Below are 70083 nucleotides of genomic sequence, written 5' to 3'. Positions count from 1 at the left end.
CCCCAGACAGAGCAAAGGGCGGGACATCGAGTGCCACCCCTACAGAGGGTTCTGAATGGATACAGACTTAGCGTGTGAAAGTGTGTGACTTTCACAGAAAAAGAAAGCCAAGCCCCGTGCTGGGTGATGGGGTACAGAGATCGAAGACAGCACCCAGGGAACTTGCACTGGAGAGACCAGCGATTCCTAAGACAGAAGAATAAAGGAATGAAAGCAGGAGAGAGGGAAGGGGTGAGGGGCGAAAGATCCAGATGCTGTAACCTCTGTAGAAGGTAGCCGAGTGGGCAGGGGGGCAGAGTTCCAGCCACCCCCAGCACCCCCATGTTTTCTCAGAACTGCTGAGCCCTGCAGCTTGTCTCCTCCTGGCTGCAAACGCCACACCAAACCCTGAAGGAGAACAGAAGGTGAGGAGGGGGTAGGAGGGGGACAAGCCCAGGCCTCTGCCCCAGCAGGGCCTTCCTTCCCAGCGCCTGGGGCCAACCGGCTGAGGAGCCAGAGGTTACAGGGAGGGATTAAGGAGTTGGTTGCTTTTTTACCCAAACTGTGCTGCATCTCTCTCTCTTTCTTCCTCTCAATCTCTCTCTCTCTTTTTTTTTTTTTTAACAGAAAAAATGTTCCTGTACACGCACCCGGAGGCTTTTGCAGGAGGCGGCTGTTGGAGAACTGGGAAAACAAGCCAAGAAACAAGAGAAAGGAAAAAGACCACGCCTCGCCTGGCAGATTCCTAATGGCCCAGGAGACCTGAGGCTTTACAGTGGGGGCTGGTTCGGGTGGGAGGGAAGGGCAGGCCGAAGGACAGCCACTTGCTGGCCGGTGACCTTGGGCGGGATACTGCCTGCTTCCCTCTGGTGAGAATGGGGAGGAGGGAGGCAGGGGCAAGGCTGGCCAGCTGAGGTCACAGGAAGGCCCCTTCCAGCCTGAAATGCGATCTCGGGATGTGGGGCCTGCCAACCTGCAGCGACCCTGGGCCAGCAGAGATGAAAGGCTGCCTGTCCCCAGCTTCCGGACCCCCAAGGCCCCGGTGCCTCAAACTTGGAGGGCAGCACAGCTGCTGCAGCTGGCTAGAGCCAGTTGCCGGGCTCTCCACCCCACCTATGTCATCCAACCCTCCCTTCCCTGTTTTGCAGAGGACACTAAGGCTCAGAGAGGGCTGGCGACCTGCCTGAGGTCACACAGCAAGTTGGAGGCTGAGCCAAGACTCACCATAAGGTCTCTGGACTCCAGGTCCAGGCCTCCATGCCTTCCCAGGAACCTGGCTGCTTGGGGGCTCACTCTGGGGAGCCAGAGAGACCTACGGCTAGGGGGGACAGTTGGGAGTTGTATCTGTTTGAAGTCACAACTTAATGTTGACTAAAGTGCATTTTTTCAAGACAAAAAGAAAATTCCAGGCCCCTGCCATAAGCCTGGACTTGCTCTGCTGGCAGGGGAAGGAATGCGGCTCTGGCCACCACAGCTGCTGGTGGCCAGCTGCAGCCTCAGCGCCTGCTGCTCCCGCCCAAGCCGGCAAAGGGACAAAGGCCTCTTCTCAGGCCTGTCCCCTCCAGCCCCTTGGATCAGCTGGCAGAGCATTGACCAAGAGCCTCATCTGCCGCAGACCTGCTAAGTCATTGTTCCTCTCTGGGCCTTAGTGCCCTTTCTGTAAAATGGGGGCAGAATGACTGCTGACCTACTTCTCAGCGCTGTTTCCAAGCTCCAAAGAAGGAAAGTTACAGAACTACAGACCTCTCAGCACCTCCTTCCAGCTGAGGGTCTCCTACTCACTGTCCCCCTGCCTCCGATGCCCCTCCCTCCCTCATGCTCAATCAGCTCAGCTCAGCTCAGCTGGGCCATCTCTGGCCCTGAGAAACCTTCCCTCATCTCCAGACTCTAGGGCTTCTTCAGGGGATTTATCGCTGTTGTAAATAATGAAAAAATTAATTGTGTAGTCAGATCTGTCTCCTCACTAAAATGTGAGCCCTGAAATAACAACAGCTAACAGTGACTGCTACCCGGGGCCAGGACATTACATGTGGGAGTCCATTTTATCCACGTGGCAGGTACTGTGAGTATGCCCATTTCGTGTCACCCTTGTGTAGATGAAGAAACTGACACAGTGGGGTTCAGTCACACACCTGAAGTCACAGCAAGTTGGAGGCTGAGCCAGGACTCACCACAAGTTGAGTTGCAGAACCAGGATTCAGGTTCAGAGCCCGCTATAACCCTCACATCACCAGTGAGGCAGCTTGTTCCCTGATGTGTCCCCAGCTCCCAGCACAGCATCTGGCATACAGTTGGTGCTCCATATATGTTGGGTGAATGCATATACAAATAGGTGATGAATATATACGAGTATTTGGAGAAGAAGAAAGCACCCTCCAGGAGTGAGTTTCACAGGTACCATGTGTGTGTGGGGTGCACACTATATTGTTAAAAACTAACTATTGGGCTTCCTTCTGGGACATCAGCTTTGACTCCTCCCCCTACTTCATCTGCCAGAACCAATCAGTTCCCAGGTTCTGCTTGATGTCTCCCTGGTGCACCCCCTCCTCTCCATCCCTCAACCCCCATCTTTCTCTTGGATTTTTGTAGCAGCTCCCACACAGGTTTCTCTGTCTCTAGTTTCTTCTCTTCAAAGTGGTCCTATGAAAACAGAAAGCTAATTGTGTCATCTCTCTTTACCCCTCACCCCCACTGATGAACCTCCCTTGGCTTCCCCTTGCTCTCTGGGTAAAGCCCACACTCCTCACCAAGGCTTCCCCTACCTAACTCCTACCTATCTACCCCTCAGCCTCACCTCCTATCCCTCTCCTCATGTCTCTACATGTTCTTTGGCCCAGCTACTCTACACAGAAGTTAAGAACATGCAAGCACAGGCAAACCTGGGTTCAAGTCCCAGTTCTGCTGCGTACCAGCTGTGGGAGTTTGAAAACAAATCAATTCCCCTCTCTAAGCCTCAGTTACCACACCTGGAAAATGGGCATCATTATACCATTTCATAGAGTCATTGTGAGGATTAAATGAATATACAAGGGCTGAGCACAGCACCTGACACTCCCAGTAGTCACTATAATTTTTTTTTTTTTTTTTTTTTTGAGACAGAGTCTCACTCTTTTTTGCCCGGGCTAGAGTGCCGTGGCGTCATCCTAGCTCACAGCAACCTCAAACTCCTGGGCTCAAGCGATCCTCCTGCCTCAGCCTCCTGAGTAGCTGGGACTACAGGCATGCGCCACCATGCCCGGCTAATTTTTTCTATATATTTTTAGTTGTCCGATTAATTTCTTTCTAATTTTTAGTAGAGACGGGATCTCGCTCTTGCTCAGGCTGGTTTCGAACTCCTGAGCTCAAACAATCCGCCCGCCTCGGCCTCCCAGAGAGCTAGGATTACAGGCGTGAGCCACCGCGCCCGGCCTGACCTATTCTTTATGTCCTAACTCAAATGTCACCTCTCAGAGGAAATTTTCCTTGATATCCACACACCATTCCCCAAGTGAAATCAGTCTCACTTTCTACAACGCACTTGTAAGATTGTTGGTCGTGTGCACTCTCTTTCCCCTGCCACCCCAAAAGTTCCCAGAGAGCAGGAACAACACCCTTCTTAATTCTAGCACAGTGCCCGGCATGCGACAGGTACTTAATGCATGTTGGTTGAATTGAATGGAGCCTCCACGGTCAGTGTCTTTCCTGAGCACCTTGCAGGAAAGAGCCCTGAGTGATGAGACAGCTGGACTTTGCCAGGACCTGTTGCTGAGGCCCACCGCAGCTCTGGGGCAGTGTATGTTGGGATGTGTGTGGGAGTGGAGTGGGTGGAGGAAGCTTCTGACCTCTGAGCTCTTCCTTCCCTGCAGGACTCTTGAGCTCTCCAAGGGCAGGAGAGAGGGAAGAGGAGGTGAGGAGGTCCAGGTGCGGAGCAGGGGTGGGGTGGGGCTGGAGCAGGAGCTGGGGTGTGGATGGGAGCTGGCAGACTCCAGCTTCTCTAACACCAGGGCTGGGCCTGGCAGGACAGGGCCTCACAGCCCGAGTCCCCACCTGCAGTGCCCCACCTTATCCTGGCACCTGGATTAAGTGACTTTTCAAGTTGTAAAACTACATCTTGATTGCAAAGGAGAATCCAAGCCTGGCCTTGTCTTGTTGCTGAGCAGGGAGAAGGGGGCGTGTACCCTTTTATTCTCCTTTCTGTGTAGGCAATACCTTACAGTCCTGAGCACATCAAAGAAGGTAACACTAGGTTTTGCAAACCCCAGTTAAAGTCACATTATCCCTAACCTTTGCTTCAAACCTCTTGGACTTTCTGTCACTTTGCCTTCACTCCTTCTGGCCTTTTCTCAGTTCTTCTAACACACCTTGCCCCTTCCCTCTGGGCCTTCACACATACTGTTTTCTCTGTCTTGAATGTTTTTCCCCACCCCTGATAATCTTGTTTTATGGTTAGTACTTTGGATGCCCAAGAAATCTTTATCTTTCCCAAGGTCATGAAGATATTCCCGTATGTTTTCTTCTAGAAGCGTTAGTATTGGCGTTTAGGTCCATGATTGATCTTGAATTCATTTTTGTGTAGTGTGAGGTAGGGCTGAGAATCATTCCTACTCTGTTAATTCCCACTCATTCTTTACAGTTCAGCTGATCCCTAACCTCCTCAGAGAAGTCTTCCTTGATACTCCCAAGCCACATCAGGTCCTCCCACTCCATAGCCCACAGGACCCTCCACTTTATTGTAGCACTTGTCACAATGGCAATTAAACAATTATTTGTGTAACTAGTTGTTTAATGTCTCATCTCCCCTACCAAACTGTGGTTCTGTAAGCTCTGTGCTTGCAACTGTCTTTTTAAAAAATCCTTTTACTAAACTATGCATGCAGAAAAGTGTACGTATCGAAATGTACCCTTTGCTATGACTTTTCACAAACTAAACATACCCGGGTAACTGGTACCCAGATCGAGACACAGAACATTTCCTGTACTCAGAAGCACCCCCCCTCCGCCTCCCGTCCCTTCCAGCTACGGTTGTCTTTCTTTCTTACCCTTATATTCCTGGCACCTAGAGTACAGCCTGGAATTAGGAGGCTCTCAAAAAATCTTTGTTGAATGAATGAATTGGTTGGTGATGCCTAATTTTTCTTCCAAGAACTTGACACAGAATCCTGTCTCAGCTCTAGCCCCAGCTCTATGTGATCTTGAGGGGGTCCCTTCTGGCTCTCCAAGTGTGCTTATCTATGAGATGGAAGTAGAGGGAGGGAGGTAGGACGAATAATCTCTTTGGGGCTTTTCCAGATATGGCATTTGGGGCAGAATTAACCCCTGGAGTTCTGACAGTACATTGTCAGGAACTATTTTGGTCTTTTGCCTGAAAATGAGGACCTGGGAGGACTGGAAACTTGATCCACCTACAGTGTCAGAAGCCTGGGCCTGAGAGTCAGAAGACCTGGGTGGGAGTCCTAGCCTGGCCTCTAGGTGACCCTTCCCCTCCCTGGGCCTCTTGGGTTTCCTCATCTAGCAAGTGAGGGGTAGGTTGACCTCAAAAGCTTGAAGAGCAGTCATGCTGACCCCAGGCCTGTGAGCGCTAAGGTGCAATTCCTGGTGCATGGGCAACTCTCTGGCTCTGGGCTCCTCCCTGCCAGGCACTGTGGGGGGAGAGGGGAGCCCACACCAAGTGATACTGCCCTGGGGAAGGGAACTCGCAGCCTGGCCAGGGAGACCCGATGTTCAGCCAGGAACCAAATGGAAAATGGGTTAATGGTCCAAGTGATTCTCTACGTGTGGGGTTGAAAGGAGAGGGGCCTGAGTGTTCCAAGTGGGGGTAGCAGACCTGGGGGTGGGGATGGGGGGAAGACAGAGATGGCTTCCTGGGGGAGAAGGCTTTGGAAATTGGCAGGGCAGCCGAGGGGTGCTTCCCAGAGATGGGAGGAGGCAGGAAGAAGGAAATTGAGTCCAGGTGACCACAGAGCGGCAGCTTGGCCAGGGAGTAGGAGAGGGCGGGGCCAGCGGGAGCTTGGGCAGCTGCCCCACAGCTGGGCCTTGGAGGGGAAGGGGGGACAGCCTCTGCCTTGGTCCTGGAAAAGCGCCATCTTCTCAGGCCACAGGCTGGGAAGGAGGGCATGGTTTGGAGCTCAGGTCAGAGGGGCCTCGCTCTGAACGGCCCCAGCGTCCTGCCCAGCTGTCCCGGGACTGCAGAACAGGGTGGGAGTAGGGTCAAGCCCCAGTCCTCCAGCTCCTTCCACACGGTCTGCCCAGTGTCTTCAGGTTGGATCCCATTTCTGCGTCTTTCTGGCTTGTTAACCAGGGGACACCCAGAACACCTTCACTGTATTCCACTCCTCAGGCAGATGGCCAGGGCAGGTGTTTGCTAGCCAGGTTAAGGAACTGGGTTATAACTATGCTAATGGTACCAGGCAGCACAGTGCAGCATTAAGAGCTTGACTGCCGGGGTTCGACTCCCAGCTCTGTCATTCATGAGCTGTGCGGCCTTAGGCAAATCTCTGAACCTTTCTGTGCCTCCATTTCATCATCTGAAAAGTGGGATGATGATATTACATATAACACAGGGTCATTGTGAGGGTTAAATGAGATAATAGATGTAAAACATTTAGATATAAAGCACTGCCACCTCAGAGGCAGTAAAATATGCTTTGGAGTCACTCCTTTGGCAGAGCCTCCGTTTCTTTAGCTCTAAAACGGGGCTAATAATTCCTGCCTTTCAGGGCATTTGTGAAGATGAGTAAGGGCAAGCTGGTCCCTAATAAGAGTGCAACAGAGGCCTTTTCCTCCCACATTTCCTCCCCACCCCATCGCCTGCATGCCAAGCTCTATTCATCCGCCCCTGGTGAACAGCTGCCCTTGGCCACCCCTCAGGCCTAGGAATGCACCCGACACTGCGGTTTGGGAAGGGCCCACCCTGGCCCTGGAAGCCAGCTCAGGGTAGTCCAGGATCCTATGTACCTAGAGGTGTCTAGAAGGGGGTCGTGGTGGGGTCTGGGTGGGCATGTCTTCTTGGCCTCCCTGACACCACACTCCATGAAGAGGGACCCAAGTGGCCCTCTGAAACACTGGGGCTCCTGCTTCCTGGTTGCCTGGGCCTAAGGGCTGTACTAATTGAGAATCAATGACAAAGCCTAGCACAGTATATAGCTGACACTTGGGAATTAGTAAAAATGGTTGCCATTCATTATCTTCACAACCTTGAAAGGCAGGTACTATGGAGCTCATTTTGAAGAGGAAGAACTGAGACTAAGATGAAATCACTTGCCATATCTGAGGGTAGAAGTGAGATTCAAAGCTGATTCCAACGGGGCTGCTAGCCAAGGGTGGGAAATCCCAAGGTCACCAGCAGATCCTTTTGGTGGCTGGGCCAGGAGCTGGGTGCTAGACTGGGCACAGTGTCTGTCTCAGGGTGATGACCAGACCCGCTTAGAAGAGGGAGGCTCAATAACTCGGTAACTTGTCGGTGAGCCCATCTCACAACCCTCTAATAACATTCTAGCTACAGTTATTTATTCATTCTGCACACATTTGCATACCCCAACTTGTGTGTGTAGCCATGTGCAGAGCCCTGGGGACCCTGGATGAGTCAGTCTTGGGCTCTGCCCTCCAAGGGCTGCTAGTCTGGGAGGGGAGGAAGATACGTAGCTAGAAAACCTTCCTGTAGGGGACTGTGGAGTTAGGCCCATGCGTATGAGCTGTGGCAACAAACTGCCTAAGTTCAAGTCCCAGCTCTGTCACTGATTACCTTTGGGAATTGGGCCAGTCACTTTAACCTTTCCAAGCCTCAGTTTCACATGAGTAAAATGGGCATGATAAGATACTTTCTTACAAGATAGCCATGAGGGGTGGAGAGTGATGGCTCATGCCTATAATTCCAGCATTTTGGGACGCTGAGACAGGAGGATTGCTTCATGCCAGGAGTTTCAGACTAGCCTGGTTAACATAGTGAGACCCCTTCTCTACAATAAAAAAAAATAGCTCCACTTGGTGGAGCACTCCTGTAGTCCCAGCTACTTGGGAGGTTGAGGCAGGAGGCTTGCTTGAGCCCAGGAGTTCAAGGTTACAGTGAGCCATGATTGTGCCATTGCACTCCGCTGGGCAACAGAGCCAGACCCTGTCTCTTAAAAAAAAGAAAAGGTACCATGATGATTAAGTAAGATCATGAACGTGGAATGCTTATATAAGGTCTAGCACCTAGAAAGAAGCATTCAATGAATATTAGCTACCTGTAATTAAACGTAATGGAGGCACAGAGGAGAAACTTATTCTTTTTGGGGAAGAGTGGTCCAGAGAGGCTTCTTGGAGGAGGGGACATCTGTGTTGGGCCCTTAAGGATGAAGAGTTCACCTGGAGAAGGGGGGAGGGCGTTCCAGGAGGAATGTATTATGAGGACAAAGGCCCAGAGAGGGGAAGGGTATGACCTGTTCGGGTGTGGCTGAACGCTGAATCGCCAGGAGGAGTGGTAGGAATGAGGCCAGAAAGGTGGTCTGGAGGGCCTCAAGTTCCTCACTACTGACTTGGGACTTTTAAGGACTCGGGAGACAGAGCAGGATTTTAAGAGCTGGGAAGGGACAGAATTGTCCCTCTTTCAGAAAGATGATTCTAACTGCAGTGTGGAGAGTGGACTAGAAGGGGAGAGGCTGGATGTTGGGGAGCAGAGCTGAGCATGCCCCTCCATGGGTTAAAGTCCCCCAATGCTCCCCACCGGCCTCCAGATCAGGCTCTGGCCTCTCTGGCGTCCTGCCTTTCCGTGTGCTCCTTCCTCTGCTTGGAACACCTTCCCTCTCCCTTTGCCTGGCCATCTCTTTGTCCTCCTTCGGGTCTCAGTGTAGCCAGGACTTCCTCCAGGAAGCTCTCCCAGACACCCCCTGGTCTCGGTTAGGCTCCCCTACTCCTCCCCTGTACTTGCAGACCTGCCCGCCTCGCTGACTGCACTCCCGGCGCAGGGCGGGGTCTGTGTGGCACTGCTCACCGCTGTGTCCACAGGCACATGCCGGGGCGCTCAATCCGTGATCGGAGGGGCGAATGGATAAGCCTGTTAGGGGCAGGTGCGAGAGTCGCAGTGAAAATGACACGGGGTCTGTGGTGGCAATGAGGAGAGAAGACACGTGATAGAATTGAGAGGACACAGGAATAATGAGAGGTGAGCGCGGGGAGAAGAAAGCGTTGGCGATGACTCAGAGGTTTTTTCCTCCTTTGGATAAGCCCTATGCCTTTACCCAAGATAGGAAACATGGAGGCGGGGTGGAGGCAGGGAGGGAGGAGAGGCAGGGGCAGAGGGGCAGGGCAGAGCCTTCCCTTGGGAGGACACTGGGCCCTGGCACAGGCTGTTTCCTGCAATGCTCGTCCCCTCTGTCTGCCCACTCGTGATCCTCATCAACGTCCTTGACTGCCAAAGTGTCGTCTCCTCGGAGAAGCCACCTTGACCCTTCTAAATATTTTAAGCTGCACCCCCTACAAATCATCCTCTACCAAGACACTCTCTCCATTTCCTCCCAACTCTAACGATTGTCATCGTGTATCTCTTGATTTGTACTTTGTTTATAACACGTCTTCTTGGCTAGGTTGGAAGTTCCACAAAGGCAGGGATCTTGCTTGTTTTATTGATCCTGTATACCTGGCAGGTTCCCTGGCACATAGTAGGTGCTCAAAAAAAGATGTGTTGAATGAATGAGTGAATGAATGAATGCCATGGTAAGGAATTTGACTCTTAACCTCCAGGGGATAGGGAGCCATGGAAAGTTCTTAAGGAAGGCAGTGTCGGGATTCAGCTTGTGTTTTAGAAAGCTGGCCCTGGTGGCTGTGTGGAAGAAGGACTGGGGAGGGAAGTCAGGCAACTAGAGGAGGGGGAATTGAGGAGCCACGGGGGAGACAAAGACACAGCACCTGGGGCTGGGCCTGGGAGCCCCCCTGCCTGTGAGGGCCCTGAGCCCCTCCCAGTCCTTCCCCAACCCCCTGCCAGGCCTGTTGTCTCTGAGCCCAGTGGCAGGCGGTGGGAAGAGCAGGGCTGGCAAAGCTGACACTCACTAATCACGGCCCTCACCCCAGAGCTGCACTGACTGTCTGGTCTCCATGGAGACACGGCAACCTCCGGCCACTTGTTAATGGCAGCTCAACAAGGCTGCGGCAACAGGGACAGGCCTGACCAGCGTGCCCAGCTCTGCACCACCCGTCCCAGCCTGGGCCTCTGCAGCAAACCCCAGGGGCGCCACAGTTGGGGGACAGGACTGGAGGTCTGGTGGCGGGGAGGCTCCCTGCATCCCTCCAGGCCCCGCCTCCCCTGGCACTGCCAAGCAGTGAGAGGGCAGAGGCAGCCTCTGCCCGGGCTGACTCCTCCGCAGGGCTGCTGGGAAGCTGAGCTCATGCAGGTCACCCAGGCAAGGCCAAAGGGCTGGAGGGGGATGGTGCAGAGTCGGGAGGGGACCTGTCCACATCCCACACACCAGCAGAACAGAGCGGGGTGAGCTTCGCCTGGCCTGACAACCCTCTGCTCTGCTAGCCTGAGGCAGGGGCCCGATTGGGAACCATCTGTCCAGAACCTCTTCCTAGTGCACTGTCACTACATCTGAAATGCCACCATTAGCAATTCGCTCCTTCGGGAGGCAGCGTGGCATAGCACAAAAAAACACTGGCTTTGCAGTCAGGCAGGCCTGGGTGTAAGGCATGGCTGTCTCTTTACCTCTGAGCGCTCCCTTCCCTGTCTGTAAAATGGGGCTAATAACGGCACGTGTGGGCTAACTCATTCTTTCTGGCAGCCTGAGCTCAATACCTGTGATGCCTCCCCCCAGAGGCCTTTCTTCACCCCCACGGATGGGCTGCCTGCCTTCCCCACAGTCCCAGGACAGATCCCACAATGTGCTCCACCCTCCTGCAACTGTCCCACACTGTCCTTCCCACAGACTGAGCCTTGTGGGGCTGGGAAGAGTGAGCATCAGGAGAGGGTCAAAGGAGGTGGGGGGCCTCCCTCTGCCTTTCATCTTCCTTTCTCCTCCTTAGCGCCGTCCTCAGGGGGGCTAAGCCCCTGGAGCGCTGGTTGAAGGCCTCTCTTCCCTTCTCTCCTTCATACCTCTGTTGGTCCATCTGTCTGTCCATCTATCCATATTGCAAACACTCCCCAAACTCCTCCCTTATGTGGGGTCTCAGAGAGGATGCAGATGCCACCCCAGCCTACAAGAGAGACAGGGGCTAGATTCCTGGGGTCCAGATACCTTTGGCACACCCCTGGCTGGCTGAGGACCTTGGCACAGCCGCCTCCCCACACCGTGTTTTTCCTTGGTCACCCTCTAGGCAGCACCGCAAACTGAAAGGGCCCTTGGAAATCAGCTCGTCCAATCCATGACAGTTAGCCAGATGAAGAAACTGAGGCCCAGAGAGGCCCCAGAGCCCATAGCAGCTCCGTTTTTGAGCTGACAATGTACCGATTATGTGAGTCTGTTTGGGAGGTGGCTTTTGGCTCCCTCGGCCCTGCTGACAGCTGTGTTCCCAGCGGCAGCTGGAATGCTGGTGGGAGGCCTGTCTGGCCTTTGTACCCTGACTCCCCAGGGCAGAACCAGGTGGCTCTGGTGGGGCCCAGGGCTGGGAGGTAGGGTGGGGGACAACTCTGAGGGGACAATTAGGGCCTGGGATGGCTGGAAGATAAGGGAGGCAGCATTGTTCTAGTGACCAAGTCAGAAGCCCTGAGCTCCTGTCCCTGCTCTGCTGCTCACTTGCTGGGTAAACTTGGGTACATCATTTGACCTCTCTGAACCTTAATTTTCTTATCTGTAAAATGGTGCTACCTCCCTGGAATGAGAACATTTTGTCAGTGGCGGTAGCTGTACAGAGGTGAGGCATTTCTATTGTTGGGCCGAAAGGCAGAGACTCGAGAGGGGAAGGGACTCGCCCAGGGCCACAGAGTGAGCCTACGTCTTGCTCCTGTGAGTTCTCTGCACAGAATTGGATACGAGGATTTGGAGCCGGAAGAAATGTCCGGTCCATACTGTTCACTTGCTGAAGGAAGAAATGGGACCAGAGAGGGAACAAGTTGTCCAAGGTCACCCAGTGAGTCTGGGGCCAGCGTGGGCCCAGAGCCCAGGCTGTGCACAAGGTCCCCCTGCCCAGCTGCCTCGCTTGCTCATCCAGCCCCCTTGGTTTTGTCTCCCCCAGTGAGTGGGCGCAGAACGGGCCCAGCTTCCTTCCTGCCTCCCTGCCCGCCGTCTGCCACGTTGGCAGCCGCCTGCAGCCTTCTCGCCCCTGCTGCTGCTGCTGCTGATGCGGCATCAGCCGAGACCAACCCGCCGAGAGATTGCCCAGAGCGGCCAGGGCTGCCGGAGCTGGGGCTGGGCTGGCTGACTCTGCCAGACAGGAGGGAGCGAGCCAGCCGGTGGAGGGAGGGAACAAGGGCTAAGCCAGCCCCCAGTCTTCCCAGCCATTCCCCACCTTCACCAGCCAAGGGAGGGAGGCAGGAGGCTGGGGTTGGGGGCCAGGGGGCTAGAATGTCTAAGAGTGAGGTTCAGATAGCTGAGTCTGTTTGCGAAAGCGTGTGCACACTTATGTGTGTGCATGGAAGAGCATACTGGGGTGATTTGTGACTCTGTTTGCCTCAGTGTGCACAGGTGATACTAGGTGTATGAGCTTGTGCCGACACAGGGCCCACTGTGTGTTTGTGTAAGCAAAAGTGCAAGCTGCGTGTGTCCTGAGTTCAAACACAGGCCTGTGTATAGAGAAACGCTGGGTCTAGCAGTGCGTGCACATGGAAGCTGCCGTGCACCATGACAGAGATGAGAAATCCGTGTATGCACAAAAGGGTCAGTATGTGTGCCTGCGCTTGTGTACGTCATGTCTGGGTGTTTTGGGAGCCACTGGGAATTTGTTACGGTGTGCAAGAGGATAACGACGTAATTGTGGGTTTGAGCTTGTCTGTGTGTGCACAAGGGACAGTGATCGCGAGTGCATAAGAGAATGCTGTGTGCGGTTGTGACTTTGTGTGTGTCTCCATGCCCTGGAAGACACCCAGTAATGGTGTGGGCTAGTCCAAATGTCCAGGGGTCGGGCATGGGGTGTCTTCTGTGTTCAGTGGACTTCGTGTGTGTGATTATTGATGGCGATGTGGGGGGACACTGTGTGTGACTGCATATGCTTGGCTGTGTGTACGAGGGAACAGGCAGCACAGGCATTGTGTTCCTGTGGCTGCATCTATGCAGGGTGGTGGCGGCGGTGGTGGCAGTGGTGGTGCAGTGCAGAGAGATGCTGTGCTACAGGTTTGCACTTGTTTTTCTGTGTGGCAAGGCCCTGCGTGTGACTGTGTTTGTGCGTGTCTGTGAGCACCGTGTGCTGGAAACTGTGCGTGCTTCTGAGTCTGTGGTAAGCTGAGTGTAGGAGGGGGAGGGAGGACATGGCTGTGTTTGTACTTGTCTGTGAGCCCGGGGTCAGATGCGCTCCATGTGCTACCTCCTGTGTGCACAGGTGGCCGCTGTGTCCAACCGTGTCTTTGTGTGTTTCGGGTCGCCTGAATGTGCACAGGCGGAGGACGTGGAGGGGGGATTTGAGTGCGTGCCTGTGCAGGCCCCTTTAACGTGGCAAGTCTAAGAAATGTCGGCCTTCTTGGCAGCAAATCTGGGCTTGGTTCCACTGGGGGTGTCTGCAGAGAGGGGCTCTTAGAAGGGACGTGCTTGAGCGAGAGAGACAGGAAGGGAAGGGGGGGCCAGCCCCAGCTTGGGGTTTCCAGGAGGGAAAGCCAGACATTGGAACTTGTCAACGCTACCTCCTTCCCTGCCCCCACCTTCCCACTGCTGCCTCCCCTCCTGGCGCCTGAAGGCTGCTGGCAGACAGACAGACAGACAGACAGTGCACACATAGACTGGCTCACAGGCACAGAGCCAAAACCTGAGCCCCTAAATACACAAGCCTGGACACTGAGGTCCAGAAAGGGCAAAGGAAGTGGCTGAGTCTTGGAGGAGCACATGTGTTTATATGTGTTGGGGGCAGGGGGTGCTGTTGGCCTCTGGTGCTTCAACCCAGACTAGAGCCCAGGCCTGGGAGGGGTGGAGGCTGCTGGGGGAGCCTCTGGGGAGAGGGGCTTTTATGGCTCCAACCAGGCTCCCAGGGCTCCCAGCTCCTCTCCCTATTTATACAACTGCTGCAGTATCCTTGAGAGTCCCATTGCTTCAGAAATCACCTACTGCAACTCCCTGTTTGTGCAGAGGCAGCAGAGGCCCAGAGAAGGACAGCAGCTGACCCAGGGTCACACAGCAAACCAGGACTGGGACCCAGAGCTCTCCCAGCTGTGTCTGCTGTGCACATTGACCCACCCATGGGCCAGTCAGGCCTATCCTTTCCTTGGCCCATTTAGCTCCTTCTCCCTCCCAGGTCTTCAGGATATGACAATGACCCCTTTTTTGTCCCAAGTGATGTGTCTGTCTGCTTGTTAGTCCACTTGTTTGTCACAGGGCTTCAATACCCCCTAGCAGACACTGGGAGAGAAAAGGAGAGTGTGGTTTTTTGACCAAGAGCTACTGGAGAGGTAGGGGTAGGATGGGGAGATAGAAACAAAAAGAAAGGATTTCTAGAAGAGAGAAAGGAGGAGAGGAGAGCAAAGGGAGGGAGCTGGGGGCATATCTGGGAATTACAGACTCTGCCTCTGCCTCCGGCCTGGGCCCCAGGGGCAAGCTCTGAGCTTAGGGAGAGTCCTGCCCCTTGGGGACTTGAGATAGGGACCCCAGGGCTTCTTTAGGGGCTGGGCTCAACACCCAAACCCTGGGGGCAGCAGGGTTGGAACCTTAGGGGCAGCATTCTGGGTGCCCACGTGGGGTGCAGTGACCACAGTCATCTCACGAGGAAAGGAAGGAGGGGGCTATGGGTGGGCAGAGTGGACATGAACCTGGGTATATGTCGACTGAGGGTGTGTGGCCTCTTTGGAGCATGGTTGCTGAGTGCGTATGTGAAGTTGTGAGTATGTTAGGGCTCTGCGTGCGCACCTGTGAACGTATGACAAACAGGCTGGGACTACACTGGGGGAGGGAAGGAGGACTGCAGGGATGTGTGTCTGTGACAGGCAGGGAATGGTTGTGTGTGTGTGTCGGGGGGGAGTTGTGTGAACCTGCACCTACATGCTCTTGTGGGGGCTGTGTCCTGTATATGTAGGTAGGTAAGTTGTATAGCTATGCACAACCACGTGGGTGTGTGGGGGTTCTGGATTTATGTGTATCATGTGTTTGTATTGCATGAGTATTTATATGTGAAGTATGTAATTGCATATGTGATGTGTGTAGCTGCATACACACGTCTGTGATGGTTGTGAGGTACACGTGTGGATTTTCTGTAGGAATCTTGACTGCGGGTTGTGTGTGCAGCTGTATGTATTTGTGGAGCAATGAATGTCAGGAAGTTGCTCGCATGGTTCTATATTTTGGAGGATTAGGTTATGTGTGGGTCTTGAAGCAATACTTTGTTTTTTGCTCCTTTTCAAACTTCCCCCATCCGAATGTAAACTGTGGAGCTGAAATCTATCCATTTTGCTCACGGTATCCCTGCTGTCCAGAAGAGCGCCCAACGCATAGTAGGCACTGAATACGTATTTCCTGAATGAATGATGAACAAGTATGTTATAGGCATGAATCGGGGGTGTGTGTCTGGGTATGTGAATGGATACATTTTTTGTGTGTCCAGGTGTGTGAGGTTTCTGACACAAGCAGCGTGTGAACCAAGTGTGTGCACAGGTGCATGTGTGTCTAGGTGTGTGCCTGAAGCTGTGCCACTTCTGTGAGCACTGCAAGTGCCGGGGGACGCGGCTGTGTGCGTGCACAGTTGCGTGTGCGTGTGCATGGGGGCGGGAAGGCGCTGTCGGCTTCTCCCAGCCTTCAGCACTCACTCAGCTTCACCCCAGGTCGCCTGCTGCGAAATGTCAGTGGCAGAGAAGCTAAAAATATCTGCTCTCCTCCTTCTGCTCACTGCTTGGGCTGATGGGACTGTGGGGCCCCAGCCGGCCCCTTGGGCCCTGGGGGGAGGAGGAGGAACTGCTGGATAGGGGGGCGGGTAGGGGGGAGGAAGGGAGGCCCTCCTCAGTGCACACCCTGCCCCCTTTCCTCTTGGGCTCCAAAGCCAGTTTCCAGCCTCACCTCTTTCAGGAAGCCTTCAAGAGCCACCCCCCCACACCCCCCCCCACGGAGCTGCCATATGCTAGTGTGTGTGTATGTGTGTCTGTCTGTGGTGTCCAGAGCTGCCTGGGAGGGAGATACGGCCTTCATCAGACTGGGGCTCCTCCAGGTAGGACTGTGCCTCTTCTGCCAGTCCAGGGCCTCCAGAGGACAGAGGTTCATCTCAGCCTTCAGACAGGGGGCTCTCAGGGAAAGAGCTGGTGCTGTCTCTTCCCTAAGGCCGAGGGTTAGGGGCGCAGCCCAGACCATACATGGGTTCATTTGGCCCTGGTCCTGGGGCCACTAGGGCCTTTGACCTCAGGACAGATCTGCTGCTGCTCAGAGCTTGTGGGCAGGGAGGAGTCTTGGCACACCACACCCCAGGTTGGCACGAGTTTGTGCTATGGGTACTTGTGTGGGTGCAGGTGGGACATGTCAGGGCCCGTGGTCCTTTAGGGACCTGTGCCTCTTCATATGTTGGGCTCCTGGGTGTGTTTCTGCCTGTGTCAGTGTGGCAGCAAATGCCTGCCTTGGGCGTTGTGGTCAATGAATACAAGTTTTGCAGGCTGAGGTGGGAGGATCGCCTTGAATCCAGGAGTTCAAGTCCAGCCTGGGCAACGAAGCGAGACTTCATCTCTTAAAAACATTTTGCTGCATTGTGCGTTTCTGTGTTCTTATGTGTGCATATGGGTGACTCTGCATGTGGGCTTCTGCCTTTCGTCATGCAGGCCTGCAAACACTAGCAGGAATGAACCGTGTTGATGCGGGAGTTGCTAGTGTTAATGTGTGTGTGTGTGTCAGTGTGCTGGAGTGTGTGTTTCTGTGCGTTTGTGTGTCTGCTTGCCTGGATGTCATTATGTCTGCCGACATCTCCGTCCCTGTGTTGTGTGCCTGTATCAGTTTGATTTTGCAGGTCTGTCCGTCCCTGTGTCCCTGTTCTGCTTGTGTTCTCTGTGTGGGTTGGAATCTGCCTGCCCCCTTTTCTTAGTCTCCCACCATTTCTGTGTGGAAGGCCTCAGGCAGCGTGTGTGTGTGTGTGTGTGTGTGTGTGTGTGTGTGTGTGTGTGTGTATACACCAACTTTCCGAAGCCCCAAAGCCTCCAGCCCTGAATCTGCCCTCCCACTCTTTCTCTGTTGGACTTGAGGTGGGAGCTGAAGCGAAGAGGGCAGGCAGGCACGGAGCCCACGACAGCCGGGGGCCGGGGCCAGGCTGCCACGAGGGCCCTGCCTCAGCTTTCCTCCAAGCAAGCGCTAAGCCAGAGCCTCGGTTACATGTAAACACCAGCTGTGTCAAGACTGCGCAGCTTCTTCTAGGTCAACAGACAGCTGTGGGGTTGCTAGGCAACCGCCTGGCTCCCCCCAGTAGGCCCCCTCCCACTGCCTCTACCTGCAAGCCCTCCGCTGGCTCCCCCCACCCCAGGATAGGCCTCACCCTCCACGCCAATTAGCGCAGCGGGGGCGGAGGGGGTAGGGGTCAGGGCAGCTCTGGGACTGAAATCAGGTACAGGAGGCGTTAACCCTTTATGTTCCACCACCCCTCCCCCAGTCCTCAGTGCGTTTCCCCAGACCCCTCCCTCCACCACTCAGATTAGGGCCGGACAGAAGTGATGAAGAGCAGGTCCTGGGAGACTGGGGGACCGCGGAGCTGTGGCTGCAACTCCCTCCACCCCCGGGGGTCACACCAGGACTGGAGAGATGCTGGAAGCAGATGGAGAAAGGATTGGTCAAGTCCCCTCCCCTTCCCTAGCCAAGCCTGGGGAAAGCAAACTGGAGGGCGCTGTGGCCGCGAAGGGTTAAGTTCCCCCTTTACTTCCCTTGGCCCGCCCCCTCCAGGATGGCCACCCCATTTCCAAGGCAGCACCTGCGCTCCCAGCTGCTGTGCGCGCTTGGTGCCTGAGCCCAGGCCAGGCAGCCCCCGCAGCGTCCCGGGCCCTCGCCCTGGCCGACCCGAGCCGCCCTTTCCCCTGCCCGGGCCTTCTCTGGAGGGCGAGGGGAAGCAGGGCCTCCAGGCCTGGGGCGAGGTGCTCAGGCCCTCTGAGCGGGGTGCGTGGGCCGAGGCCGCGGGCCGGGGTGACCGCCAGAGCTGGAGGAAGGAGTTGGAGGAGGGAGCCAGGCCGGTAGGAGGGCAGCGTCGGGGCAGCGCCAGTGGCCGCACCATTAGTATGCGGCCGCGCTCTGCGCGCCATGGCAACCGCTCCCCCCGCGCCGCGCCAGCCGGGCAGCCCCGGGCGCAGCGTGCACCTCTCCTCCCACAGGTGGCCGCGCGCACGGGCACACGCGCGCTCGGCCCAGGCGCCTAGGGGAGCGCCTGGGGCGCCCGGTGCACTGGGCCGCCCTGCCCCCATCCAGCCACCTATGGGCGGGTCCCCAGGTGCTCCAGAGTGAGCTCCGAGGGAGGGGTGTGTACCTGAGGATGTTCTTCTGCCAGTGCCAGGGTGTGTCCCTCAGTATGCCTGTTGTGCCTCTCTGTCTCTGATTGTCCTTGAGGGTATGTGCCTGTCTGTGCTCAGTTGCCTCCTGAATGTCTATGGCCCTCAGTGTGATTGCCACAGTGAACTAAGTGTACCTGTGCCTCTGAATATCTGTGTTCCCGTGTGTGATTGTGTCTGTGTGTCTGTATGTGCCTGAAGCTGTGTGCCTGTTGGTCGCCCTGGGTTTTCCTCTGGAGGAATGCCCCAGGTGTGTCTGTGACTATATCCGTGTGTGCCGGGATGGGTATTTGTGCGCGTCTTTGTATCTGAGCATACGTCTGTGTGTGTGCGATCCGTTGCTATCTGCACATGACCCTCTGTGTCTGGCATCCTTGTGTGTTTCTGGGCGTGGCTGTGTGTTGAATTTTGCACCTGTGTATAGGTCCCTCCAAATGTCCTCAGGAACCCATCTCTCGATGTATGTCATTTTGTGTCCCTGCGAGTGCCCTGTGTCTCCTGGAGAGTGGCTGTGTGTCCAAGGGCTGCTGGCTCTTTGCCCTCCTCGGCTTCACTCCCTGCTGCCTGAGTGAGCCGACACCTGCTCCCTGAGCACTGGGCCCCCTCCCCCCACCTGGCAAGGACAGAGAAGGACACTGAGACAGAGGCAGACATGGAGGCAGAGACAGAGACATGGAGGGAGATACAGAGCCAAGTAGGCTGGAGAGGTGGAGATCCAGAGTCATGTGATCAGCTTCCAAGCCCAAGACCCAGAAGAGAGAAATAGAGATGCCAAGATCCGGACATTAGAGAAAGGGAGGCTCAGTCACACCAAGACCCAGAGCACCAAGTCCGGAACTGCTGAAACAGAACAGAGATCAAGGATGTGGCTCCCCAGCCTCCCTTCCTCTCTCCCTGCCTCCCACTCTAGAGTTTCCAGCCCCAGCTGTGCCTCCCCCACATACCCACAGCACAGTTTTCCTGGCCCTGGGACTGGAACGCAGCCTCCTCACAGCTGGCCCTGTGTGTGTGTATGTGTGTGAGTGCATGTGCCACATCTGTGTGATGTTTTGGGCTGGTGCCTACCTTGCACACAGCCCTCCCCCATCACAACACCCCTTCCTCCCACTGTTGTCCACATTTCACAGGCCTGGATCATGCACACCTTTACACACATGCCACATGGTCAGCCACACTCATTCAAATCCAGAAACATGCCCTGGGCCTCCCTCTCTCAATCACATCCACACGCAGGGCTTGAAGACCCAGTATGTACAGCCACACCAGCAAACCTCTCACTGTCCTAAACTCTGCCAGTCAACCCTCATTCCCTCCTAAGCAACCCCCAGGGGGTTCCAGACCCCTGCCACTCACAGGGAAGACACGTGACCAATCTGTCGGTTGCATCTGACTATACACGCAAAGGTGGGGATCTGACTGCCGTGTTCACTGTTGCATCCCCAAGTGCCTGGGACAGTGGAAACTTGTAGGTGCTTAAGAAATATCTGAATGAATGTGTTCACTCAGGGTCTCTCAGAGAACCCATAGTAATTTATAGCCACTTGGAGTGAAAAACACTAATACCACAGTGTACACACACAAGAAGGCATCATATGCACACCTAGGACGGCACAGTAAATACAGGTGTGCAAACAGCACAATCGCTAAATTAGAGGTTCTCCACTTCGGCTGCACATTAGAACCACCTGAGGAGCTTTTAAAAATCCTGACGCCCAGCCCCACCCCAGACCAATAAAATCAGAATCTCTTGGGGTAGGACTCAGGCATCAGTATTTTGAAGCTCTCCAGGCGATTGCTTTCTGGGGTCTAGAATCCCTGATCTAGATGAAAAGACTTGAAAATGTTGACCCGGGAGTTATTAGCAGGGATGGGAGTAGAGAGACGCCTGAACCAGCGTGCTTCGTTGGGCTCTGGTGTCACCGCTTACGCTTATGCACTGAGTGGTCTTTGTAAATTACCTCTCTGCACTTGAGTTTCCCGTCTGTAAAATGGGGATACTAGTCATTAGGATGAAGCCTCGTAGGATTGTTACTGAGATCGAATGAGTTCATATACAGGCAAAGTGTTTAGAACAGCCGGTATATATTAAGTGCTATGATTTTTTGCTATTATTTCTATCATTTATAATTTTTTAAATTGGATGGCTTAATTTTTGGATATTATAAGCAAATTTTTTCCCCCTAAAACTGTTATGAGGCCGGGCACAGTGGCTCATCCCTGTAATTCTAGAACTTTGGGGGGCTGAGGCAGGAGGATCACTTGAGCCCAGTAGTTTGAGACCAGCCCGGGCAATAGCAAGACCCCATTTCTACACACGCACACACACATACACACACACAAAATAGCCAGGCATGATGGCATGTACCTGTAGTCCCAGCTACTTGGGAGGCTGAGGCAGGAAGATTACTTGAGCCCAGGAGTTGGAGGCTGCAGTGAGCTATGACGATGCCACTGCACTCTAGCCACGGTGCAGAGCAGGACCCGGTCTCAAACAAACAAACAAACAAAAAAACAAAAAAAAAAAACCTAACAAAAACTGTTATGAAAAAGCAAGGGCTTGGAGTCTGGGCCAACCTACTTCTGCTACTTCCCACGTAATCTTGGACAAGTCACTCTCTCCATGTCTGTGAACCTGTATTCTCATCTGTAAATGAAATAAGTATCTTTGTCTACCTCGAGGATTGTTTTGAAGAATAAACTCCTCAGGGAAGTGTTTAATAAATGGTGGCAAAACCAAAGTTTCTAGTAGCCACATTGCCTCTGCATTCTGGGATCGGTGTGGCATTGTGGCTGTGGTGGGGCCCCAACCCCTGAAAAGAACAGATCCAAACGAGGTGACCCACAATCCAGCCCTATATACCGGGCAGGATCTCTGCTGCCCTTTCTCAGAGGCCCAAGAGCACAAAGAACCTTGCATCCCAAATGCCCTGGCAGCCCTCCTCAGTTTGGTCTCCAAAATACAACTTGGCCCTCCTCACCCCTTACTAAGCAGCAGACCTTAGGCGGAGGCTGCTCCCTGCACTTCTCATGGAGTCCCTTTCTCCTCACCAAGCCTCTCTCCCATCCCTTCCCTGGGTTCCCATCGCCCTCCCTAAACTCCCATTTCCTTCCTGGGTCTCCTTTTCCCACCCCAATTCCTGAGCCCTGGGGCCCACAGCCCTTCACTGCCCTTCCTCCTCCTCTCAGGACCATCTCATGGTGAGCCACGCTCCTGCCCCTCACCGAAACCTCCTCTGGGCCCTCAGCCCGCCTTCCCAGGCCCCACCCTGATTCCCTCACAGCCAAGGCGCCCAGCCCGCCCCACCTGGACAGTCTGCCCACGTCTCTTCTGCTTCCTCAGCAGTCGCTGAACACACTCATTTTCTCCCTGCAGGCGATTCTTGGGGCTGAAAGCGGCTTCTCTTGGGTTGGCGGATTCCAGCCTCACCCACTGGCTTCTCTGATGCCACCCACCCCTCCAACCAGCCTCCACCCTGCTCCACAGTGACCTTGCCAAAGCCCTCTTCCATCCTTAAACACACAGTCTATTCTGAACAGACTGAACTGTGTGTGACTTTTACCTCCTGCCACTCTCTCTCACCTCTGGGCCTTTGCACATGCTCTTTCCTCCTCCGAGAACTCCCTCACTCTTCTGCCTAGCACTCTAGCCAGGCCCCTGACCCTCAGGGGGTCCTACTGCTTCCTGACCCCAATCCCAGCTCCATACTGGATTGTGGGCTTGAGTGTAGTGTTGATGTTTTCCCTCTCGGCAACAGGAAGAGGAGGATGCTGTCTTCATCTCAGTCTTGGGGACACAAGGAGGGCACTTGGTGGGTGGATGAGCCTTCACAGCCAGCACAGAGGCTACAATTTTAGGGGATTGTGACCTGAGTCCTCCTGCCTCTTCTTTCAGACAGGGGAGCTCAGAGGTGGGGGTGTGTTTCCCCTCTGACTCTCCTAAGTCCTGGGCCTTGCTGGTTGGCAAGGGCAGGCCATGTGGAGCCATCCCTTAGTGTCTCCCCGAGCTTCGCTGAGGACGGACACTGAGAAGCCACACTCAGCAGAGCTTTAATATAAAATGGGTCTATGGGAACAACTGCTTCCTAAAGACCAGGGGGGCCACAGTGGGCATTATTTGGGTGAGAGCAGCCAAGAGCACCCCAAAGTCAGGGAGGGGGAAACAGCTTTGCTCTTCTAGGCCCACCAGAAATAGGCGGCAGATCAGGGGTTTTCTTTTCAAAGTTTGCCAAAGCTGGAAGGAAATACAGACCCAGCACTTGGGGTTCAGAGCAGAAGGAAAGAGATGGGCAAAGAAGCATTGGGGCGACTGGCCTGGTCACACCATGGGTTCTGCAGAAGCAGATGTGAGTGTGCCGGGGTAAAATGGGGGGCCTGGAGGCAGAGCAGACCCAGGACCCGGGGCGAATAGGAGACACGCAAACAGGGGACACTCCCACCCTAGTGGAAAGTTGGGGGGTGTCCTGCAAGGGTTCTGGAATGAGCGTTGCGAAGAGAGATGTCCCCGAACCGGGGAAGAACTGTGGGGCCCAAAGGCCGGGGAGACATAGGACACAAGAAGGGACTGAAGGCAGAGACCTGGGACCTGGGATGGAATGAGGGAGTCCAGGAGCAGGAGACCCAAGACTGGTGTATAATGGACAGGAAACGCAGGATTTGGGGATATAAAAAAGGGCTCAGAGAAAAGGGAGACCTGGAACTTGGGACAGATGGCGGGAGTCTCGGAGTCAGAGAGACCCAGGATCTAGGGCAAAGTGAAGGTCCAAGAGGCAGAATCCCTGGACCTGGGACAGAATGCAGGGACCAAGGGGCCAGGAAGTCTTCGGGAGCAGGGTGGGGAGTTCAGCAGAGGCAGGGGAGGCGCAGGGTCCGAGGTGGAGTGCGGGTGTGTGTCCCAGATCTCAGGCAGGAGGGAGAACTTAGTGGCGGCGAACACACGTACGTATTGCGACTCCTTTGAGGAACCAGTGGCTGGCGACAAAACCCAGCCCTGTCCCTTCCATTCCATCCACCCTCACTCACCCCCCTTTCACAAGACACGAGGTTGGTTTTTTTTTTTTTTTTTTTGCTTTTTTTCATTTCTTTTTAATACAAACTTGGATCTTTGGGTGTGTCCTGCCAACAGAAAACAACAACAACAACAACAGAAGAGAAAACCCAAAAGAGTGAAAAATAAGAAAGAAAGAAAAAAAAAAAAAGCTCCCGCAAGAGGTTCTTCTCCCTCCCCCCCACCATGCGAATTTGCACACCACGGGACCACAGCAGGTTTACAGAATGCAATATACAATCCACGATTTATAATAAAACAGTATATACAATAAATAGGATATTGTTCATTTTTGTCAAACGACCTGTAGATAAATTTCTCAGTGCATACTTGCAGGGGCTCTGGACACCTCGGGGCCCCGCTCGCAATCTCTTGCACACGCTCTCGCTCTCTCGCTCGCTCTCTCTTTTTTTTGTCTTTTTCTAAAACTGTGTTTTGTTTTTAAGTTTTGTACATTTTTAAAAAGTATTTACAATTGCTGGTTTTGTGCAGAAAGGGCTCACCTTCGGCTTCTGCGTGGAGGAGATGGGCAAGAAGGGGTAGGGGGAGATGGGGCTGTGGGGGGTGCAGAGGGGCAGGGTGGCAGACAGAGGGGCAGGCGCTCCTGCCAGAGGACGATGTGGACGCGGGGAGGGGTCTTGGCGTTGGTTTTCTGAAAGCTGCAAAGAAACACAAGAGAAGAGGCAGAGGTCAGCTGCAGGAACACACTCTGAGCTCTGAGATGGGGGGGGCAAGAGGGAGACCCCCCCCACCTAATTCCCACCAGGATTCTGGGAGACACTAACTGCATTATTCTTTCGCCTAGAAAATTTGGTCTGTGGGACTGCTTCTGACTCTCTCTTAGCTCAGTTTCCCCATCTGTAAAACAGGCATGTTCAAGACCCACACTAAGAGGTGGAGGCGGCGCTGGGTAAGGAGTCTGGGTTCCAGGCAGTGGGATTTGTTAAGAGCTGGGGCTCTGGAGTCAGACGCAGCTGAGTTCAAATACCAGCACCATCACTTAATAGCTCTATGACCTTGGGAAGTCACTGAACTTCTGTGAGCCTCAGTTTACTCATCTGCACAAAGGGGATAACAGAACTACCCCACGGGTTGGTTGAGAGGATTCAGTGGTTTAAGGTAGATGAAGCCTGATACATAAGTGCATAATAAATGATACTAATTACTATTTGTTATTATTTTCCTTGTGCCAGCTGGGCTCTCCAAACCTGTTTCCTCATGCACAATGAGTTTACTAGCTCCTCCAACCTAGGCTGTTCCAAGCGATGGCACAATGAGGAAGGCAGGGCCACAGCACAGGTGTGAGCCACTACTTTCATTTCTTCTAAGTCCAGCCCTCTTTCCAGTCCCCACCAATGCCATTCTCTTCTTCAGAGAAGTGAGGTGATGAGGAAGTCTGTCCGAATGAAGGACTAGAGAAACTGCCCAACACAATGCCATCTGTGTTTGGCTGAACCCTGCCTTGCTGAAGCTCAGAGACTCTCAAGTCCCCAGTCCCTACGATGGCCAGACACTCGAGGCCGGAAGTACCTCCTTTTCCTAGACAGGAAAGGAGGGGCCCCATGGACCTGACTTCCCTACCCAGACCCCCAGCTCGGCTAGACCACCTGGCTTCCCAGCTCTGCTGAAATGAACAAGGAAGTATCCAGAGGACAGGGCTGGGCTTGGGCACTCCCAAGACCTCCAGCCATAAACCTAGTCTTTTTGGAGTTCTGTCCTCCCCTCAGAGCCCCGACATGCACATCCCCCACATGGTGTGTGACCATGTCCACCAGAATTAAGGGGTAGGGGCGAGTGTGCTAAAACCGCCTCCTAAGACTCCTCAGCAAGCCCATCCATCCTCCCCCACACCGACATGAACCAGGCGGCGACAGAAAGCCTTTCCTCCCTTGTACTTTCTTGGCTTCCCTTTCCAACAGGACCACATTTAAATTCTGCTCAGCCTTGGCTGCTGTCTGCTGGGCAGTCAGCCCCGGGGACTTTTGTCCTGAGGCTGGACTTGCCAGGACTCCCCCAAGGGCCAGAGGAACCAGGTGGGCTCCCGCAGAGGCACGGGCAGCACCCCACCTGGGTGTATCAGACCAGGTGGCAGGCAGAGGCACGAGAGGGAGGGCAAGAGCTGCATCTTTGTTAAGCTGTCAGGGCTCCTGCAGTTGCGGAGAGGACGGCACATTAGCCGCAGGGGTAAGCGGTGTGCCTGGGAGGGCGACAGCTGTATTGCCACTGGGGCAACAGGGAGAAGGCAGCTTTTGGGACAGGGGTGCTGTTGGGGTGGGTGTTGGCCCTCCACAGCTAGGTGGTAAACAGTTAAGCTGCAGAGGTAAGAGGGGTGTCTATTAGGCGCAGGACTATGGTATCTGGGGTGACTGGTGGAGCGGGAGGGCTGGGGGCACCTATCCAGAGGACAGCTTTACTGTGGTAGAAGAACAGTTGCCAAGCTAAAGAACCTCTGCTGGGGTGAAAGTGTTGCGGTGACACGTGACGGGGAGATTTAAGATGGGCTGCTCCAAACCACTTGGCAAGCTGATGGCGCTGAACCCCAGCCTTCCCTGCTCCCTCCAAGGGCCCGGGGCAGGCTGGGAGCCTCTGCACAAATCCCTGCTGCCGCCCACCGCCCCCCCCAGCCCTTAGCCACTGCCGGTGACCCTCTCCAAGCCAGGTCTCCATGGTGATCTCAGCCCAGCAGGCTACTCCTGCCAGAACCATTCCCGTGGTGCCTGCGGCCAGGCAGCAGGAGGCTTTCTCACCCTCTGCTAAGCCGCCCATCGCCTCTCACCTTCCTCCTCCCACTGCCCTCCGCCCTCCCCAGCTCTCAGGACGTGGCCAGCCAGAGACTTCGGCAGACTCTGGGGGATGGTAGGGAGTGGGGGAGGGGGAATCAAAGCCCAGGGGTTCTTGGGGAGGGGGTAAGAAGGGAGAACGCTGTGGCTGTGTACAACCCTGACCTCACTAGTTCAACACTCCACAAAACAGAACCAAACGTTCATGTGCCAGGCAACGCGGTGTGGGGCACTGGGGACAAAGCAGACACCAAGACAGATCTGGTCCCTGCCCTTGAGAGGCTCACAGAGCAGAGGCGGAAGCAAAGCAGACCCCAAACCAGGCAATTACCACGCAAAGGGATGGGGGGCTGTGTCAAGGGAAGTCCTGGGGGGCAACTAACCCGGTTTTGGCAGGAGGACCGTGGCTCACTCCTGAGCACAGCGCCCGGCACATGCTGGGCTCAAGAACGTGTGCTGACTGAACGACAGAGTGACGACTGATCTAAGTCCGGTCCAGCTCAGGTCTTGCACGCCTCCTAAGACTGCCCTGTTACCATAGCTGCGGTGCCCTGGCCATTCCCTACCCTGCTCTTCCAGGGCAGAGACCTGTAGGTGGTACCTCTGCTCCTCCAGTGGCAGCATGGACCTGGCCCCCAGGACACCAACCACCGTTCCTAAGACTTCACCTTCAGTGCCTCGGTGACGAGCAACTGCACAGTCTCACTGCACTGAGACCTCACGCTCCAGCAGTTTTACCATCTGAGGTGCCAGGGCATTAAGTGGTCCCTGCCTGTCAGTGGGGGCTGGCATTGGCAGCACTGAAAGGGACAGCCGAGCAGAGAGTCGCAGTGCTGCAGATCATATATAAATCAGGTTGTCCAGAAAGCTGCTCTCCCCCGAAAAGGAGCACACACATTGTGCGTCTATTTAAGCAACAAGCAAATGTGTATTCACACCCACTAACTGCCAGGGCATGAGTGAAGGTCTAACCTCCACTCTCCAGTCTCCGCCCTCCAGAGGAGGGTCTCAATGTCAGATAAGGAAGTAGAGCAGAAGGCAAAGAGAGTTCATCAGAATTTGAGAGACTGATTTGCTGTGTGACCTAGAGCAAGTCCCTTCCCTCTCTGGACTTCAGTTCCTAGTCTGTAAAATAAGAGGGTTGAACAGGTGATGGGAGAGATGTTTGGGCACTGAGATGGTGCCCCAGATGGTGTCCCAAAGACAAGGGGCCAGTGACAAATCACGGCTGCCCAAAGGCTGATCCACCCTTCAAACATTTTCAGGCAGTCAGGCCTGTGAGCCACCGGGATGTGGACAGGATACTGCTTCCTGGGCACTCAGACCACATCTGATATGCAGAAATCTGGTCAGATAGGGTGGACCTGGAGTTTACTGAAGTATCAATGAGGCTCCCAGCTGGGGATGGGGGTGGGGGGGTTGTGGGTGACTCTCCCCCTACTCCAGAGAAGTTTTTCAAAATCTGAGTCCACTACTGACCAGAGGCGTCCCCTAAACACTAGCTCTGCCAGCCACTCCCTCCCCAGGGCGCTTCCCCTGCCTCCCCACTGCTTGGCAGGACCACCAGGGTTCACATCCATGGTCACCCGCCAGCCCCGTGTGGCCTCACATTCCTTGCCTGTCTGGGGAGGAGGCTAGACCCACCCCCTCCATCTCGCACAGTCTCCACCCTCGGGCTGGAGACCGTGGAGCTATGGTAGGCGACCCCCAAGCGCCTTTCTTGGCGCTACCTTTCTGTGTGTCAATGGTTGGGCTGCTGAGTCCTCAGGCAAGTCCCTGTCCCTCTCCGGGAGGTGCTGTCCTTGGAGAACTCCAGAAGCCCAGTTAGCTCTGAGAGTTTGAATTGGTTTATTTACACACCCTGTTCCTGCCCCACTTTCAGGAGCATTTCCTGATGACAGGGGGTGAAACTGTCCCACACCCCACAGCACTTAACCTTTCCTCTTACAACTGTCCCTATTCTACATGCTTTTCTTCTACTCAAGTTAAAAAAAAAAAAAAGAGACCTGAACTGTCCAGGGCAGGATGAGGCACTGGGGTGGGGAGGGGAGGATGGTGCACAGAGATGAGTAACCGGCCTAAAGGGGTTGATGGCATGGTGAGGACATTCCCGGGAAGGGCTGTCATGGATGCATACAGGGCTGAGATTAACTGGGCCTGGGAAGGATCCTGGAACGCTTCTTGGAGGAGGTGATGTCTGAGTGAAAGACAGGAACAGACAGGTGGGAGGCAATGGTGGGTAGGAAAGGGCCACCAAGGCCAGGGAACAGCAAAAACACAGGGCTCATTCAGGAGAGAGCTCCCCTGAGAGTGCCCTCCTGAACTGACACCTTCTCCGGGCTGGTAAGAGAGGTTGGGTTTGAAAAAGGCAGGGTGTCAGGACAGAAGCCTCAAATACCTTGAATACCATGCTGGGGAGGTGGGCTTTAGTTTGCAGGCAAGGAGGCTGGAGAGGGAAGGATGCGATCAAAAGGCGTTACGCAACTGAGTCACAGGAGCAGATGTGTTTTAATCAATTCCTCCAATAAATATTTTAGGGGCTCCAGATACCATGCATCTAAAAATGCTGAAAATCAAGCACTTTGGCGGCCATAATGGGGAGAATGGACTCAAGTCGGGGTTGGGCCAGAAACCCAGGTGGCTGGGCTAGGGCCACAGCCTCTGAAGTCTCAAATTTGTCAAGACCTATTTCCACCTCCAGGAAGGTCCTGCTGCCTGCCTTGGTCACAGGGTGCAAGAAGGTGGTCCCTGATCATTCTCATGGGAGTGTCCCCGTCCCTCCTCTGGAGAGTGAAGCCCATGTGACGGTTTCGAACCAACACTTGCATACAGGCTGCAAGCCCCAGGAGGGCAGGGCACTGCCTGCCGGGTTCAGTGGCACCCTCGGCATTGGATGTAATGCCTGGCCTGAGCACAGAATTAACCTACTTTCTGTGACCTCTGGCACAAATACAGGGCACTATGGCAGCAAAGGTTATGCTGACAAAGACGGCAAATATGTCAGGGGAAAAAAATCACAACATACCGGTCACAGAAAGTATCTTTCAGATTATCTGCAGTGGGGGAGAGGATTGGCATGGGTAACTACGTGGACAGAGTTCCTTGCTGACACAGGTCATTCTTGAGTCTGTGTCCGGTCCCTTGGGACGGGGCATATGACTTATCTTGTTTCTGGCAAAGAACTAGGTGGTATTTCAAAGTCTCCTTCGAAGGCCCCAAACCTGTAGCAGAATACATGAGCCTTCCTAGGAGGGAAGCAGGGGAGGGAGGGCTGGCTATGTGGTTCCGAGCAAAGGCACGTGAGGCGAGGGTCGGAGGTGTGTGACTCAACACGACTCACGCAGACTGGGTCAGAGGCCCCGGAATTCAGTCAGTGGGGAAGCATTTATCCACCCATCACCAGCCACCGATTACGTGCTTACTGTGTGCCAGAGACTGGGCTGAGGGCTTCACACGTAATCTCATTTAAGTCTCTCAAGAGATGCAGAGAGGTGATGTGACTCACCAGGTGACATGACTCACCGGGTCACCTAGCTGGTAGGGGATGGAACCAGGTTGTGCATGGAGGCCTGTGTGCATCCACAGGCAGGCTCCTCGCCAGTTCTGGGGCCCTGCTCCAGGACGTGTGGGGAGATGGGAGAAGAATGTGAGGGCACGTTCACGGAGAGATTACATTTACAGGAAATGAAGGCTCAGAACAAGAAGGCCTGGCGTGAACACGGCCGCAGGAGAGGCAAGAGATAGGGAGGATGGCCTCAGAGAGTGGAGAAGAGCGTGCACCCAGAAGAGGCAGGGTGGGACTGGCTGAGCCCTGATGTGAAACCTCTTGCTCAGAGCCAAAGGCAAGATCAAGTGACCTCTTGAGGTTTCAAGACACGAAGAGACAAAGCCCAGAGCAGCCGGGCCGGGCCCAGGCCTGGGCATGCCTGCTGACCCCAGCTGGATGGTGGCCTTGGAAATTGCTTCCTGCTCTGGTCAGGCCCCAGCTGGTGTAACCTTGGAGGACCTGTGACATTTCTCTTGGCCTCAGGTCAGGCCTGAGAGAAGCAGGGAGGGGAGAGGGACTGGAGATTCCTGAACACCTTGGAGGACTCCACCTCCCTCCCACCCCTGTCCCCAAGGATCTGGTAGGACTGATCTTTAGCCCACAGGCCCAACGTGGAGCCAGTCTGTCTGGCTTTACTTTCCACCTAGAGGACCAGAGGAGGTGTCTGCCTGGGCCCAAGGCCCCCCCTTTCTTGATCTGTTCTCTTTCCTGTCCTGTCAGCCACAACTCTCAGATTAGTCAGCTCCCACCTTCCCCACTGTCTCCTCTGAGCTTTCATCTAATTCACACGGGGATATGTCCTGCCCTTGCCCACAGTTCCCTCTGCCTGGAATGTCCATCCCCCGGTCTCTGTGTGACCAAATTTTGCCTATTCTTCAAGGTCGAGCTCAAGTGTAGCTTCTTCCACAGAACCTTAAAATCCATTTAAAATGTCAGTCCCAGAAAGCATTGTAGGGATTGTCCAATCCAACCTGTCGTTTTGCAGATGGGGAATCAGGAGCATGGAGTGGACAGAGACAGCCCTATGACAGAGCACCCAGGCTCTGGAGGAGACCAATCCTGGCCCCATCGTTTACTAACTACAGATGCCCTGGGCAAGGTTCATAGCTGTACCCATTTCCCCAACTCTCGGATGGGGGTGGGGGGGGCCCACCCACCTTGCAGGCTGCTGTGAAGGGTCAGTGAGGCAGTGTCACACAAAGGACCCAGCACAGATGTGTCCCTTTTCTCACCAAGGGGGCAGAGGGATGACATCTGACCACAACACCCAGCTGCCTGGTACACAATCTTTGTTTCTGTGCACTTGCCACTTTCTACCAGGTGTTTTCAGGTTCTTTGTGTACTTGTTTTAACTTCCTGCAGTGCATGCTGACCTTGAGGACAAGCGCCATGTCTGCTTTGTCTCCCCAGCGCCTGGCATTGGATGGGCATGGAGGGTTCGAGATGGGAGGCTGAGCTGAATTACCATTTCTGCGGTGCCCAGCATCAAATCTGCTCACTGCCTGTTGGTGAACGAGTGTGTCACTGTCCTCTCTGCTCAAGTCCTCTGTTGACAATGTGACTGTCTCTATTAACTCTTCTTCCTTGCCACTCTCCTTCCCTATATCCCCAACTTGTTCTCACCCCCATGATGATTTTGATTATTCCCTGGCACTGGAGGGTTATCCTAGATGAGGAAGCTCGTGTGCCATCTTAGACAGAGAGGGGAGGTGGTCCGGGCCACCACCATTGCTTGTCTGGACGACTGCAGCTGGTCTCCTCACCTCAATGCTTGCCCTGCTCATGGTGACCCATGGCATTCCAGCTCAGAACCCTTCAGTGGTTCCCTGTTTGTCTGGGAACAAAGTTCAAACTCTTTCCAATGCCCACATGATCTAGCCCTGCCTGCCTCGCTCCTCGCTTAGCTGTCCTGCCTCCCATTGGTTCCTCAAAGCTCAGCCCCTTCCTGCCTCAGGCTTTACACACTGCTGCTCCCTCTGCCCAGAATATTCTTCCCACCCCCTGCCTAGCTCTCTAGCCCCCTCATCCCTCAGGCACCAGCCTCAGGGGCAGGTCAGCCTGCTGCAGGCTCTCACTGGCTCCTGGCTCTTTTCTCATGGCTGTAATTAGCAAATGCTTTGTCATTCTGTTTACTGTCTTTGCCTCTAAACTGGAAGCCCCCTGAGGACCAGTACCTCATTTGTGGTGTTCACTATGGTGCCACCAAAGCCTGGCACATAGGAGGTGCTGGACAGATGTCTCTGGAACCACTGAATGCATTGGTCTGAGGATAGTGCTGTTAACTTCCAGCCCTGAGTGGGGAGCGGGGCCAGAATGTGGGGCTGGATGGCATCCCAGTTCCTCCTGCGTTCAGGCCTCACTGGGTGGTTCCATTATGTATTTCACTGAGCTGTGACCTGCCCAAACACCCAGCCCCCACGCCCATCCATTTTCCCACCCAGAACCTGGGAGGAATGGTTTTTTAGATTATTTCGCATTTCTGGATTATCCAGGAGACATCTCCCCTCCACTGAGAAGGATCAAGAGTTTGACATTTTAAACCCTAAGTAGCCTCTCCCTGGCCTGCTTCAGATCTGTGGCTCTGCTGTGCAGTGAGACACACAGGGAATGGGGGGCCATTTTAATCTTGGCCTGGCTTCATTAGGAAGGAAAATATGCTGCCAAAAACAAAACAAAACAAAAAAAGTTTGGTCCATCGTCTATGTCATGCCGAGTTGCAAGAGCCTAAGAGATTACCAAAGTCAATTTCCTTGAACAGATGGGGAAACAGAGGCCCAGAGAGGGGCAAAAGCTTAGTCGAGGCCATGTAGCAAGTTGGTGGCCAATCAGGGAATGGTTCTCCCCTAGGCCTCCTGACTCCTGTGTGCCGTCCTTGTCCACCCTCAGGCACCAGGGGTCTGGAGAGCGGGTAATAAGTTTCCACTGACATGACTTCAGGACCCTGAGTCACCCTGGCCGTGGATGGCCTCTGCAGAGCAGGGATGGGGCTTTCCAGGAGCCCCTACTGTTCCCTCTCCAGGAAGAGAAACTCCCAGGAGGCTTCTGGCAACAGAGGTGAAGGGTGAGGGGCTCAGACATGCCCCCAGGCCACCCTACCACCTATTACTGTGTCTGGGCCAGTTTTGCAATAGATTCGTTTTCCAAAAGTGGGGTGGTTGTGACTGTATTTCTGGAGCAGCTTGTTCTTCAAGATGATTCCTTCAATCCTGTTCTCTTTTACCACTTTGGGGGCATTTTCTGTCTTTTATTATCCTTTTTAAAAACACTAAATCTTCGGAATTCGAAAACTGACTCTAACTAATGAGGTCACAATGCCTGACAAAACCAGAATCTAAATGTCTAACGATATTTAACTGAACTCTGGGGAAAGCATTTGGCTTCAGGAAAGGGACTGGCTTTTCTAGGGTCAAAACATCCTGCCTGGGGAGAGACTCACTGGATGCAGCTTCCCAGGGACACTGGGATCCCAACCCCACATGTTCCTGGCCACACTGAGCCCCTCAGGCCAAAGATGTTGAAAAATGGCCTTTGGGGGTACCCACGGAGGCCAAGAGAGGACACTTCGGGCCATTCTGTAAGGCCTTTGCAGAACGTGTGACCAAGTCACACTGGCCAGTCTTGGCTTGGCCCTGGCCAGGCTGCATCTTGGAATAAATGAAGCTCCCAGGGAAAGGAGGGTGCCCAGCGGGGCTAGTCCCTGGGATAGGCCCTGGGTAGGGGACCGTCCAACCTGCTCGCCCCTCACCTGTCCCATACAGGGCGATGCAAAGGCCCATCCTTCTTGGGAAGTTCTCTCACTGCCCAAGATCTAGCATGAATAAGGGAAATAAGTGTTTGACAAACCAAATTAGGGGGGCCCATCTAGTCTATAGTCCTCTGGCCACTTCAATTAACAGGACCCCCTGAATTTCTAAGCACCCCATCTCCCTGTACCAAGACTGTCCATAACACCTAATCCCAAATCCCTACTCCCTGTCCCCCATCTTATCCTTAAATCCTGCACATGCTCCTGTTCCTCTCTGTACCTCTTCCCCTTGCCTAAGCTCTAATGTCCTCGTCCCCGACCCCAGGCCTCTGTTCCCTGCGCCCACACCCCAGACTCACCCAGGAACAAAACCTCGCGGTCCAGTCGGCACTTCAGTTGGCACTACAGGGAGGTGACGGTGAATGTGTCCTCAGGGTGAGGTTCCGCCATGGGCCCCAGGAAGCCGCTCTTGGGGCCCCCACCCAGGCCGGGATGCGCCTGTGGCATAAAGCCTGGATACCTGTAGGCGGTGTCCTGCAGGGGCAGCAGCGAGTCCCTCGGCACGGGGGACAGGGTCAAGTCACTAAGGAGTGGGCAGCCATAGCCAGCAGCAGCTGCAGCAGGGCCACGGGGTGGGCCAGGTGGCCGGGCCATCTCCAGTGGCTCCTTGTCAGCCTTGGGCGTGGCCGGTGGGCTAGCCAGGTGGGGGGCACTGAGGCACGCGGCCTCCGTCCTGCCCAGGAAGTCAGCCAGCAGCCCAGCACCCACCTTGCCTTCGTAGGGTGGGCTGCGGGCAGCTGAGCCTGGTGGGTACCAGTAAGCTGTGCCCTTGCAGCTGGGGGAGTCGTAGTGGGGCTGGCCCAGAGGCAAGTCCCGGCAGCTCAGGTGGGCCTGGGCTGCAGCTGCGTGGCCCAGGCTGGCTCCCTGGAGCCCATGCTTGAGGGGCTCGCAGGCAGCCAGCTTTGTGGGCGGCGGCCGCAGCTCTTCCTTGAAGCCCAGTGTGGGCGAGCAGGTGGGTGAGTACGCCTTCTGCAGGCCAGCATCAAACACCGTGGGCGGGTGGGCCAGCGGCGGGAAATGCTTGCTGTCGAGCTCGGGAGCACCCAGGCTGGGCGAGTCGCAGTGGAAGCCTTGGCCGAAGGTGCCATCAGAAGGCGTGGATGGGTTCATGGAATAGGGTCCCATGAAGTCACAGGGGTCTCGCTCTCCCACGCCAAAGGCCCTCGACTGTGAGGGCAGTGGTGACATGCTACTGTCCCCACTGTAGTAGTCCAGGCCGAGGTCTGGACTGTCCTGGAACAGCGGGTTGACTGGCTGTGGCTTGGGGATGAACTTGGCTTTGGCCGCTGCACCACCCCGCTCCTTCTTGGCTGAGCAGGCCCCACCACCCCGTCCACCCCGTGGCTGCCGGGGCCCGGTGCTCCGTTTAGACGGGTAGCCTGAGGCAGCGGCCGAGGCAGACGTCGGGAAGCCCAGATGTGAGGCCTCGAACAGGTCCACCTTCTTCCGCCGTCCACGGCCCGGCTTGGAGCTGCTCTGGAAGAGGACACTCTGGTTCCAGTTGTAGCCGGGGGCGGATGATGCCTCATTCCAGTCCATCATCAGTTTCTCCAGGCTGGACAGGCTCGACTGGCCCTCACTGCTTGAGGCCTCGCTGTTGGCACGCCGGAACCCGCCGCCACCAACTGGCTGATTGAACTGGGTGCTGTCAGAGGACGACTCGGAGAAGGTCTCGGACACGGCCGTCTGCTGCTTCACCTTCTGTGGCGTGTAGTTGGAGATGTCCAGGATCACGTTGGGCTCGCTGACGTGGCAGTCGAAATTGGGATTGTAGAGCTGACTAAAGGCCTCTGAGGCCCAGTCCAGGCCTCCATAGCCCTGCCGGAAAGGCCACTGAGAAGCCCCCGCAAACTGCCGACAGTTCTCAGGCGAGGGCTGGAAGGAGGAGGAGGAGGAGGAGGCGGCAGAGGCTGCAGAGGTGGCAGAGGCTGTGGTGCCCTTGGGCACCATGTAGCCACCGGGCGAGACAGTGCTGGCCCGGCTGTCACAGCGCAGGGGTGTGGGGGCTGAACCAGAGAAGGGGGCCCCCTCAGAACTGTTGAAGAAGGAGGCCTTGCTTGGTGGCAGGCAGGGGGCCCCAGTAGGCGGTGGGGCGTAGCCAGCGCTGTGGGCACTGCTGGGTGAGGCAGGGAGGCTGCTGCCACTGCCGTAGGCGAAGCTGCAGTCCTTGCTGTTAGCACAGTCCTGGCCCGTGAAGGGCTTAGCCGGGGCGAATACGCTTTGTCCAGCCCCGTAGCCGCCATACTGGGGAGGGTAGGTGTTGGCGGGCGGGTGGGTTGTAGGTGAGCGGGCCACAGCTGAAGGCGGGGGAGCCAGCTTTGGGAAGGTCTCAGCCGCCCGGCAGTCTGAAGTTGCTGGAGTTATCCCATAGCTCGCTGCCCGTCCTGGTGGGAAGGTCTGGCGAGCGGGCAGGACGGGTTGGAAGGAGGGGTCTGCCCCAGCCCCACTGCTACCCACTGCCACTGGGCTGGCCTTGGCTCCTCGGCTGGGAAAGGTGGCCAGGCCCCGCTGGGCAGGCAGGGCACTGGTGGGAGGCCCCGCATAGGTGCCCGATGCCTTCCGGGACTCTGGGCGAGAGGCTGAGAGGGCAAAGTCCAAGAGGTCGGAGGAATCATCCGAATCAAGCAGTGAGCGAAAATAGCCAGTGAAGAGGTTTTGGCGTTCCTGGCTGAGCTCGGTCTGGCCTGAGGGTGCGCCTGTGCCGTAGTAGCTGCCACGGCCTGAGGCTCCGCTCTCCAGCCCAGCGGAGGCAAAGGCCCGGGCTTCAGTCCCCTGGAACCCACAGTTTCGGCCAGCTTGCCCGCCTGGGTGCCCATGGTGAGGGGCCCAGCCGCCACCCTTGTCCCCGGCCCACTCGGTGCCCACCTCCCCAAAGCCTGGGCCACTGGGCACCTGCTCTGGGAACAGAGTCCCATTCTTCCGGGACCGCCTCTTGCGCTTGGGCTTCCCAGTCACAGCGTCCACCTCCCCCCGGCCCCGTTTGCGTGGGTGCCCCAACTCGGTGAGGCCAGGGGCCCCAACCCCAGCAGCTGCCACTGCCACCACCTTCTTTTTCTTGCCAATGCCCTCAAAGAAGTCACTGAAGGAGCATCGGGCTGCCTTGGCTGCATGGCCCCCACCCCGGCCACCAAAACCGCCTGCTTTGCCCCCACGCCGCCGGAAGCCCTGCACACGGTGCAGGAAGTGGGAGATGCTCTGGGTGTCGGGGGCCTGGTGCACTGACTCGGGCTCGCTGGGTGTCCAGCAGCGGGGTGGCGAGCACCGTCCAGCACACTGGCTCTGGCGATTCAGGAAGGCCAGCTTGGCGAGGACGTCTGAGTACTCGGCCTTGCTGTCGTTGGCGTCCGCTGCATAGGACGGCTGGGGAGATGCCAGCTTCTGCTTCCGCCGCCGTCGTTTCTTTACCTCTGGCATGGCCATGGTGGCTGCTGTCACAGTGGCCACCTCAGCTGTCACCACGGCTGGCTCCTTGGGCTTGCCAGGACCCAGGAGCAGGTTCTTAGGAGGGCGACCGCGCTTACGCTTGAGAATAATGGGCATCTCACCAGGCGGGAAGACCACCACCACATTCCGCCCGTTGTTCTTCATCTTCAGCAGCGGGGTGGGCTCTGCCGACACGCGCAGGCCCAGTTCCTTGCCCTCCACACTCAGGCTGCTGCTCAAGGATGACACTTTGTATGTGGTCTTGTTCCGCCGCCCCAGCGACACAGGGATCTTCGCCATCTTCACCACCATGCGCCGCACGCCCCGGCACTTGCCTTTGCGGGTAGGGACCACTGGGGTCTGGGAAGATTCTGGCTCCAGCTCTGGGACTGGGCCTGGGCCTGGTAGGGCAGGAGGTGGTGGAGGTGGCGGCGGTGGGGGCTCAGCCAGGGCAGCCACCAGCCCTGTGGGCATAGGCAGGGGCAGCAGGCGGCCCTCGGGTCCGGCATCTGCCTTACGCCCTCGTCCGGCTTTCCGCCGGCGACACAGGATCTTTGGCCTATCAGTGCGCCGCAAGGCATACTTGGGGTGACCCTCGGGCCCAGGGGGGCCATGGGGTGAGCACAAGTCCAGGCGCAAGGGCTCGGCCAGTGGGCAGTGCCCCAGGGGCTGTTGGGGCTCTAGACGGCGACCTGGGACGTCAAGCAACTTGGGTAGGGGGTCAAGTGCCTGGGGGTCAAGCAGCTGTGACTCCAGGGAGTCAGGCAGGGAATCCAGGCCCTGGAGGGCCAGGCCAGGCAGCCCCAGAGGATCAGCAAGAGGCTGCAGGGGTGGCAGCTCCAAAGCTTCCCCGAGCGGCTCTAGTGCCTGTGGGTCCAGGAAGCGGGGCTGAGGGTCCAGGAGCTGAGGCTCCGGCTCAGGTGACGGTGGCTCGAGGGCCTGGGCCTCTAGCAGCTGGGCCTCAGGGCAAGTAAGGGAGGCCAGCTCACTGAGGATGTCGGCATCAGCGAGTTCTGAGTAGTCAGGGCCATCTGGTTCAGGCTCTGGGGGCAGACCAGTGGCCGCGGCCGTGGCTCCAGGACTGTGGCCTTGGCCAGGCTGGGGACTGTCCCTAGGCTCAGGCTCAGGCTCGTAGAGGGGGTGGCTGGGCCGCTCTGACTTGGCATGGGGGGTGGCCCGCTCCTCAGGGCTGCGGATGCTGTTGGCCAGGCTGGGTGAAGAGAAGAAGCTGTACTGTAGGTCGCCGGGCGGTGGGGCGGGCGGGCGGCTGAGCCGGAGCCTGCCACAGTCCAGGTGCACACCACTGTGCTGCAGGTCCTGGGAGAGCCGTGTCAGGTCCTTCATGATGTCTATCAGCTGCACCACTGGACGCAGGTTCACCCGCCCGTTGTCCCAGTGGCGTCGGGAGCTGCTGCCGTCTCCGGCCGGTGTGGGGCAGTGGGCCTGTGAGACAGGACGGGCTGCCCGTGGGGGCAGCGGGTCGTCCCCCTTGGCAAGGACTGGTGGGCGCCGGGTGCTGGGGTCCCGGCGTGGGGGCGGACGTGGGTTCTCGGAGAAGGTGTGGGTGGAGAAGGCCTTGTCAGGTGGGCTGGCGGGGGGCCGGGTAGGAAGCAAGGGCCGGGGGGTGGGGGGGCCGCCGGGGTAGTACTTGGGCTCCCGGAGGTAGTCAGGAGAGCTGCACACGGCACTGGAAGTCACCACCAGGCCCTGGGGCTTCACACGCATCCTGACCTTGTCCTCCGCGGGCCACCGGGCGGGGCCGGGGCTGACATGAGGGTGCGAGAAGCCGGGACCAGGACCTGCCGGGTGGGACAGGCAGGAGCTTCCTCACTGCACGCCCAAGTCCTCACCAGCTCCCACAACCTCAATGAGCTCCTGGACACCCCCAAGGTCTCCTCCCGTGTACCAACTCCAGCCCCGTCCAAGCCCAATCCCCTTGCTGACTCCCAGCCTTTCCCGAACCACCACATGCACAATGAACCCCTCGCGGGACGCTGCACTTACTGACAGCCCACCCCCTTCTAGCACCTGGCTATGTGCTCACGGAGAACGGGACCCCTGCCTTTGAGAGGGAAACTCGTCCCCAGGCAAGGTGACTACTCCAGATCAGACCAAGGAGAGAGCCAGGAAGTCCCATCAAGGGCATGGCCTCCCTCCGTCTTGCCCCCACACCCGGGGCTCCAGGAGAACCACGGCCACTCACCCTCGGCTCTGCCGCCTGGGCTGTCACACTGGAAATCTCTGTGGGCAACAAGATAGGCAACAGATCTGAATTCCCCAAATGGTCTGGTGGCCACAGCTCAACCCCTGCTCACCGGCCCAGCCTCCTCCAGGTACCACCCCAGCCCCCTCCAGTGCAAACACCCGGCTGACCTGGGAGGGAGAGGGCCCCCGTGCCTGGGGGCTCTGCCAGTTGCTGACTGTCAGCTGCGGGTGCTGTGGAGCAACTTCGGCCTGAGCCCAGGCCTCGGGGCGTGGACAGCGCCTGGAAAGGACCATCGCAGCTCAGGTTTAGTGAGCACCTACTGCGCGCCAGGCACTGGGCGGGAAGCTGTCCAGGCATCGTTTCACTTAATTCTTCATACCAATCCTGTGAGGTAGGGGCTGTTAATAACCCCATTTTGCAGATGAAGAAATGGAGGCGCAGAGATAAAGTAACATCATTCATTCACACACTCATTATTTATGGAGTGCCTACTTTGCACAAGGACTGGGTAGACAGACATTGGTCAAATCTTTCTAAATGATGTAATTATTAGTGGGATAACAGCTGCAAAGGAAAAGTGAGAGTGCTTACGGTCAGAGGTTTAACAGTCGTACCGGGGAGGCAACAAAAATAAAAGTCCATACTTTGGGGATACATTCTCTGTTGCCAAACACTGGGCCAAGCACTTTATATGGATTATCTCATCTAATCCCCCCTAACCTGAGACCAATAGGATTATCCTCCCCATTTCTACAGAGACCATCCACTCGAAGGTGGTAAGCACCGCGAGGGCAAGGGTATCTGTCCTGTTCACTGCTGTATGTATCTCCCAACACCCAGAACTGCAGATGGCACACAGCAGTGTTTCAAAAACTATTTGTTGAATGAATGAATGAGGCACACAGAGCCATCAACCTGCCTTTTCCCATGAGGCTCTTTTTTCTTCTTCAGACCCAAGAAGGATACTGAAGGAGGGAGAGAGACAAGAATGTGGAAAGAGACATTGGCTGGGCACAGTGGCTCACGCCTGCAATCCTAGCACTCTGGGAGGCTGAGGCGGGAGGACTGCTTGAGGCCAGGAGTTTGAGACCAGTGTGGGCAACATAGTGAGACCCTGTCTCTACAAAAATAAAAAAAGTCAGCCGGGCGTGGTGTTGCGCACTTGTGGTCCCAGCTACTTGGGAGGCTGAGGCGGGAGGATCGCTCGAGCCCAGGAGTTTGAGGCTGCTGTGAGCTATGATCACACCACTGCTCTCAAGCTACATACTCTTAGAGTCCTATCTATTTCACCTTCATGGTATGTATCACAACTGTAATCAATTACTTGTGTGACTGGCTGTTTAGTGCATCTCCCCCAAGAGTATGGGCTCTTCAGGGGCCAGGATCATGTCTGCCTTGTTTACTGCTGTAACTTCTGACCCCAGGGCCTGGGCTGTGGATGCTAGGTAAATATTTACCAACGGACTCCCTGAGCTGGTCAGGGGAGAGCTGGGATTTAGATCCAGGCATGTCTGACTCCCAGGGGAGCCTGGGGACTCAGGGCCGTGGCCGATCCCCAGGAGCTGGGATCTCAGGGAACAGGGAGCTGAATGGGCCCCAACCCTGTGAACGTCTTGAAGGCTGACCCCGATCACTGCCTAGTGTTTGGCCCTGACCTAGTGGTCAGTCCCCAGAGCCCACCCCCCAAGGACACATGCAGACTCTCACTGGCTGCCATACAGCCCAGTGCTGTCACCCCACAGGAAGACTGCAGAGGACAGAAATAGAGTGGAAAGGGACGTTCCTTTGCTCCCCTTTGGTGGGCAGCGATTTGCAATCTATAAAGCACCTTCACATACATGAGCCACTGAATCTTCACTGCAACCCGGGAGGCACTGTTTACTAGGCCCCTGTTACAGAGGAAACAGGCCCAGAGTGGTTGTGTAACTTGCCTGAAGTCACATAGCTGTTAAGTGGCAGGATTCCTAATTCTGCCCTAAGTCCAAAGCCTCCTTCCACTCCCAGCTCCTGCAATTTTCCTTCAGCTACTTCTGAAAATGCTCCTTTTAGTGCTGTGGTCTAATTTAAGGCTGGGAGGAACCTTAAAATTATCTAACCCATTGGCTTCCAAACCCTGGGCCTGGGGGAGCTTTGTAACATTCCAGATACCCAGGCCCTAGTCCAGGGGATACTGACTCATAGATCTGGAGGGACATCTGGGAATCTGTATTTTTAATCAGCTACCCCAGTGGGTACACTTTCTAGTGCCATCTCATGCTCCTCCCATTTTAGAGATGAGGAAACTGAGACCTAAAGACAGAAAGAGACTTTGTCTGAGGCCACAAAATGGCACAGGAAGGGCCCTGTTTTTGCTTATCCAGGTGGAATGTCCCTCTGTCCCCTGCCCTTCCCCTTTCTGCAGGTCCCACCTGTAGGCTCACTCAGGGCCCTGCTCTCTCCCATGCCTGGCTGTGGACCTGGCCCTTCCCAGGTCAGGTCTCTACTTCAAGAACTTGGAGCACGGCTGCTCCTGCTGGGAGGCAAGGGGAGCAGACTCCAGACTCTCCAAGTCCCATTCCCGAGAGTACGGCTGGCCATGGCTCCTGATGCCGTCTCTGAGATGCTTACCAGAAGCCACTATCTCTCCCTCACCAAGGGCCAGGCTTGCCAAGCCTTCCCTGCTCTGGAGACCTCCCACTTGGGGCCTGAGGGTGTGATCTTGGCAGAAAAGAAAAACCTCCTTCTCTGGTGGTGACTTCTGTTCCACCCACCCGTGAAGACCTTTGGGCATGTCCTCCTCCCGCCAGGCCTCCTGACTCTGTCCACTGCTGTCTCTGCAGCCTCCAGCATCTGAGGGAAGCAGCTGGCTCCCTCCCCACCACGCCCGGCAGCCATTCTCCTGGCCCCCTCCCAGGGGTACCACCTAGCCCTGGTCTGTGAACAAAGTTAAAAGGGTCCTTCTGTCTGCCTGTCTGCTTCTGGGTCAGTGTGTCTAAGCTGGCCCATGGGGACACCAGCTGGTTGGGAGGGGGCCGGGGCCCCAACCTGCTGTGCACAGTGCTGGGAAGCGCCAGCCCACATCCTTGAGTCCCCAGCCCCACCCTCTGCCGCTGTGGCTGTGACCACCCCACCCCTTCCCCAGCCCTCCTCCCCCTCCCCCACCCACAGCCTCCCCAGGGGAGCCAGGCTGCCAGCCCCAGCTCTCACTTCCGGCCCCATGACCCTTTCTCCAGCCTGAGCACTCCTCCCCCCATTTCCCTCCCAGGCTGGCTTGAAGGCCCAGGGATATCCTCAAATGGAAAACACTGCATCAAAGGGGCTGTTACTGGTGCTCTGAGACCTTCCCCATCACCTCCCTTCTCCTCCTGGGGCCTTATCTCCTAGGACCTGCCCCCCCAGGGACTAGTCATTGCCCCCTCAATCTCCTTCCCTCCAGCCCACTCTGCTGTACCTGCAGATCTTCTTCCAACCTGATTCCAGCCCCAAATCATAACAAAAATAACAATGATGGAAATAATAACGGCAGTTGTCACTCATTTGGCATTTATTGGAGGCACAGAGAGGTTAAGTTATGCCCTTAAGGACAAACAGTCATATCATTCAATTCAGCTAGTCTGAATTTAGGTTTGTTGGGCTCCTTTATACCAAAATGCTTCACTGACCAGAGATTCAGTCCCCTCCCATGCAGTCTCCTCCAACTGTCCTAATCCCAACCATTAGTTCTAATTTTTGACTTCCAATCTATCCTCTTCTCATCTTCTAGCCACCACCTCCCACCAGCCATCCAGATGCACTACTCTCCCTCACCACTAGGTGTCCCCTTGGAGCCACCAATGCCCCCAAGGGGAGCTGGCCCTGCCCCGCCCCCTTCCCCCCCAGGGCCAGGGGGGCCCCCCCACAGCACAGCACAGCACACCCCACCCACCCCACCCTACCCCCAGCCACACAGAGCTCCTTTGTGCAGCCCTCGCCCACCCCCTTCCTGCCCAGAGCAGGGCACCTGGCAAGCAGGTCTGCCCCAGAACCGCCCCCTGCCAGCCCCCTGCCCTGGGTGCCAGGTGTGCGGGCGCCACTGCCAGCTCCGGCTGGACCCGAGGGTCACCCTGCCGGCAGCCCTCCCTTCCTCCCTCTGAGGTCACCCAGGGACTGTGCTTCCCGCCCTGCTCCGCCCCCATCCCCTCCTGCCCTTGGCCCTTCCAGACTCCTGTCCTTGTCTTTCCTTCTGTCTCCCGGAGGACTCCCCTCCTCCAGCCCCACCAGGCCCTCCCCCCAGCCTCACACCCCCGCCTACCTCCTTCCCCTGAGAGCTCCTTGTTCCGCCCCCCCTCCCCGCCCAGGTCTGAAGAACTCCTCCTCCTGGAAAGTTGCTGCTGGAAAGGAAGTGACTTCAGCGATTTGGCCACAAGGCTGGGCACTGCTGAGCCCAGCTCAGCTCGAGGCTCGCCCAGCCCACCTCCAAAGCACAAATGGAGCCATGTGCACGCACCACCCCCACTGTGCACCCAGAACCCCGAACACACACTCCTCCAGTGTACATGCAGATCCCTGTGCACACACCATACCTCCCAGGGTATTCAGATCTTGTCTATACACACATCTCTCCAGTGTACACTAGCACCCTGCACACATACCACACAGTGTGGCGAACACCGCCCCCCAGTATTCCCACACGTGCCCAGTAACACCCTGAATCTTGCACACTCACTACTCCAATGTTCCACATACATGGCCTCGAACACCCCCCAGCCCACTTACATAACTCTCGTATAGACAACCCTGTGCACCCAGGACAGAGTCCTGCCGCACACCTGCTTGCACACAAGCCTGAGTGCCCCACACATTTATAGTTGGGTACACACAGCCTTGCATCCTCCCACAGCTGTACCTCCCCACCCTTACAATCCCAGGAGGCCCCACCCCCAGACCTCAGGCCCCAGGAATGCTCCTTTGGAAGCTGGGTGGGGTCCCCAGGCAGGCCAGGCTCTAGGGAGCTTCCTGGAGCCCCAGGCTTCATGTGTCAGTTCAGGGAGTTGCCTTTGCAGGGCAGGGCAGCCTCACCTGGCTCTGCAGCTCCTGAGCCTGGGTGGGCTAACCTGGGCCAGGAGAAGGGAGGCAGGTCCTGCCACTGCCACTGCCCGCCTCCCTATCCTGTGAGGGTACCCTAGCACAGCTGGGCTACCCAGGCCCTCCCAGCACCTCACCTTGGCCTCCCAGCTCTCTGCTTCGTCAGACTCCAGTAGAGAGGTGTCCTGGAGGAGCAGCAGCTGCACACATCAGGCACTCTGGTTTCCACCTCTGCCCTGAGTCCTGGTCACTGTCACAACCCCTTTCTCCTCCCAGGTCATCAAGGCGTGGGGAAGAGTCCTCGGGCTAGGAGGTAGGACTCACTGAATATCCATGAGCCTCAGTTCCCCTTTCTGGATAATGGGGAGTTTGAGTAAGCTGGGTTAGTATCTTTGGATTCTGTAAAGGACCTCTTTTTGGCCTAAGCTGGGAGGGGATTGCTGCTGGGACTGGGAGGCAAGTTCCCCTGATCCCCACATCCTGGGGATGGACCAGGCCCAGGCCTGGCTGCCCTGCACACTGTTACCTGAGCAGGCCGTGCAGACAGGCCCGGCTTAGCAGGAAAGACCTGTCTTCACCAGCGTCTCCAGGGTGGTCTCTGCAGCAGCCCAAGCGTTGCCCCGCACCGGGGGCCCTCTGATCAGCTGGGTGGGCTCTGGGGTCCAGGCCGATGGGTAGACAATCAGGCAAGCGCCCATCTGTGGAAGCAAACACAGTACCCCAGGCGTAAGCACTGACACAAGGTGAGCCAGCCAGAGGGCAGGGTGCCGAGGGACACTGAGCCAGGAGGCTGTCCTAGATGGGGTCCAATCGAGCTCCAACCTCATCCCATTGGGGAGCTGTGAGCCTGTCTCTTGAAACCTCAGGCTCTACTGGGAAGCAATGTTTTTTGTTCATCTAGGTACACACACGCATACACACGCACATACGCTTCAGTGGAAGGAAACTGGCCTTTGGGAGTCAGAGTCCTTGGCTTAACACTCACTAACTGCGTGACCTTGGGCGAGTCAGTTAACCAATCTGGTTTTTAGTTTTCTCATCTATAATATGGGAAGAATAAGATCCCGAGAATGGGAGGAGCACTCTGGGGAAGCTATCATGCCAAGAGCTTGTTTGCGATGCAGGTGTGAGAGTTGCTGTTAGGAGTGGAGTGATGGTGGATGCAGGTTCCACGAGGGCGTATGCACAGCTGGCGTTTACCTGTCTCCAGCAGCACTGGTTATGTCTCTTTGTTTTCTTTAATACCCACGGCCCTCCTCACCACCTCCCTGCTTCCTGCCCACGTGTCTGCCTCCCTGAGGTCTGTGCTGGAGCCCAGAGGGGCTCTGGGAACCAGGCCTCATGGACTGCTCAGAGGTTCTGGTTGCCTGGGAATTGGCATGTGTGTGACAGAGATTCTGCCTGTATAAATGCATGCCTGAATGTTTGGCTATCTGCGTAAATACACTTCTATGTGGGTTCCCGGATCCATGTAGCCTGTCTGTATGCCTCTCTGTATGTCTGTCTGGGTTCATACATAAAGAGTGTACACATATGGGGTTAGATGTTTGCTCGGTGGAGGCTGGTGTGGTCAGCAGGGTGTGTGTACGTAGGATGCCAGGCTGAGTGTGTGCTGGTGTCAGCGTTTTCGGTTGTATGTGTGGGTATGTGCACTATTCCCATTTCTTTCTATCCAGCTTTGTGTGTGTGTCTAGCTGAGCCTGTGAGGACACAGAGGTGTGAGTGTATGTGCCTGTGTGTGACAAGGTGGGCCCGGCGGTCGGCGTGTGCGTGTGCCTGGGAGTGCACACGCTCCGCCTGGCTCTCTGCATCTCGCTGTGTCGGGAGCCAAACCGGCTCCTGCCTGTCTCAAAGCTCTCTGGATGTGTGTTTGGCAGGGCGTGGGGGCGTGCGGCTGATCCTCTGCTGTCCCTGCAGGTTTCCAGTCTTGAGGCCTGTGACTGCGGACACTGGGGTCACTGTGGATCAGTGTTGGCTCCCTCCTACCTCAGCCTTTCTCCGGGTTTTCAGGGTCATGGTGTGGCGGTGTGACTGGTCACGGTGTCCCTGTGGGTCTGTTTCACCATGGGCCAGTCTGTGCTTGTGTGTGAGTATGTGCATGTGTGGATTTGTATGACCTCGTCATTGTGTGTCTGTACATCGCTGTGTGACTCCATGTGTGTCAGTGGGTCCTTGTGCTATGTCATTGTATGTCTGTGCCAGTACAGCTGTGTGTCAGTGTCAACATGTATGAGGTCTGTGTGCCATGGGTCTGTCAGCACAACAGCGCCTCAGTGTTTGTGTGGTACCTTTTTGTAACTTGTGTGTGTGTGTGTGTGTGTGTGTGTATGAGAGACCCTTTGTGAGACAGTGTGTGTGTCTGTGTCACTGTGTTTGTATGTGCCTGCTTCCCTCCTCCCTCCCTCCCTCAAGCTCTCTCTCTCTCTCTCTCTCTCTCTCTCCCTCTCTCTGTAGGAGCCAGACAACTCCCCAAGCCTGGATTAGGGACAATTTATCCACAGGCAGAGAAGGAGAATTCCAACCTGCCAGAGCCTCCCTCCTCTGATCCGTCCCCCCTTTCCGTGTGGTTGGGTGGGCACAGAAACACAGCCCAGCAGCTCCCAAGCACTCGGGGAGCCCCCACCTCTACAGCTCCCTAGAGGCCCAGGAGGAAGCAAAAGATGGAAACCTGGGTGGCCCCAGGGCCCTCCAGTGGGGGTGGACTGGCTGCCCCCCATCCAGGCCCCCACAGCTCAGCTCTTCTTGGCCTTGTTCTCCTACATATGGTGGTGGTGGTGGGGAGTCTGCATGGGGTCTGCCTGGCCCTGGGGGCTGGGGGGACCTAAGGAACAAAGCTGCCCCCAGCCCCTCCACAACCTGATACTCCCTAGCTGATAAATGCCAGTCCCCCCAAACGTGAGTGACTGGGGAACTTGCGACTGTGCCCACACGGGCTGGGGGGGGACGCTGGGAGGCAGAGGACAGTGTGGTGGGGGGAATGCGGCGAGGGGGAAGCAGGGGCTGGGCTGGGACCAAGGCTCCCTTCACGGTGCTCCAGGCGCAAGGCAGAATCACATGTTTCCCATTAGCTGCTCTGGCCTCCTTGTTCAGGGGGTGTTGGCTGGGGGAGATTTGTTCTGGTTGCAGACACCAGCCGAGACCACACAAGAGAGAGAGAGAGAGAGAGAGAGAGAGAGAGAGAGAGAGAGAGATTGCCAGAAGGAGAGAGGAAAAGACAGACAGAAGAGGGAGAAAGATACACAGGGAGACAGACACACAGAGGGAGAGAAACAGAGAGACTTGAGAGAGAGACGGGCAGAAACAGAGAGACAGGCAACACACACACAGAGACAGTGAGGAGAGGAAAGCAGGGAGGGGTTGAGACCCTGTCAGAGGCTGAAGAGAGGGTGTCGGGTGGCCCAGAGTGAGCCAGAGGCCAGGAAAGACGAAGAGCCAGAGGGCAGAGGGGCTCCAGGGAGGAGAGCCCCACAGCGACACAGGGAGAGGACGGGGGACCAGATGTTTTCCTGGGAGTCTGAGAAAGGGATGGCAGAACGGGGTGGGCCGGGAGAGGGCTGGGGTGGGCCCGCATGGGCAGCAGACAGGCTGGGCTGGTGGCGCGGCGGGCAGGGGGAGTGACGCCCGGGCTGGCCGGGCAGAGGCGGCCAGGCGCCCAGCCTCCCGCCTTCTGACCCTCGAGCCTCGGAGAGATAACAGGCCCGAATAGTGCTGACTTGCGGTTCAGAAATCCAATATCCTCCTCGGCGCACTAATCGACTACCTGAGCTCCCGGCCCGCGCCGAGCTGCCCCGATTAATCCTGCGGCTCCACAGCCTTAATTAGTTTAACAGTTTCGGGGGCAGAAGAGGCTGGGAATAGGGTCCCCAGGCTCTTGGGGACACAGCCCCTCCTTGTGCAAACCCTGCTTGGTGCCCATCTATGCAGTCACATACCTGCTCTGGCCCCTGAGGCCCCTTTCCCCACCATCTGAAAAACAATGGGTCCTCCCTTCTGGGAAAGGGTCCCAAGGGGTGGCACCTGGGTCAGAAGGTAGGCTATGTGGGACTGACACCCCCTAGCCCACACTTGTCCCCATGCTCAGGGCCTCAGCGTTTCCTCTGGGGCTCTGTGGTCTGCATGGGGAGGCCCTGCCAACTGCCAGCCCCATGTCACCGGGCAACATGTCGTCTCTTAGGGTGAGAGACGAGCTCCCAAGTTACTGACAACTTCCCAACAGCATGAGATAATCACACATGTCACTCCCCACAACAGCATGAGACGGGCACATGGTGACATCTCTCACACACACACACAACAGCCACAGAGACAGACCTGTGAGTCGGTGACAACCCTCCTAACAGAATGAGCTAAGCACATAACCTGTCGCTTCCCCAAAAACGTGAGATGGGCACATCTGACACCCCTAGATAGTATGGGACAGGTACACAGGTTGTCACCCCTCACAACAGTACAACTAACACACAACCAGGGAACCCCCTCCACAAAAACAGGATGTGGATACACAGAGAACTCGTCATACACACATAAAACGTGAGACAAGCCCCATCTTCCAGGTGTGAGGAAGGCAGAGACCCCTTCACCTACCACCTAGTATCGAGGCAGGGACACAACGCTGCTTCTTCCCCATGAATCCTCCCTCCAGAGAGCGGGATGGGATGGGTACATGACGTGTCACCTCCCTGACTGTTTCGGACAGGTGATAGCCCACCTCACCCCTCCCCCATCACTGTTGCCAGTCTGGGCGGTGCTGTCCTCTGTCTGCAGAGGCGTCACAGCTCACAGGGCATGAATGTCACCCTAGCACTGCCAGAGCTGGGCACAGCCACACGTTGCCCCAGTGACAAACACCACTGGCCCCAGGAGGAGGTGGAGGCACACAGGGCTCTGGGTGTGACCTTGGTCCCTGGACACCAGAAGGGGAGGTGCTGTGGCTTCCCGCCTGGGCAACCCAGCCGCTGGGTGCCTGGCTGGGTGCCTGGGGAGAGCAGTGCTGGGGAGGAAGCTGCCCGGGCACACAGACTACCTGGAAATGCCTCCTCCCCCAGCCCCCAACCCACCCCACCCCACTTCTAATGTAATGTCTTGTGTGTCTAGGGAGGGGGCAGAATGAGCTGTGGAGGTAGGGCTGTCCTGAGGCTCGAGGAGCTATTTCTACAGACTGCTTACAGATGTATGGGGAGCAGGGAGCTAGGGGCTGCTGTCGCCATGCACTCTCTGAGGGGGAACAATGGCTTGAGACTCCCACTTCCAGGGGAGCCCCTCTTCCTTACAAAGGCCCCCTCTCCAAACTTCAGGCCACAGAGCTGGGGACAAGGAGGCCAAAGTCCAGGGGCATGACTCAGCCAGGGAACAGGCCCAGCCTGCTGGCCATGGTGGTGAGGGAGGCCTGGAGCCAAGAGGCCTGGGTTCAAGTCTGCACTACTCCTCAGCGGCCGGGCTGGATGACCTTGGAGCAGCCGCTCAGCTTCCTCGGCTTTGGGGAGGGGAGAAGGGGCCAGAGCCAGGCAAGTGCCAGGGTCCGAAGGCGGCTGAAGCCAGAGACCAGCGAGCAGGGCGCTGCAGGCTGCGGGAAGGACAGAGCGGTTCGAACCTGGCTCTGCTGCTGGCTCATGAGGACTCTCATCTTTCCGTACCTCAGTTTCCTCATCTGTACAGCAGGGACAACAGCACCAGCCTCACAGGACAATGTGGCATATAAGTGTGCAGGTGCTTAAGAAAGGGGAAGCTTCTTATTGAAGAGGGAAACAGACTAAGAGAGGGCAGGAGACTCGCCCAAGCCATGGAGCAAGTTAGTATCAGCTGGACTCAGCCACCACCTCCTGGCTTCCCACCTGGAGCTCTTTCTTTAAGACTGACAGATCCTGAGTGTGTGTGTGTGTGTGTGTGTGCGCGCAGGGGGAAGGACAAGGGATGTTGGGGTGTTGTTGGATATAGTGTCGCCCTACCACACAGTGAAGACCAAGGAATCTGACAAGAATCTCATATACTCCGCCTTTATCCTAAACCCCACTTGGCCTACCTTCAAATCTTGGACAAGAGGGGCAGCTCTAAGGGAGGGATGCAGCCCACACTATGACCAGCACCAGCACCTGGTGCTTGGAAGGACTAGAGGATCTGGGATGTCAGTGTTCAGGGTCCCCTCATTGTGCAGGAGCCCAGAGAGGGACAGGCCTAGCCTGAGGTCACACAGCATGACGGCAGCAGAGCCCAGAGCCCTGGTCAGGGACAGCCTCAGAGCATAGTCCCTCTAGCCCCTGGGGGTGGCTGGAGCTGGGGGGCCCTGGGGGACTGAGCAAAACGTGGCGACAGATGGCCTGCCGAGGCAGCGGCGATCTGGGCGGCTGGCAGGCATGCTCGCTCCCGCGCAGGGAAGCGGCTAATTTTAGCTGAGGCCTCGATGCCAGCTTTGTTCCCCCCACCCACCCGCCGAGGGGGCCCAGCATGCCTTGCGTGCAACCCGCCTCCCCCAGGCACCCCTACTCCCCCGCCTGGCCCCTTGGTAAGTAGTGCCCAGACCCCAGGGTCCTGGAACTGTCTGTCTGACCAGGCCTCGCCACACCCAGAGGCAAGGCCTGGGACCTGGAGGCTCGGCTCCTCCACCCCAGGGCCTGTTTGCCCATGACTCCAAGCTCATTCCTTGAAGAGGGGCGAGGGAGGAAGGACAGAGGCCACTGCCCAGACTGGGAGGGAGGGCCCCACAGCAGGGGCTGCCAGTCTTGGGGGGAGGCGGGGCACTGTCCTCCGCCCGACACTTAAGGAGACAGGACCCTGATTCTATCCATGCCCTGAGACAGACAAATTCTTCTGTGTGGAGTCCCTCTGGTGTTGGTGAGCACGGGGGCTGGAGTCACTCTAGCCTTTCCTTGTTCCTCATAACTTTGACTTTGCTCCAGAAACCCAAGGTACTTGAAAGAAGTCAGGGATAGAGCAAGGGTAATACCCTGTATCACTGGGGGAAACTGAGGCATAGTCTGAGACAGCCATCATTACAGCAGGGGAGGGGACAAATTCCAGTTATCAGTGAGGCCTAGATATGCTCTTCTTTGAATCTTTATAGCTAGGGAGCTTCTTGGGTCAGCTTGGCCCCTGGGACGACCCCCTGCCCCCACCTAGCTGGAGAACGGACTAGATGGATGGAGCTCATCCTCAGAAAGCCTGGAACGGGAGGCCGAGCACTCTTGTTTCCTGGGGTCCCACTATCTGCAGGCTCTTTAACCTTAGACCCCTGCCTCTTTTCAGGTTCAACTACACATGCCCAGTGGGGCTTCCAGGACATCTGGCTCCTCCTAGAAAGGGGGCTCCTTTGGGGTGACTGTGGAGGCCCCCCAGATCCCTAACCAGTGGCTTCGAGGGAAGAGATCAAGTAGGAAATAGAGGAAGGAGACCTGAAAGGCCCAGCCCTGAAAGAAATCTACGTATTTAGAGGGAGAGAGTCAGAGGGAAGAAGAGAGCAAGGGGAGGGAGAAATCAAGGCAGAGAATCAGATCCTGGGGGAGAGGCAGAGAGGGGGAGAGAGAGAGAGAGAGAGAGACAGAGGGAGAGAAGGAGGACAGAGGGGCAAGAGAAACATGGCAGAATGAAGCTTAAGGAGAAAGAGATAAGGAGGGAAGGGAAGAAAGAGAGGGAGAGAGGGTCGCAAGCTAGAGGAAGGAAAACAGGAGAGAGACTCAAGAAGAAAGAGATAGAGAAGGAGGAAGAAAAAGACAAAGAGAGAGACAGGCAGGATGATGCAGAGACAAAGACACACACACACACACACACACACACACACACACACACACAGGAGATGGGTAAGGAGCCTGAGGAGCCTGCCACAGACAGGCCGAGGCACAGAAAACCAGCGACCCCGGGAGCTGGAGACAGACAGAGGGATTGACACACCCAGAGACCAACAGAGACAGTCTGAGGGTGAGACACACTTGATGGGGCGGGAAGAAGGGGGAGACACTGAGTGATGGAGTGTGGGGGGAACAGCAGGAGTAGGCAGAGGCGAGGAGGCGTGAGGGGAGAGGGAAGGGGGGGGAGGAGGAGGAGGAGGAGGAGGAGAAGGAGGACCACGAAGGAAGACTACGGGAGATGTCATCGCCAGAACTGGGGGGGACAGAGGACAGAAATGGAATGTGGGTCTGGGCATGAGGCTCACAGATGCATCGGCTCCGGTTTCAGCTGGGGCAGTTGGCTGCTAAGGTTGGGGGAGGAAGGAGCAGAGCTGGTGAGGGAGGGGGGCCTGTTGCCATGGTGGCGGGCACGGCAGGGGCACAGTCTGCTGGCACTTGGAGCTCTGGGCATGGTAGGGGGCTGACTGAGGGGGGAAAAGGGAGGTAATGAAGAAACCTCGCCCCTGCCCTTGGGGCTCCACCAGAAAGAAAGTTTCCAAAGGGCAGATAGGAGATGTTGGAAGTGGAACAGGGCTCTGGGCCCTGCCCAACCCCATGGAGGCTGCCAAGGGGGCACCATTCTCCAGGTCACCTGTGGGCATCCCATGTTCCCACTCGTACCTCAGGCTGGCCCCTGGGGACCCTCCTTCTCTGTCCCCTCCAGTCTAGCTGAAGATCCTGCATGCTGCTACTGCTGCTGCTGCTTGCAGGGGAGCAGCAAGATTGTGAATTCAGGATCTGTAATCCTAACACAGAGCCCGAGCCTACCGGGCTCCAGTTGCCAAGGCGACGGTGGGTCAGAGGGCAGTGCGGGGCGCCCGCTCCTCCAAGTCAGAATCCCAATTGTTAAAGCCCAAGAATAAACAGCTGAAGCGGCCATGGGGGGGCCGGGAGGGGGGCTGAGGTCTGCATCAGCTCAGTGTGGTGTTGTCAAGCGAGATGTCACTAATTGTCTGAAGGAACAGGCTGAGGCAGCTCTTAACTGCTTCCGTGCCACCGGAGACACCTTGGCTGCCTGGCCCCATCCCTGGGGCCTCCCAGCATTCCACTGGGCCAGCTTGTTGGTGGGGGGAGTGCTGGCCGAGCAAAATCCCTGCCTCCCTTGCACTGAACCCCACATACTTTGGCTCCCAGTATTCCTCTGTGCCCAACTTGGAACCTCTCACCTGCAAGCTAAATCCTTATGTATGTCCCCAGTACCAGTAAGCCCCCAATCACTGGGCCCATAATACTCCTTGCAGCTCAGAATTGCCCCTTCGGCCTACAAAAGCCCTCCTGGCTCCCTGAACATCTTCCCCCCTTCTTCCCAGAAGTCAGGGGTCCTGATGCATATGTGTGGACTGCAGAAGAAGCTAGGCTTGGGGTTCTTCTGATCTTTGAGGGATGGGTAGGGCAGAGGCCCTCCTATGGGGAAAGGGAAGGCCCAAAGCAACTCTCTGCAACCCCTTGCTCTTAGTCACGCACACAGCCAAACACCTGAAGGGAGCTGGAAACGTGGTTTCTAGCTTTGATTGGTCTACCTACTTGCTGTGTCACTTTAGACAAGGCACTTTCCCTCCAGGATCCCGACTCTTCCTCTACCACCCATCCTAAACATTCAGTGGTGCCTATTCTGAGCCAGGTGGTGTCTGTAACCCCCAACCAGAGGAATTCCCAATACAGGAGGTGAGAGGGGCCGCATAATACAAGGTAGAAGCCAGTGGAAATGCATCACGTAAGATAGTCCGTGAAAAACACGGAGCAGTGTCTAGTACACAGTAGGCTGTTCAGTGGACAGCAGTGGTGTTAACTAGTAGTACAGTTATTACAGAAGGCCACTAAAAGGACGTAGGTAATCAGAAAAAAAGAGGGGGGGTCGGTTCTGGGAAATCTTCCTGCAGAAAGTGGTACTTGGCAAAATTTGGACAGGTGGGCACGAAGGCAGAGCACTCCAGGGGAGAGGAGGCCCGGTGAGGCGCTTCAAGAGGAGCTGAGCTGCGTGGTCTCGGGGTCGCGTGTTCGGCCTCTCCACGAGCAGGAAGGGCGAAGCCTTCAACGGTCTCCCCGCCCCATAGGCCGGCCCTGCCTCCTCCTCCACCTCCCGCCGACTCCACCCACGGCGCGTCCAGAACACCGGGAGCCGTGCCTGCGAGGGGGTGGGCGGCCCGCGGGCAGGGCTCCCGGAGATTGGTGGCACCTGGAGTGAAGGCGCGGGGGGCGGGGTCGGGGCTTCGGGGACGCCCCCTGCCCCAGACCCTTTCCCCAGCTCTCAGCGCTGGGCCCCGGGAGGGGGCGCTCAGCTGGCTTCACCGCGCCTCTCAGGTGGGGGCCGGGGCGCTGTCCGTGGGCGGGGAGCTGGGCGCGGAAGCAGGGGATCCCCCAGAGAGGGCCCAGCCCAGCCCCAGGCTGGACGCTTACAAAAGGCGACTTGTTCTTTCTCGGGATGCCTGCGCCTTCTCAAACATACCTACAGCCACACTCCAGGGACAGCTACACCCACAACCGCACAAAGCCTGCCAGGGTGGGGAGTGGGGGGCTGGCGACGGCCCTAAAGGTCGTCGGCTGTAAGAACAGTCCTGCTGCGAACCACCCCTAGCCACATACTCAACACCATTCACCTCGCCCCCTCCCACCCCAAATAACCTGAACATCCTCAGAGACTCATGCATAGCCTTGGGGACACTGATGCAGTCACATTCTCAAAACTACTCCCTCCCTCATACCGTCTATAGCTCATCAACTCAGGCTCTGGAGTCAGACTGCCAGCTGCAATCCAGGTTCCACACTGTGTGTGACCTTGGCATCCAAAAGGCTTATTAAGATCACTTTTTACTGAGCACTTATTCTGTGCCAGTCCTCAAACTACCCTACATGGTGAGTACTATTGGTCTTATTTTGTAGATGGGGAAACTGAGGCTTAGGTTAAATAGCTTGCCTAAGACAGAGGCAAGGATTTGAACCCCCATGTTCTCCAATATCTTGGCCTCCCATTATACCACCTTACACCCTAGCACCCCACCACACACAACCACAGACAGCGAAGACATCTCAGAGTCGAAGTGTAATTCTCCACCCCAAACACATCTCAATGTCACAGTCTAGTACCAGGCAGTTTTTCTCACTACTCAGACTGTGTGTGTGTGTGTGTGTGTGTCTGGAGTTGGGGGGGGCGGTATCTCCTACCTCTAAGCTTCCTGTCCCTGATGCTGGTGCTGGCCGTCAGTCATTATAAATGGGGCACAGAGTGAGAGCAGGGCCACAACAGGCTACCTCTAACCTTTCCAGCAGGCTCACCTCCAACTCCCCTGACCCCAGGATGACAAAACACTGCCATACTGGTTGGGGCACCTGGCCTGCCGCTTTTCCTGACCCTGTGGGTCTGGACTTTCTCCTAGCTCCCAACCCCTACTGAGAACAAGTTGAAACAAACTCCTTCCTGGGGATGTCAAAGCACCTTTCCTGGGGGAGGCGGCACTGTGATCCCCTGAGCCTGGCTAGGGAGAAGGATCAGGTTACTCTTTCCCCAGCTGTGCCTGGACTCCTTGGGGCTGACCTTTCACCTCATCCAGGCCAGGACCCAAAGGGGGCCAGAGTCCAGCCTTCACCTCCTGTTAACCCTCTGCATTCCTCATCTTTCCATTCCTGAGCCCCCAGTGGGTCTCAGGAAGCCCAGCCTGGCATGCCAACCTTTCCCTACCCTCCCATCCTGGGGTCCGGTTTCCCAGAGAGCTTTACAGAATGCTCCTCCCTGCCCCCTGCCCAAGCTGCCCTGCCGGGATCAGATACCTCCGCCCAAGCAGCTGAAAATGACCTGGGCTATTTTCGCTCTGGGATCACATTGCAACTCCCCCTTGAGTAGGCAGCTTCCCACACCCCTGCAACCCATCGCCCCCCACCCTTCATCGCTCAACCAGGGCCACTAACAGGACAGGAGGGCTTTTAGAAACCAATGGCCTAAGCCCCTCAAATGGGGAGACTGAGGCCATGAGGAGCCAGGCACAGGGCTGGGCAGAGAACCAGGTTTCCTGGGTCCCTGCCCAGGTCTCTTTCTACTGTCTAGCACAGCCTGCTCTGTACCCTAGATCTCAAAGCCTCTGACCCAGCCAGAAACCCAGCCAACCTCCCCCAAGCACCAGAAAGTCACACTGGAGGCTACCCACAAGTCCCTGTGCTGCCCTGCATGTCAGAAACCTTTGCCACACTCTTCTCTTTGTTTAGAATTGGGACCAGGTCTGTACCTGTGTCACAGATCACTGGAAGGTTTTAGGGGGTGCAAACTGGGAGGAAAGATGGAGAAGCTGAGGCCTAGAGGAGTGGGAGGGGGATTCAGGATTTATATTGCTTAATACTTCCATGTTCCCAGCAGCCCCTACCCCCAGCTTCTTGGTCACCCCCCCTTCCATTCCTATAAACCCAGCCCCCTCCAGGCCCCTGCCCCTGCCCCTCTGCCTCAAGCCCCAGCCCTCCTAGGCAGGAATGTGACTGGTCAGGTCTGAGCTGACCACATGAGTGGCCATAAGGTGACAGACCCCCATCCTCCCATCCCCCCAGCCTGGGGGAGCTCACATACCAAGGCAATGGGTGGGGGAGCTACTTTAACCCTTTGCAGCCTGGACTTCAGGGAGAAAAGGAGGGGTATTCTACTTCCTATGGTCAATCTCATATGGGGGCTGCCAGGTTGGGGGGGGTACAAGCAGAATCTACTTCAGCAAAGGGGGCAGAATGGGGGTAACTGCCCAGCTAGTCCCCATTAAGAAAACTATTCTTTACACCCCATGTTTAATCTCATCTCCCATGACATTTGGAAAATCAGTCATGAGCTGGCACTGAGGTCAAAGAAGGAAAAGAGGCATCATGAACCCCAACCTCAGGAGCCCCCAGTCTGACAGGAGAAATGTAACCCTGCCCTGGGGAGTCTGATGGGGGAGACCAGGCACAGAGGCTGGGACAAAGAGCTGAGAGCACAGAAGAGCAGAGAAGAGCAGAGAAGAGCGTGGAGCTGCAGCAGAAGTGGGAGGAAGCCAGGGCAGCAGAATAAGCCAGGTGGGGTCAGACTGGGCAGGCTTCCCGGAGGCCCCTCGGCCCACACCCCTCCCCCCAGGCTCTGGAATCTCGGGGGTCAGGGCTGAGGGACAGCCCCACCCCCTGCTCCCCTCAGGCTCAGGAATTCCACCAGCCAAGGGGGGGTGGCTGCTTCGGCCTCAGTCCAAGTTGGCTCCCACTGGACCGGGAACTGCAGCTCCTCCTCAGCCCCCTACCCCCACCGCAGCCCCGGGGCTGGCCCCCAGCCCCCTTCCCTCCCCCTCCCTAGCCTGGCACGGTGTGTGCCAGGCGCTGGCAGAAAACAAACCCGCCGGGGTGGGTTTGCAGGGAGCGGGGTAACCTTGACACAGTTGCGGCAGTCGCTAATGGCAGACACACACTCCGCCTGTTCTGGGGGGACTGTTGCCGTTGCTAGGAAACCAGCAGCCGCGTGAATGGAAATGGGTCAGTAAACCTGGGGAGAGATAGTGTGACACTCGAACCACTGCAGCTGCTCCAGCCCACACCGAAATCCCTCCTCTTCAATATTTATCACTCCCGCCTGGGCCCTTAGCTCTGCCAGACCCTGCACCAGCCTGGCCCTCAGTCCCCCCCACCCAGGCTCAACAGGGGTTGGGGGGAAAAGAGATGGGGAGGTTGCTTATCCATTGGGGGGGCCCCAGGCGGGATGGAACTGGTTCTGGAGGAGATTGAACAGGAAACAGTCTAATCCCGTGGTGGGGAAGGGGTTAAAAGGTCAATTCACGCCTGTTCCTTACTTAGGCACCGTGGTAAAATTACTTTGAGAGCGAGCAGGCTTGCAGCTGCCTGCCTGCCTACCTACCTGGGCTGCCTGCCTGCCTACCTGCACAGGGACTGATTAGGACAAGGAGACTTCCCTCCCCGTGTCCTCCTGGGGCCTCCCCCTTCATAAGGGATGAAGGAGGAAAAGGCATCCAAAACATGGCCAGGATCAACTCACAGCCTGAAAACACCAGTTGATGGTTCCAGTACAATCCAACAGCAGCCCAGATGGCCAGGAACTGCCTATTGCCTTACAACACCATCCTGTACAGCTACAAACACCCCAGACAACCAGACACCCACTGTTCAGAAAACCTTGACAACACCCCTACACAGATACCCCCACAATAGAACATGACAACTGCAATTCAGAACAGTGCCATTCAGCTTGAAACCCATAACAAGCAGACAAACCTAGGCACAGGCAAAACAGCGCTGTGTTAGACTGTGCTGACTCTTCTACCACTTCCCCAGAAGGCTGGAGCTTCCCCAGCAGCCGGCCCGGACGGATGCAAAGCCTGGTTCTGTGGTTCATGTGTGTTTTTTCGTCCCTCCCACTGCCAGTCTTGCACACACCCCAATACACTGCCCCTGTGATCGCTTTTCTGGAGACACCATCCCACAAGCTAGCTGCCTTGCCCACCGTAGTCTGGCTCCCTGGAGGCTGAATGGTCACTGACACATACATTCCCTCCCCCTAGAAGCATGCAGTCTCATAGCCCCGCCTGACACAAGCTCTTGTTCTTATGCACAGGGCTCTCTACAGACAACAGGCACCCTGGGACTCAGCAGTGCCACTCACTGGGGTGACATGCCCCCTCCACCCACCACAATCTCAGCCAGTATCCCTGAAGGGTGTGTCTTGGAAGGGAGGCACTCCAACCTTCTGGAGGAGGGGGGATACCTTGACAGGAATCTCCCAGCTGACTTGGTTCTCTGTGTGCTCCTATCTCCTAGGATACATCAGTCAACACAGGCTCAGAGCCTGTCAGAGCTAGAAGGTGCCTTAGGGAGTCACTAATCCAGCCTCCTCTGCTATGTAGAAGGAAACCAAGGCCCAGAAAGGGGAAGCAGCCTGCCTAAAGTCACACAGCCCAACTGCTGGTTTCAGCCCCTTTCTCTTTTACAGTCCATCACGGGGAGCCCTTAATGGGTTGGAGAGAAACTGGAGAGGAGTGAGGTACAAGTCAGCCATGGAGGGCTTTCCTGAGGCAGAGGGAGGTGGGACTGGACTAGTTGGGAGAAGTCTGTAGTCCCAGAGAGGAGTTTATGAGAACTGCCCAGCAGTGCATTCAGGGACACAAGCACCTGGCAGCCCTGGAATCTGGGCCACATAAATTTGGTCAAATCCAGATTTTGCCCAAAAGATCTGGTGGACACTCATCCAGGCACCACAGAGCTGTCTCCCCAAACCAAAGGGAAGGAAAGTTTAACCTGTTCCCTATACATGGCCTTGAATGCAAGTTCCTTCTAAGGTCCAGGGCATCCCTACCTTTTATTTAAATAGCCCTCTGCCAAGAAGATGCATGAGTAAAGAGGTGTTCTGCTAGGTAGTTTTTATTTCAATTCCATTTTGCAGAAGAGCAAACGGAGGCTCATAAAGGCAGGGTAATTTGCTCAAGCTCACACAGAAAACAAATAGAGCCTTGAGCTCCTTCCAGTACACCAGGGTCTTTCCCAGTGGACAAGGCAGGCCAATCAAACAGGAAACAAGGAGCACTGGAGTTGGGGGAGGCTGAGAGTTGACACAGGCCCAGGCGACATCCTGGGCTGAGGACATCCTGGTCTGAGGGGAGCCCAGAGGCATCTGAAGTTGAATCTGGTATCTGGCAGTGGTGGAGTAAAAGGTCAGCAAGGAGATGGGAGGGAGAAGAAAGCAGAATTCCACCAGCTTCACAGCCTGCCTGGGCTGTACCCTGGGGAGCCAGCCCAGAGCTCTCTGCCAGCCCCCACCCCCACCCTCACCCCCACCCCCAGTGGAACAGCAGAAGGAGCACTGTGAGGAGACTATTGAGACAGAGACCTTGGGAAGCAAAATCTCACAGGGTTGTTGAAGGGGAAGGGGATTCAAATACTTTTGAGGGCTGCCTCTACCCCCCTGGATGGGACTGGGTGTTACACAGGTGCCCTTTATTTACCATCCTTGCTATGTGCAGACAGTATGAGAACTGCTTTAAATGTTGTGCAACTTTAAGCCCCACCACAAGGCCGTGCCTATCTACAATTATCTAGTTTTTCAAATGAGGAAAGGGAAACTCAGGAGTGAAGGGACTTGTTCAAGGTCACACTGCCAGTGAACGGCAGAGAAGGCATTCCAACTGTGCCTGTCCCCACGGCTTTTGTTAACATGGTGAGGGTGTGTTGGGTGGAGGCAGGAAATGGAATTGAACGGGGGCCATTGGCAGGTGGAGACGGGGTCCACCATCAGGCAGGGGAGGTGCCTGCTGAGTTGCCAAAAGGTTCATCAGTTCGCAGAGCACCAAATGGTGTTGGCAAGTAGTAAAGTTGTGGAAAAGCACCCCCTCCCCTCCCCAACAAAGGGCAGTATAGCCCTCTTTCCTTCCCCCAGCTCACAGTGCCAAGAGTGAGCCCTGAGAGGTCACTTACCTACGCCCCTGGATCTCAGGGTTCCTGTAAAAGGAAGCCCCTCCAGCCCAGAAGCCCTTTACTGGACTCAGGGACCTGCAAGGTGCAGAGCCGCCCCCAAAGAAAGCTGCCGCTGCCGCCGTCGGGGAAATTATCCAGGATTTTTCCAGCACGTCCACCCCCCCACCGGATCGGCAGTTGGGGGGCAGAGGGCGGGGGGGCGTTGGTGTTGAGAGAGGACTGCCTCGCCTGCCTCCTAGAAGCCCTTTTAGACGCTACCTCTGGCTCGAGTCCGCAGGCCCAGCCGTTCTCAGGGCCAGAACGGCCCGCCCCCGAGTTTTCCCGCCGCCGCCTCTCGGGCTACCTGGCAGGCTAAGCTGCCCCCTGATCCCTGCCACCCCCGCCTCTCTCCCAGATGAGGCCGCGGAGTTTCTGACTCCTGGAGGAGGTGACGGGCCGAGAGGGAAACCAGGCGGCTGGGGGAGGGGCATTGCCTGCACCTGGCCCCTCTCCGCCGCCCGGGCCGGGAGGGGCGGGACTGGACCCCCGCCAGACCCGAAAAGCGCGGCGGGGGAGGGGGGTGTCCCCGTAGTCTCCCGCAGTCTGAGGCCGGTCGGCAAGATCTCCCCCCACCGCCCTCGCCGCGGAGGCGCCCCCTAGGGTCGGGCGACGAGGCGCCCCTTCCCGAGCCGTGCGCTCAGCCCTCTCCCCCGGCCGGCCGCGCTCTCCAGCTGCAGGAAATTCCAGAAGCTCTCCATCATCCCCGCGCAGCGCGCAGCCCGGGCTGCCAAGGCTCCCCGAAGGAGAGCCACATGCCGGCCGGCCGCGCGGCCCGCCCTCGCCCCCCCACCCCGTCCAACGCGGCCGGGTAGCCACGTCGGGCCGGGGCCGAGCGGGCCGCCCCTTCCCGCGCCCTGGGCCCGGCGGAATGCGTGGCAGCCCCGGCCGGGGGCTATTTTGAGCGGGAGGGGAGCGGCCCAGCCTCGGTGTTTTCGGCTTTTTCCTGGCCCCCGGCCCGCCAGCCTGGGCCTCGGCTGCCCGCGGAGTGGGGAGGAGGGTCACGTGGCGGGGGAAGGGGAGGGCCGCCGCGATCCGGCCCGGGCCCGGGGCCGGGAGGCACCCGGCTGCGGCCCGGACCTGCGCTATGCGCCGGGCTGAGTGGCGGGATTATTAATAGCGCGCCCGGCTCCAGCGGTGGCTCCAGGGCGCCCGCTACCTGCACGCCCCTCCTCCGGTAAGCGCAGGCGGCCAGGGCACTACCTCCCCAGCGGCGGACTCAGGCCTAACTGGATAACTCCACTGCGCACCAGTGTGGCCAGTCACCAGCCTCGATTTCCTTACCTGTACACTGGGGACGAGCTAGCTACCTGGCTTTATATGATGGGTACCATAAAGGTCTTGCTTCCTGTGTGCCTCTCCGTGAGAAAAACACCTTCACGTTCGGGGGTTTCAGTTTTCCCATTTATAAAGTAATGGGATCCAAGAAGTCCCTTTCTAGGGAAAGAGCCCTTTACATTTGAACAATGCGTTTTCACTGACAGCCCATTTGTGCCTAGCGACTACCCAATCAATGGTCATTGCCAACACTGAGCACTTGCCCTGCATTATTAACATGTATTAACTCACTTGATTATAAGGGCTCCATAAAGTAGGTAATATTATCATTTTTGCTGATGAGAAAACTGAAGTTCAGGAAGGTTAAGTGACCCACCAAAGGTCACACAATGGCAGAGCCCAAAGTCAGAAAATCTCTGGTTTCAGAGTCTAAGTTAACCACTGAACATGCAGTATTCACCCTGATACAAGCAGAACAAGCATTGTACCTTTTTTACCGAGGAGGAAAATGAGGCTCAAAGTGTGATTTGCCCAAAGTTGCCTTTGGCCAGTTAGTGGCAGAGGTGGCATCCAACACAAATCTTCCAGCTCCTAGTCTAATGCCCCACTGCAGCCCTCTCAATCTGTTCAGCTCCTGCCACGGGGCAGCTAAAGGGGCCCCCAGGATAGGGTTCTAGAAATCCACACCAAGCTGTGTCTAGGACTCTAGGACCACCTTCTGCTCCCAAGTGTCAGTCCCAGACTACTGGACCTTCAGGATCCACTAATCCATCAAATTCTAGACTCAGACCAGCTTCAGAGCCATGGGGACAGGGGCATTTGGGGGCGAGGAGAGATGGCATACAGGGGGAACAGCTTGGGATAGGGCCTGGAGCTGCTTCCTGCCCCCCCCCCACAAGCAAGGAAGCACAAAGGCTGGCAGGCCCCCCACTCCGCCCCGGAAACCTGGCAGTTTATTTCTGTCTCTGGGCCCCCTGTTTCCACAGAGTCAGTCCAGGAAGGCTGGCAGCAGCTGGCTTGGAGGGGTGGAGCTCCTGCTCCCTCAAGGGTCCAGCTGCCACCCTGCCCCCCGAACCAGCCAGGCCAGACCAGACTCAAGTCAGAGGTGACATTGCAATGAGGGAGAGAGGAGCTGGGGGCCAGTGCTCCGAGGCGATACCAAATACCTGGAGAGGCCCAGAGCCCCAACAGAGATTCTACCTGAGGCCAGCCAATCAGGACTCCAAGAGGAAGAACCCCACCCACCCCCCAACTTACCGCCCAGATGTTCTCCCAGGCCAAGTCAGTCTACACCCAGTCTGCTAAGGGTGTAACCTCTGGCGAGGCCAGCCCTATTTACTCTCGATCATTCTGGCTCATAATTCCTCTGGACCCTGGTCCCAAAGAAATGCCTGCTTCTATTATAAACCTGTGCTGTTCAATATGGTAGCCACTAGCCATGTGTGGCTACTGAGCACTGGGAATGTGGCTAGTCCACATTGGGATGTGCTGTAAGTATAAAATATATACCAGATTCTGAAGTCTTAGTATGAAAAAAAAAGAATGTAAAATATCTCCTTAATAATTTTATAATGATTATATGTTGAAATATTTTAGATATACTGAGTTAGATAAGATATATTATTAAAATTAATTTCATTTATTTCTTTTTACTTTGTTTAATGTGGCTACTAGAAAATTTTAAATTACATATGTGGCTTCCATTATATTTCTATTGGATAGTGCTGTTCTGGATCTTATGGTGCTCTGGCTTAGGACCAAGGCTTTGCCTGCTCTAGATCAATATCTGTGAGGCTTTAGCTCACCCACTTCCCCATATCCAGACCACAGCCTTATGTGTGGGTCTAAATCTCACCACCCCATACCACCCCACCCCAGCTTTCTGTGAACCTGCCATGGATCTAGGTTCCAACTTGACATTCCAGCCTTGTTTGCTTAGATCATTGTCTAATAAGGTTTAAAAATCTATACATATCCTTCAAGAGGAGTAAGCTTCTAGATCAAGGGTTGGCAAACTATGGCCCATGGACCAAATCCGGCCTGTTCTCTGTTTTTGTAATTCAAGTTTGACTGGAAGACTGCCAGCTCATCTGTTTATGCATTGTCTATGACTGCTTTCAAGGTACAGTGGCAGAGGTGAGTAATCATGACAGAGACTGAATGGCCTACAAAGTCTAAAATTTTTATTATCTGGCTTTTTTATAGAAAGACCCTGTTCTAGATAACCAACAAGTCCAACCCACCATAAATCATTCCAGCCAAAGCCCATGGCCTTCTCTATCTAGATCACCTCCTGCTGTGGTTCTAAATGGTGCTACTGACCAGGATCTAAACCAGAGGCTAACATGAGTCCTCTGGTGCTGGTTTCCGAATTCTACTCTGATGTCAGCAGATGGGCCCCAGGACTCCTCTCTGGGATGGAAAGGGTGTCTCCCTTTTCGAACTGCCCTAGAGAGATCAAGGCCCATGGGCCCTTCTTAGTGGCCTTGGGATGGGAGAGGAGGGTAGATTCCAGAGATAGCACTGGAGGCTGAGTCAAAGAGTCAGGGGTGAGCCCTTACACAACAGGGGGGCAGAACATAATCTGGCTAAGAAAATAGAGTAGCCCCAGGCACCACACCTTCTCAGCAGGCTCCAGAGTTGAGGGTTACCGGGTAGATAGCAAGCCCTCTGGAAGCCAGACCAGGGGGCTCTAGGGGAAATCTTCCTCTCCAGCCACCTGCTGCACCTCACTCAGGGCTGAGCTGGCACCACTGCCCCTCACCCCTTCCCTGTAGCTCTGCTTTCTCCATGGCCTTCTTCGAAAACCCTCCCATATCTTCCCTCTTCTCTGCCATTTCTCCTTCCTCAATCCTAGAATCCTAGGCTAACCTTTATGGTTAAGATCTCAGGCTCTGGAGCTGACAAGCCCAGGCTTAAATTCCAGGTCTGGCTCTGGGCAAGTCACTTCACTGCTCTAGGCCTCCTCAGTTTCCTCATCTGTAAAACAGAAAATAATAATGGTACCTATTTCCATTAGGTACCAGCTGGTACCTGGTGGTTGTTCGGCTCTAATGAGATCATGAGGTGGATCGCTTTGCCCAGCACCTGGCCCATAATAAGCGTTTAGTACTAACTGCTATTTTATTACTATTGATCATCTAGCTTGATTCCATGGATGGACTTTGGCAGGTCTGTTAACCTCACAAATTTTTACCAAAACTTCTTTATTTAACTGGCGAGAAGGCCCCTAGCCCTGAACATCTTCTCAAAATGGATCCTTAGCCCAAATGATAAAAAAAAAAAAAAAAGGGGGGTGGGTGAGTGCTTTTAGTTCATTCCAAATGGGAAAACAGAGGCACACAGAGGCCAAGGGACTAGCCCCAGGTCCCTCAGAGCCAAGGCTAGAACCCAGAATATCCTCTCCCAGGCCCTCTCCTTCCACCAGTCCTAGTTGTCTCCCCGATCTGACCTCATCACTTCTCACCCGCTTGGCTGTGACAGCCGCCCAGTGGACTGCCACCTCCAGTCGCCTTCACTGAATCTCCTCCACCAAGTGCCAGATACATCTTCCTCAAATCCCATTCTTGTGACACTGTGTCTCTGCCCTGAAACCTTTAATAGCTCCCTACTGCTGACGACAACATCAAGGTGGAGGTCTTTAGCCTGACATTCAAGGGCCTTCACAGCCAGCTCTGGCCCTGCCAGCCTCCTCGCTGTTCCCTCTCATCTGGTCAGTGGGGCTGACTTCTTCCTCTCCTCTCTTTCTTCCCCTTAGTCTCAACACCACCTACACACTCGCTCAGTTCTGGACAGATTCTGCCCCTTTGCTCAATCACACAGTGTCTCAGGCCTTGCCTGCTGCCCCTGCTCTGCCCTTGAGGTTGCCTCTAGGTCTAGCCACTCTCTGAACTCGCCCTGATCTGGCCAGGCCAGGGCATGCTGACCACAGCTCTGGCTCCAGGAAACAGGCCCTGCCCCTGCTCTCTAGCTAAGCTCCAACCTGGACACTGCCCCACCTCAGCATTGCCCATATCCTCTCCAGTTCACCTCTCCCTCTTCTGTCCTATAGACTTTTAAGAACAGCCCACCCCCTCACCCCCACCATCACAGGGAATCACTGGGCGTCAGCCAGTGTAGCACTGTCCTCAAAGTCATGACTCCTGGGTCACTCAGATTGTCCTCTTTGAGCCGCAGTGTCTTCCTCCATAAAATGGGGACAGCAATACCCATATGTCACATGATTCTTGTGAAGGTTAAATGCCTTGTAAACTGAAGGTGCTTTTTCTACTAAAACCTGCTATACAAATAATACCAACAACAGCCTCTATGTCTAAGTTTATTTAAAAGTGCAATTGGCCGGGCGTGGTGGCTCATGCCTGTAATCCTAGCACTCTGGAAGGCTGAGGTGAGAGGATGCTTGAGCTCAGGAGTTCGAGACCAGCATGAGCAACAGTGAGACCCCGTCTCTACTAAAAATAGAAAAAATTAGCTGGGCATGGTGATGTGAGCCTGTAGTCCCAGCTCCTCGGGAGGCTGAGGCAGGAGGATCATTTGAGCCCAGGAGTTTGAGGTTGCTGTGAGCTAGGCTGACGCCACAGCACTCTAGCCCAAGTGACCGAATGAGACTCTTGTCTCAAAAAAAAAAAAAAAAAAAAGTGCAACAACCCTGTAACTTGGGCACTCCCTATACTCCTTTCCTGATTCATTTTTACTCCTTGGCACTTACCATCATGTAACGAACCATATATTTTGCCTGTTTTGTATTAACTGTCTGTTTTACTTTCTAAACGTAAGCTCCTTGAGGGCAGGGATTTTGTCTGTTTTGTTCACTGCAGCGTGTCCTAGAAAAGTGCCTGACACCAAGTACGCACTTGAGGAATGAATGAATGAGTCCAGCGCTTACTATGCGCCAGGCACTCTGCTAATCCCTGTTCACAGAGCATCTCATCTGAGGAGATGGCTACTTTGATGACCCTCATTTGGAAAATGAGACGTTAAGTGACTTGTCCTGATCACACAGAGGGAAGCAGCCCAGCTAGGACTTGACTCCAGAGCGTGCCCTCCTGATCTCTATGCTCTGTTTCCTCTCCAGGTGGGGGGTTATTTTCTATCTCTACATTGGCTAAGCCTCTCGAATCTGTCACCCTCCTTGAGGCCTGAGGCCACCAGCCTCCCAGCCATCATTCTGACCTCACTCAGCCATTTCCCCCCACTTCTCAGCCCTGTGCCTCACTGTTCATCCTCACCTCAGGGCCTTTACTGATGCCCTGTGCCCTGCCTGGAATGTTCTGCCTCCACATCTCTTTCAACTCCCCCATTTCGCAAGACCCACCTCTTCTGGGAAGCTCTCCCTCCAGACTTCACTTGCTCCCGTCCCTGAGCTCACACCGCCTTGTTGTTTATTGCTAGGAAAACCCACTTGGGGAGCATATGCTGACTTGGTCAACTTTCTAATTGTTTCCTGAATTTGAAGGCCTGGTCCACCTCCGTCCCTTCCTTTCTACTCCCTCTGCCCCTCTGCTGGCCAGGTCTCCCTCTCCTTCCTCTGCTGGATCAATTCCCTCTCCCCCGACCCCATCTCTTAATCAGGTTTAAAGCTTTGTGATTAAGAGCATGGCTTCTGGGTCTCTCAAACTGCAGCTCCACCCTCTACTAGCTGTGTTTCTGTGGGCATGTCACTATCCCTCTCTGAACCTGTTTCCTATCTGCGAAATGGAGATGATGTGAGCACCTGCCTCGTGAGTGAATGTGCCTGGCACATAGTAAGCACTCAATAAGTATCAGCCTGTTATTATTTCTATAGCATTTTATCCTGTCACTTATCTCCATTCTAAAAGCCTCAGCCGCCTCTCTGCCTCCTTCCCTCGTTCCTGAACAGTCCCCCCTCTTTCCAGATTATAATGATGATAATAAGACTGCTAACATGTATTGACCCTTTATTATCTGCAGTGACTGGAAACATGTCTGGCACCCAGCAGGTGCTTGATATTCATTGCTGAATTAATTAATTAGCTAATTTAATCCTCACAATACCCCATGGAGGGGAAGGAGAACTACTATTAGACTCATTTTACAGACAAGGAAATCAAGGCCCAGAGACGAAAAGCAACTCGCCGTGGCTGGTTGGGATTTGAACCCAAGTGGTCTGACTCCAGTGACGGGTCTCTTCTTGCCCTTTCTGTCCTCACTCTCCCATCCTGATCTGCTCTGATGCCAACCCCAGCGATGGGACCCTTTCTTTCTCCAGGTGTTAGGTCTTAGCATCTAGATGGATGCTCACTGAGCCCCTGCTCCAGAGCTCAAATCCTTCATACTTTATCTCATTTGAGCCTCACAAAACCCTATAGAGTCAATGCCGTTAATATTTTCCCTTGACAGACGAGGAAACTGAGGCTCAGAAGGAGTCAAGTAACTAAGGACACATGGGATTCAAAGCCCAAATTCTTTGAATTGCATCGAGATTTTTTTTTTTTTGAGACAGAGTTTCACTTTGTTGCCCGGGCTAGAGTGCCGTGGCGTCAGCCTAGCTCACAGCAACCTCAAACTCCTGGGCTCAAGCAATCCTTCTGCCTCAGCCTCCCAAGTAGCTGGGACTACAGGCATGCGCCACCATGCCCGGCTAATTTTTTCTATATATTTTTTAGTTCTCCAATTAATTTCTTTGTATTTTTTTAGTAGAGACGGGGTCTCGCTCTTGCTCAGGCTGGTTTCAAACTCCTGAGCTCAAACAATCCGCCCGCCTCGGCCTCCCAGAGTGCTAGGATTACAGGTGTGAGCCACCGCACTGGCCCTACATCGAGATTTTTGTTGTTTTTCTCCCATTGTGTTACACAACTGTTGAGAACTGTTCACACATATCTGCCTTGTTTTTCCAGTTAGTTAAGACAGCAACTCTGGGGCCAACCCTCCCATGTCCCCCACTGGTGGCCAGTACCATAGTGGCATGGGCTGTGCCCCACAGAGGCTTCCTAACTGCTGATCTGCCCCCTCCTAGCCAGGCACACACCCTGACACTCTGCCTGTTTCCTCCAATAGCAGGTCTTGATTTGTGGGCTTTCCTGCCCTATTAGAGTTAGGGTTGGCAAAGGCAGGGCTGGGTCTCCCCTTCAACATAGACTAGAGGCTCCCCAAAGATGCCTTATCTCCTGGGAATTCAGGGCTCCCATCTCCCACTTAGGGCATGAAGAGGGCAGGATAACATGGTGGTTCAGAACAAGAACTCTGGATCCCAGTGTACCAAGTTCAAAGGCTGGCTCCACCAGGTACTGGCTGTGTGACCTTGAGCAAGTCACTTAACTTTTCTGAGGCTAGGATGATTAAATGAATATCTATTTGTAAAGTTGGAAGACTATGTGGGACATGGTAAATGCTATGTTAAATAAATAAAAGTTTGTTAAATAAATCAAAGTAGGGCTCCACCTAGCCATGGAAGGGTCCCCATGGTAGGGTATAGAGCCAGTGACAAAGCAAGCCTGAGTTCCAAACAGATAACTGAAGACACACAAGGAAATGGAAAGAGATGGCAGAGACCTCACACCTTCGGGAAGCCCCTTGTGGCAGGGACCTGCTCCTCCTCCCCCCACATCCTCCAGAGCCAGAGGACCCCATTTCCTGGCCTAATCAGTCTTCTGACCTAATCCCCCCCACCCTAATCCCCAAGCCACTTCCCCTCCCCTCCCTCCAACTATTAACTCTTTCCATGCAGCTAGACAGAGTATAGCCAGAATTCAGGCCCTGCTGCTCTTGGTTGCTGTGTGACTTTGGGTAAATCAATTAGCCTCTCTGAGCCTCAGCTTCCTCATCTATCCAGTGGGATAATCTAATCCCCGCTGGAGGTCTGTCCTAGAAATTATCTAACTAATAACTGAAATCATGCCCATGGATGTGTCCATAGGTACTTGGACATGCCGGTGTCCTACAGACCCGACCACATGGATGGGGATGGGGGCTGACCCCCAACTTCAAAATTTCCCCCAACGGCCCACAAGCAAGTCCGTGTCCTTTCAGCCACCACCCTATGACATTAAAATACTGTTTATTGCAGGACAGGTGAGGCCGCGGGTTGGGCCCCTCATCGCCACAGTTACTATATCCGAGGCCTTGAAGCCGACATGGTGGGGAAGAGGGAGGGACAGAAGAGACCACAGGTGAGGG

At 55.8% G+C, this 70083-nt stretch overlaps 1 protein-coding gene across 1 annotated transcript; it reads right to left on the bottom strand.

Annotated features, from left to right (window-relative positions):
- Positions 1 to 23957: 23957 nt before the first annotated feature.
- AHDC1 (AT hook, DNA binding motif, containing 1) lies at positions 23958 to 45027 on the bottom strand. The gene is made up of 5 exons (XM_012646021.1): positions 44871 to 45027; positions 39469 to 39580; positions 39299 to 39336; positions 33972 to 38894; positions 23958 to 24199 (listed from the first exon to the last, which is right to left on the bottom strand). Exon 4 carries the CDS (start codon positions 38818 to 38820, stop codon positions 34015 to 34017), a length of 4806 nt encoding a protein of 1601 aa, XP_012501475.1. The 5' UTR covers positions 38821 to 38894; positions 39299 to 39336; positions 39469 to 39580; positions 44871 to 45027; the 3' UTR covers positions 23958 to 24199; positions 33972 to 34014.
- Between the last annotated feature and the right edge of the window lie 25056 nt (positions 45028 to 70083).

The sequence above is a fragment of the Propithecus coquereli genome, unplaced genomic scaffold, assembly GCF_000956105.1.
Source record: "Propithecus coquereli isolate 6110/MARCELLA unplaced genomic scaffold, Pcoq_1.0 Scaffold239, whole genome shotgun sequence".
NCBI lineage: Eukaryota > Metazoa > Chordata > Mammalia > Primates > Indriidae > Propithecus > Propithecus coquereli.
The sequence above is the reverse complement of the archived record's forward strand: the minus strand, read 5'-3'. Positions and strand labels throughout refer to the sequence as shown.

Bases quoted from the DNA above. Each gene is read 5' to 3' on its own strand.
- AHDC1 (XM_012646021.1), bottom strand. From the start codon at position 38,820: ATGCGTGTGAAGCCCCAGGGCCTGGTGGTGACTTCCAGTGCCGTGTGC.